The sequence below is a fragment of the Zingiber officinale genome, chromosome 4B, assembly GCF_018446385.1.
Source record: "Zingiber officinale cultivar Zhangliang chromosome 4B, Zo_v1.1, whole genome shotgun sequence".
Lineage (NCBI taxonomy): Eukaryota > Viridiplantae > Streptophyta > Magnoliopsida > Zingiberales > Zingiberaceae > Zingiber > Zingiber officinale.
In genome coordinates, this window is record NC_055993.1 from 134,894,647 (window position 1) to 134,966,735 (window position 72,089).

The following is a 72,089-nucleotide window of genomic DNA, read 5'->3' on the forward strand; positions in this document are numbered from 1 at the left end:
TCTTAAATCTCTCAGACTATCTTTTGTAGTTGGAGATAGCACCGAGTCATCGCGCGACTCAACGTAGCATTTTTCTATAACTTCCCAAACATCATGAGCTCCAAGAAGCACCTTCATCTTGATACTCCAGTTATCATAATTACTCGCCTTGAGTACTGGAATTTGGAAGAGAACCATACCACTATTAAACCTAGTTCTGATACCACTTTGTTGGAAAAAGAATTATGGGAGAAGAATTCACTCTACATGGAAGATGAGAATAAAACAAACGAACTCAACTTGCTTCATTCATTGAAATATATATATATATATATATATAAAAGTTTATTGGATAAACACTAATATCAGATTCATTGAATTTAGATTTTATTTTTTCTTTATTCTATCTTCACGAACTCTTATCCTTATCAAAATTATCACTTTATCAAATTCTATCTCCATGAACTCTTATACTTATCAAGATTACCACATTATCAAATTCTATCTCATCCACTAACTCCATATTAATTTCTTATTATTTTTTATCTAAAATCAAATTTAATTTCAATATGACAGTCGCAATTATGTCGTCGTCCACCGGATCTAGTGCGCTGCTTGTTGGCCTAGAATCGAATAGGACAGCACACTCAAAGCACACAGCACACAAGAAGAAACAAGAAGAATAGGACAAATAGGAACTTCACTTATGAAAGGAAACCTTACAATGAGATGTCTTCTACATGCCTCTAGGACTCTTTATATAGCATCACAAATGATAAGAGCACGAACACAAGATCCATAAAAATAGGATCTAGATGAGATCAATAAAAATAGGATCTAGACCAAGTAATAACTAATTATCAAGATAATAAAACATAAAAAAAATGACGTGGAGAGGATTATTTCTCACATTACTCCCCCTAATCCTGACATGATTGTAGATCACGGACGCCGAGTAGTTGTCGCATGGCAGCTAACTTCACTCCTGGCAATGCTTTAGTTAACGCATCGGCTCGCTGTTCTCCGGTATTAACGAACTCCACCACAATCTGTCCCTTCTCGATGCATTCTCTGATAAAATGAAACCTTGTATCTATATGCTTGCTTCGACCATGAAATACCGGATTCTTCATGAGAGCTATGGCGGATTTGTTGTCAACAAACAAAGTTACCGGTTTTGGCTTTACACCTGTTAATTCACTGGCAAGGCTCCTCAACCACAAAGCATGGCAGGCCGCAGTTGTGGCTGCCATGAACTCTGCCTCACAAGATGAAAGCGCCACTGTCTTCTGCTTCTGTGAGTTCCAGGACACCAAACTTTCATTAAAATAGAAAGTCATTCCACTTGTGCTTTTCCTTCCATCGAGATCGCCGGCTAAATCACTGTCCGAGTAGCCGAATATACCAATTTCCTGGGGTCCCTTTATGTAAACAAGCCCAAAATAAATTGTACCTTTTAAATACCTGAGAATCTGTTTGATCACCCTGTGATGCATGATTGTAGGCCTCTCCATATATCTGCTCGCCATTCCAACAGAATATGACAGGTCCGACCGTGTGTGAAGCAAATATCTCAGACAACCAACAATGCGCCTGTACTCCGTGGCGTCAACTGGAGTCCCTTCCAAGTCCTTATGCAACTGTGTCTTAGATTCCATTGGATGCTTTGTGGCATTGCAGTCTGCCATCTTGAATTGAGATAGAATTTTCTTGGCATAAGCTGATTGTCTAAGTGAAATTCGGCTCTTCTGTTGCTCCACTTCAATCCCTAAGTAGTAGGAGAGAAGACCCAAATCACTCATCTCAAATTCTGTCATCATTTGTTGTTTGAACTTGTTGATTTTCTCTGTGCTACCTCCTGTCACGATGAGATCGTCGACATACACTCCAACAAGTATACTTGCTTCTCCTTCACCTCTTGTATATACTGCATGTTCTTGAATACATTTTTTGAAGCCGAGCTCTACCAGACTCCTGTTCAGCCGCATGTTCCAAGCTCGTGGAGCCTACCGCAGCCCATAGAGGGCCTTGAATAACCTGTACACCTTATGTTTCTGATTTTGTACCTCAAACCCTTCCGGTTGAGAGACGTATATTTCTTCTTCTAACTCTCCGTTAAGGAATGCTGACTTCACATCTAGATGGTGTACCTCCCAGCTTTGATTCCCTGCAAATGCAAGAATGACTCGAATAGTATCAAGTCTAGCGACCGGTGCAAATACCTCTTCAAAGTCGATGCCTTGTCTCTGTACATAACCTTTAGCAACTAATCTTGCTTTATACTTAACAACTTTCCCCGCTGAATCTTTCTTCAGTTTGTACACCCACTTTAGGCCAATAGGTTTGTGGCCTAATGGGAGCTCAGTTAGGGTCCAGGTCTTGTTCATCTTAATAGTTTCCAGTTCTTCCTCCATTGCTTCGTACCAGCAAGCCTCAGTTGCAGCCTCTTGGTAACAGGTCGGCTCTTCAGACATCATCAGCATTACCTCATTTTCTTCTTCATCAATACCAACCACTTCCTCAGTGTTGGCATATATATCGGCAATGGACCTAAACCGAACTGGCCCTTCATGAGAGTCAGGTGAGGTAGTTGTATGGGTGCTCGATGATGATGTAGATGGACTTGATGCTCTTGTCATGGGTACCACGGCTGTTGCCGGTGGTGCGACATCTTCTGTTCCTGCCTCAATGTCTGCTACAACAATCACCTCGTCGGTGTCGAGTGCATCCTCCACCATAAACTCCGGTAAGTTTTCTTCATGGTTAGCACCTGCAGTCCATGTCCATTCACTATTTTCTTGAAATACTACATCTCTACTTACTTGTAGCTTGTCATGCCTTGGATCAAATAGACGATGAGCTTTGCAACCTTCCTCGACACCCAAGTATACCATGGGTGAACTTCTGTCGTCAAGTTTCTTCATGTGAGGGGTTGTATTTTTCACGTATGCAACACAACCGAACACTCTCAAGTGGGCAAGATGTGACTTTCTCCCCATCCAAGCTTCAAATGGGGTACGGTCTCCTAGCGCCTTAGTTGGGAGACGATTTAGCAAATAGACAGCATGCCTAACTGCCTCTCCCCAGAACCTTGCCGGCATATGTGTACCCTTGAGGAGAGATCTTGCCATGGCCATCACAGTACGATTACGGCGCTCTACAACGCCATTCTGTTGGGGTGTGTAGGGAGCCGTAAAGTGCCGCTCGATCCCTTCATTTTCACATAATCGAGTGAACTCTGTGGATAGAAACTCATCGCCACGGTCTGTCCGAAGTGTTTTGATCTTGTACTCAGTCGTGTTCTCCGTCACGGACTTGAATTTCTTGAATGCTTGGAATACATCTTTCTTTGCTGCCAATACAAATACCCACATCCATCTTGTATAATCATCAACAATCAAACAGAAATATTTGTTACCAGCCAGTGTACTTAGTGAAATTGGCCCGCAAATATCAGCATGGAGAAGTTCCAACGGCTTTGTCGCTCTGAAGTTTGCTTGGTGCGGGAATGGTGACCTTGCATGTTTAGCGACCACACATACCTCACAAAGCTTGTTCGGCTGGGGCAATGGAGGTACATCAACTGCCAATTTCTTCTCCCCTAACAGCTTCAAATCGTGAAAATTGACATGTCCGAGCCTTGTGTGCCATAACCAGGTTGGGTCTTCTAGGCTTGCTAGGAGACAGACTTGCTTGCATGTCTTCAAGGTTACCTTGTACAAGCGATTTTGTGTTCGCTTTACCCGCATCAAGAGCTTCCCGCTCCTATCAATCACCTTCATGATATCTTTCTCCATGTGCACTTCGTTCCCAGTTTCTATCAATTGACCGAGACTTATGATATTACTACAAAGTTTCGGAATGTAGTATACCTCGTGGAGAGCCTTCCGATCGCCATTCTTGCATTCGAACACAACCGTCCCCTTGCCCATGATCTCAATGGTTGATCCATCGCCAAATCTCATCCTCCCGGTGATGGTTTCATCTAGTTCTTGAAACTTCTCACGATGGCCAGTCATGTGGTTGCTGGCACCGTTGTCAAGGTACCAGACGTCTTTATCTTCTTTCTTAACACCGCGGTACATCTCCGGTAGCAACCTATCTTCACTGAGCAGAATGGTATCCTGCCGCTCATGCCTAGTGTCAGACTCCTCGTGGGACACGGTCATCATCAGTGTCGACTCTTCATCGGTGGCACAAGTGAGGTGAGCCTCATCATCACGCCGCTTGTTGTAGCATTCGGATGCATAATGTCCCATTTTCTCGCAATTGAAACATTTTATATGTCTCTTGTCTCGAGTGCCACTGTTGTTGCCGCTAGTCCCTCCTGCACTGTCTTGGCGTTGCGTACCACGACCACGACCGCGCCCTCGCCCACGTCCACGCCATTTGCCACGACTAGGGCTGCTGGACCCACGCCCCTTTCCTCCTGACGAAGTGTCCACGTTGCTCCCCTTCTGTCGCATTTGCCATTCGGCATGGGTTAATAGGAGCTCACCTTCAGTGCCGTTGGTGTTGCTGCGTAGTCGTAGCGTTCGTTCTTCGTACGCCTTCAGTTGCCCTATAACCTCCTCAAATGGTATAGACTCAAGGTCGTAGAATTGCTCAATACCAGCAACAATAGGAAAGAATTTATCAGGGACAGAATCGAGCAATTTTTTTACCAACGAGGAATCTTCAAGCGTGGCACCAAGGGTGGAGAACTTGCTGCTTAGGGCGCTGAGTTTACCAACAAACTCATCAATCGTTTCGGTCTCTTTCATTCGGAGAGCGTCGAACTCGCTCTTCAATGTTTGTACACGTGCCTTCTTCACCCGATCACTACCAAGGTACCTCATCTTGAGGCTGTCCCAGACTTCCTTCGCCGTCTTCTTTGTTGCGATCTGGAGAAGGATGTCTTCGGGGACACACTGCAGGATGTATGCACTTGCCTTTTTGTCCTTTTTTGCATCCACCTGGGCTCCTTCCGCTGGCTCCACCGCCTCCCAGACTCCCTGGGCATCAAGGATCGCCTCTGTCTTTATTGCCCACACAGTATAATTGTGAGGACTTAGCATCGGATAGGGAAATGGCACTCCGCCGTTCTCCTTTACTGAGATGCTCGACATTTTATGGAATTGTAGATTCTTGGATGTCTTATACTACCAATGCTCTGATACCAGATGTTGGCCTAGAATCGAATAGGACAGCACACTCAAAGCACACAGCACACAAGAAGAAACAAGAAGAATAGGACAAATAGGAACTTCACTTATGAAAGGAAACCTTACAATGAGATGTCTTCTACATGCCTCTAGGACTCTTTATATAGCATCACAAATGATAAGAGCACGAACACAAGATCCATAAAAATAGGATCTAGATGAGATCCATAAAAATAGGATCTAGACCAAGTAATAACTAATTATCAAGATAATAAAATATAAAAAAAATGACGTGGAGAGGATTATTTCTCACACTGCTGTGTCGCTGATAACTAAAAGCAAAGGGATAAGGAGAGGGCGAAACGTAAGTAGATTGGAATTGAATAAGGATTGCTGTGTCGATTGACAGGTGACATACCGAATGACTCACTCATTGGTTCATGCCTTCTATTCATTTGCCGGATGACACTTTATGCCGAGGACTGTCGAGATGGTGCTCTGGTGTGTGTGGCTGCAAGGGAAGGGGAGGGCAAGACAAGCGCCAACAGGAAGACAGTCAAAGCAGCATTAATGTGTGCTCTCGTAACGGTGAAGGACTAGCTAGAGATGCATGCATGGTGCCATGGCGACTCTCCAATTCCTGGAAATTTGCAGCACTATTTATTCTGGACTAGTAAAAAAAAGCAACAAAGAGCATGTATTATTTGCAACAACACTTCAAAGGAAATATAACTATTGTTGCAGAGGTGATCAGGTGGAACCAATAAACATTGAAGATTGAGCAGTTAATTAGCTTTTGAAGGTTAATTACTCTCAGCCTTGCTTTGCTAAACCACTTCCACCGAGAAACTTTCATGGGAAGGAAGAAGGGTGGCGTTACAGGAGCCGAGGATGAGGAACATCTTCGTCATGATCATCCCTCCATGTTTGAATTCCTAGATCCGCCACTGCATGGGAATTAAAAAAAATTATGGTCTTTATGTTCCAAACAACGACTACATGTTTTCTATCCGATCAATCAACAGATCACTTATCTAGTTGATTGATTGCTGCAACTTTTAGCCTGCTAATGAATTTGTTAATCGACTGCATCTGCTTCCAATTGACTGTCTAATTCCCAATGGATTTCAACTTGACAAATCCAATTTTCTAGTTCTATACTTCATATATCACCTAAAAACTCATATTAGTCCTTGTCAGATGATCTTCTAGCTTTCAGTTGTCATCAATCGTACATTTGTTCACCAGTTAATTGTTTTTTTTTTCTAGTCTATTATTTAATCCGGATTTACTCTTATATTGTATAAAGGATCGATCATCTTTAGAATTAGTACGTTTAAAGAGCTGAATTATAAAAAAAAAACATAAATATATAGAAATATTATATTGATTGATTTAACTAACAGTTTACTCAATCTAACCTTCGGTTAACTAGATCATCGATTTTGACCAACTCCACCATCAAACCCTCACCTAAGTTCACTTGAAATCTTGTACTGGTAGGTTCTTATCTCACTTAGAGTTCCTTGCCAAAAGGTCATATATGCCTCTAGGCATCTTCATCTTACTAAGAGGCATTGCCTTGAGGACTTCTCTTGTCAAGAGGCCATTTCTCTGGATCTTCCTTTACCAAGAGATTTTATCTTTGAGATTCCATTATTTAGTTATTTTATATTGCTCAATCTTGACCTATCAAGATTTTCACTTGCAAGTATCTATTCAACCTAAACTTATTATGAATGTTCACTTCTCAAACATTTTGTCAATCTCGATTAGACTAAACTTGCCAATACCTATAAAAAAATTTTCATTTTCAAAGCCTATTAGTCTTCATTCAGTACTGCCAACCCCTATCGAATTTTTCTAATGACAATACTTGCCGGACTTCATTCATTGTCAACACTTGTTGAACTTCTTCCATTACCAACAAGTGTTGGCCTTCTTCTATTGCCAATGCATGTTGAACTTCTATTTTTTTTTTTTTGTCGAATATTCAGTCAATTTTTATCAATTTTGACACGACATATTAGCCTAACATAAACACTTAAAAGTCAATTATATACCTTCGATCAAATATCAAAATACCTTAGTCTAATAGGATGAAGCTAAAGCATGATTGCACTAACAAAACCTATTGACATTTAGATAAACACTATCTTAATTAGGATTTTAGAAATGTATGAAAAAGAAACAAAGATCGTGACAAACGAAGAGTTTATTACTAACTCCTCTTTCAAATATATTAGTTTATTACTATCTCCTTGTAACAAAAACAATAGCTTTGAGAATAAATTAGGTGAAAAAAAATACCTTCCACGAGGTATTGTATGTTCTCCGTTTCAAATTTAAAGAAAAAGGAATTGAAGCATGTTTTAAGGAAGACTATGGAAGCCATTGAATGGAACAATGATAAGGAAGAAAAAGATGTGGATGAACAAGAAGTGTAAGAAAGGCTTTCATTCCCTTATATATGTTACATAGTTCACAAAAGTATTATTTTTTTATTTTTTTGATAATTCAGATATCCACTAGAGGAAACTGTCATGTAGTATATTAGTATATAGTTGAAATTCAAATTATGGATAAGAGTCAGGCTAGATTTTGAAGGATCCGATGAAAAATAAAAAAAGTCCCTTTATTTATATAGATGTTTACTATTTTATAGATGTCAAGATGTTTACTTTATATTTAAAGATTTTAAGATTTACTAAGATAGAAATAGGAAAAGATCTCAGGAGAAAGATCCTTCGTGAGTATTTTTGTTGGACACTTATTAAAAAACATTGTTTTAGATTTGTTTATTTATTTTTTTTCTAAACACGAATTAATATTTACTTTAAAAAATATATATAAATTCCATAAAAAAAAAAAGTGGGCCCCACCTTTTAAATTTATTTTTAGTGTCCTAATATATTTTCATCGTAAAAATACTTTATTCCAGTGCTATTGTAATAATATGACCATAGTTATACAACTTATTAAGGAAAACTAACTCAACTTAATCATAATTACTATACATAGAGTGCTGATTTTTTTATTTTTTTTATCAACATTGTAAAAAAAAATTAACTTGATCAAAATAGTTTTAATTTGATCAAAATCACCTTAAATTATTATAGCAATATTTTGATAAATTGATAGAGAACATTTTATAAAAGAGTGCTCTATATATTATAATTTTAAATAAATTGGAGAAATAGGTTATGGTATTATTTTTACATTTTTTTACAGGAGCATTTTTATTTTTTAACAAGAACTGTACTGACAAGCTAAGTGTTCTTCTAAATTTTTTTTAATAAAACCTGAAAGGATGATGTTTCTTTTTATTGGAATTGTAAAAACTATCGTTTTCATTTATGATTGGAGTAATATCTCAATCCGTCTCACCTCATTTTCAATTTCAAAAATATTTTTATTTTCGACACTGTTAAAACACTTATGAGTCTACTGCAACATATAAAAAAAATAACTTCAATATAATTATATGATCCATAATTACTAGTACAATTGGATTTTTTTTTTTGAAAATATGTTTTTTTATTTTTGGAGGATGTAAATGCAAATTGAAATTATCATTTCCACCCCTAGGGCTATGATGTAATTACTGATGATCGACGAAAAAATTTTATAGGACAAGATCAATCATCCCATGACTAACTGAGTTTATATAATTGGAATAGTTAAGATCGTAGCTACTCTAAGATATAAGGTTAACAAAGATAAATTATCTAGGTAGTAATTATAATTTATAATTATTACAATATAATATCAATATTGATCTATAATAAAATAGAATCAGTACAATAAAATATTATTAATATTTTGATCAAAATTAAAATGTCCCCATTGCAGCAATTATGAATTACAGTCAGGACAACTAAAAATAAAGAATATTTTGGAGAATAAAAATAAAAGGTGATGGGATGGATTATTATTTCAATTATAAATATAAAAACAACACCCTTTCAATAATTTAAATAGAAAGACACGTTTTTTTAAAATATATTTTTACTCATATATATATACGGAAATGTTAGCCTGCGGTGCTTATGCTGCGGCATCGGTGCAGTTTAGTCCACGTATATTCCTGATCAGTCTCTGGACCGATCAGGAAACCTCCTGATCAGTCTACAGACCGATCAGGGAAACTCCTGATCGGTCAGGGAACCTCCTGACCGATCAGGGAAATTTCTGATCGGTCTGTAGACCGATCAGAAAATGATCTGATCAGTCTACAGACCGATCAAGAGGTTCCCTGATCGGTCACCAGATCGATCAGGGAGGTAACCGCATCAAAATCGCAAGAAATATATCGCAGGAGATCATTTCTCCATATATATATATATATATATATATATATATATATATTAATTAAGGAGAACAATCCACACCCCATGGCAAAGATGCAATGATAACCATGATTGGTAGCATCCGATGGTTGGCTGGTGGCACCTGCCCTATGCATCTAGATACAATCCAACCTACTAGCTAAGCTACCCCTCAACTGTTGGCCAGCAGAATCCAAGCACAGTCAGTAGAACCTCCTCGTGCACATATTTTGCATGCCTGCCTTCTTTCTTCCAACGTGGTCCATTCCCCCCTACCTAATTCAAAACTTTGCTCCTACGCTACATTAAACCCACCGCTGCATAATGCCTACGCTGCAGCGGCACTGATCATTAGCAAAGCGTGCGCCTAAAGCTTCGCATCAACAGTTCAACCGTCCCATCCAAAAATGACAGAAAGAAGGAAAGAAACGAACGAACAAAGAAATTACTGATTTGGTACAACAATTCAATTGTTACTGTTTGGTTAGCCGAACCAGAATGAATGAAGCGAGCAGCTACCAAAACCCAACCGCCGCACTGCGACGCTGTCATTTGTTGGGGCCGTTGAGGGTGAGGCATCCTCCTCGCCACTTACCGCCGAATCGATCCATCGATCGCTCGGTCGGTCGGTCACATTGCTCGCCTGCTTCGCGTTTTCCATGTTTCGTCGGCTCAGCTGATTGGCTGCCATCTTCTTCCGAAAGGGACAAACCGTACCTAATCTGTCACCACCGATCAATCATTCGCCGAGCGCGAGCGGCTCTGGAGGTGTCGTGGGCCACGCCCGCTGAGCGAGGGTGCGCGCGGTGACCTCATGTCTCACGCGCCATGGCCGTGGCCTTAAATTAATGTTCGCGGGTGCACTTCTGCGCTCGGCCGCCAACGAGCAAGTGGCCGATGGCCACCCCAAATGCCATTGCTGCCTCGTGGCGGTTTTCGACTTTTGTGGGTATAAAATAAATCTTTCGCCTTCTCCACTCCGCCATTGACATTTTTCTTGTCCTCGGGGGTCCTCTGTTTCGGGGGTAGGATGAGGATCGGGAGGTGGAGTCGGGGGCCGCTCATCGGCCGCGGATCCTCCTCCGATGTCTCCGTCGCCACCGACCTTTCCTCCGGAAATGTCTTCGCCGTCAAGTCGGCGGAGCTCTCGCGCTCGGCCTCCCTGCAGCACGAGCAGAGGATCCTCGCGTCCCTGGATTCGCCTTACGTGGTCACTTGCTTCGGGTTCGATGTCAGCTCCGATTGGGCCTCGGGAAGCCGCAGCTACAACCTTTTGTTGGAGTACGCGGCGAGGGGATCGCTGGCGGACGACGTGGCGAAGCGGGGCGGGCGGCTGGAGGAGGCGGCGATTAGGTCCAACGCCGGAAGCGTGCTCCGGGGATTGGCTTACCTCCACTCGAGCGGGGTCGTCCACTGCGACGTCAAGGGGCGGAACGTCCTGATTGGCTCCGACGGCACCGCCAAGCTCGCCGACTTGGGATGCGCCCGCCGGATTGGGGAAGAGCGCGGCGGAATACGGGGCACGCCCATGTTCATGGCGCCCGAAGTGGTCCGCGGGGAAGAGCAGGGGCCGCCGGGCGACGTGTGGGCCCTCGGCTGCACCGTGATCGAGATGGCCACCGGGCGGGGGCCGTGGCCCGACGTCTCCGACCTCGCGGCCGCGCTTCACCGGATCGCTTTCTCGCCGGATGTTCCGGAGCCCCCTGGCTGGCTATCCCGCGAGGGGAAGGACTTCTTGAGCAAGTGCTTGGTGAGGGATCCCCGGGAGCGGTGGACGGCGGAGCAGCTCCTCCAGCACGAGTTCGTGAGCTCCTCCTCCTCCTCACCGTCGGGAATGTCAAAATCGGACGTCGAGCGGCGGTGGGTGTCCCCGAAGAGCATTCTCGACCAGGCAATGTGGGAGACGCTACCGGAAGGGGAGGACGAAGCCGACGAACGACCCTCGGCGGGTGATCCGTCGACGAGGATGGAGCAATTAATCGGCGGCCACAATCCTTGCTGGAGATGGGGCGACGATTGGGTGACGATCAGAAGCAACGGCGACCAATTCTTGGAAGAATTCACATGAGCCGAGCCGAGTCCGATCACTAGCAACATTGATCGATGATTCACGTAAAACAGAAGATAGTTTTTCGTGGTAATTCTAATTGTTTCAGTTTCAAGGAAAGAAAGATGAACAGTGGATAAAAATTGAGATTTTGTTGTATTAATTTTATTCTGTTCTTTCTTTTCTTGGCTCATTTAGATTTGGTCGGCTCGTGACTTTTTGGTCATTGGCTGTGTAGAATTGTATATGAGAAAGGTAAAGGGCCATGGCCATGGGTATGGGCATAAAGTAAGGGGAAGGAGGAAGAGTTGGAGGTTGGCAATGGTTGCTTTTCTGTTCGAGATCACTTTCCTTGGAATGGAGATTTCCACTGAGCACGGAGAAGAATCTGAAACTTGGTCGGTGATCATCAATCGTTTCATACAGTGAGAAGATGACAGGACAAAAGCCTATCTGCCTGCCTAATCAGTGAGGAGAGATTGTGCTGCCACTGTACTGCATCTGCATTGCTCTGCTTTGGAGATATTGTAAATCCAAACATCTTGATAAATCCCATACGATCTGGTATGGACAATGACGATGAGTGCAGCCATTATTATATTAGTAGATAACAGGAGGTAATGACAATAAATTGGTTACCAAGCAATGTGTTACAAGAGGTACTGATGTGGATTGTATTAGATTCTTCCCCCATCTCCGTTGATCAGAGTATTCTCTCGGGTCTGCTGATCAGACTTTCCTCTCGGGCATACACTCGATCTATCCATCGGACGTCCGGTTCAATCTAACACTCCTCTCCTTATGTTTTATGTCCTTCGACCCAACTATCTCGATAATACATGGTTTAACATAGCAACAACGCGTAGGTTGTCGAAGCATGAGGGATATGAGTTGTCAAAATACGTAAAGTAGTATAGTCGTTATAGTGTGATCCCATAAGATCTTCTATGGTACAAAACGTGAACAATATGAACTTCTGATATGACGATGTAATATTTTTTCTATTGGAGTATGATATTTCATCAATTAATACCCGTAGAGATAATATGCCTTTTTTACATCATGGATGTTCTTGTCTACAGTCAGCAAAGATGAACAGCTAATGAGATGACAAGTGCATTAGCTGACAAGTGCACTGACAGCAAGAAGACCTTGAACGAGAAGAGTCTTCAACCACGAGGGAGCCCTTCACGTCACATAAAATGGAGGGAGAAGAAAACATTAGTAAATGGACCAAGGAGGAATTCCTGGCACAGTCACTCTGACACTAAAGTTAGTAAGGAGGATCAATAAGAATAAGTGAAGAATAGTGATTAGAAATAATGAAGAGTCACCGGAAAAGCTTGTCTACGTGTGAGGAAGGGACCCCTTATAGTGTCATTTTTCATAGCACATATAACGAGGCATATTGCTATAATAAGACCAGCCATACTAGCATATTATCATCCTGCCCTAATTGTACCGACCCACTTCTGCATAGAGATAACGGAAGTGTCCACTATATTGGTTATGCAGAGGATATTTCAGTAATTCTCTGACAGCCGTTATGCACGACGTTGAAAGAGATATCATGCTAATGGGTCGAATGGGCTGATGGGCTGCTATCTATTACAGGAGAGCCTTTTTAGACCTTGAGGGGCTTTGATGATATTCCTACAGTGACCCTAACCTTTCATGATATCCGATCGGGCCTCACCCACAATCAGGTCCAATTGGATAAGAAGGGTTGGGTACTAATATGATAGTACAGTTTAGACTACTTTTGACGATTCAAGTTATCCGGCGATCGCCATCTATTCAGCCGGAAAGTCCAATCCGACCCTGTCTGATCGGACATGGAGTCCAATCGGATTTGAATGAGTTAGCTCAAGGGCATGCCACTTAAATTGACTCTCTCTGAACTTTGACCACCACGTCAGCCAATACTCTTGACTTTGACACCTACTTCGTGTTGGACCCCATGGGTATTTTGATGTGATCAACCAAATTAGGTTAGGTTCTGCTTGTTATTGGATCCCTGTGTCTAAGTGTGTAGGAGCTTAGAAGCGCAGGAAGTCGAGCGGAAGACGCAGCTAGCGAGAAGAATGACACGAGCATGAAGCCGACGGGCTCGGTGCGTCCGAAGGATGAAAAAACTGCTGAAGAGTACACCGGTGGACGAGAAGAACGTGTGCGACATTCGAGGGACGAGAAGCCGGGACGGAAGTGATCCTGTCCGAACGCTGAATCAACGGACGCTGGGCACGTGGCGCTCTCCGGGTTGCTGATGTAGATCTCCGGCTAGTCTTACGAAGTTCCGGCGAACCTGCACAGAAGTCGGGCCGGGAAGGGGTTCCCGGCGGCGACCCTCCGACGCTCAAGTCAGGTAAGCAAGTGGTGGAAACAGTAGCTCCAAAGCTTGTATCTCCCGTACCTCCGGCGAAGTCTGCGGCTCTTTATATAGAGCGGTGAAAGAGCTTCTACACGCCCACCGAGGCGCGTACATGTCCGCAGCCCATACCTCGGTATGGGTTTGTCAGAAAGCTTACCTGACGCTATACTTCAACAGTCCCATCGTGCCTTCGATGGGACAACAGGACACCCCGTTGTCAGTCTAGGAGTATGAGCTAGCCATATGACTTGACGGCTGTCAGCAGATGTTCCTGTCCCTATTTACCCACCGCCGGCCAGGACGTCCGTCCGACCGGCTAGACGAAGAGCGCCGTCCGGACGGCCATAATTCCCTGCGCCGGCTGGGCGGCGCACCCATTACTTCCTGCCTTCTCTTAGGCCTTCCGCTCGGTCATTATTTACTGTTTCATTGAGCGTCGGAACCCCGATCCCTGTCAGGGTACCTTTTACTATCAGATGTTTACTGACAGACCGATCGGCTTGCCCTTTTCTCATGAGTCCGGTCGGCTCACCCTTCTTCGACGGACCACCTGGCCTTTTGACCTACACGTGGCGCGTTGACCCCTCGTTAGGGGATCCCGGGCTCTTACCACCGGATCAGGAAGCCTGCTCGAGGAGAAGGCCGGAAGTTGGGTTCGGGTGAACCCTATTCCGGATGGCCGAGATCACCCAAGCGAGCGGAGCCGGAGTAGAAGACCCGGATCGAGGCGAGCTGAACCGGAACAGAGGTCCCGGGCGAAAAAGACAACCGGAGTTGACTTTATGGGTATGGGCGCTCGGAACAGTCCGAGGCGCCCGGAACCCTTCCGGACGCCTGAACCCAAATTTAATCAAGATCGCGGTCAAACCGTGATCCGTGCGTAGGGGATAAAGTTTTATCCCCTAGGGCGCCCGGAACCCTTCGAGGCACCCCGACCAAGGTTATAAATATAACCTTAGTCCAGAAGTTTGAATCATCTCTTGAATCAACTCTGTATTCAACTTCTAAGCAACTGTCTGAGCTTCAAGTGTGTAAAAGACTTCTCCGCCTTCAGAGAATGAGACTTTTTTAGTGCGGTCTTTCAACCGCCTTGGATTAACAACCTTTTTAGTTGTAACCAAGTCAACTCGCTGAGTCTTCCTACTTTTCTTTATTTTATTTTATTATTATTATTGTTGATATTATTTTAGAGTTGAAAAGTTTGAGGAGGGTGTCTTTGATTTGTAGGCAATTCACCCCTCCCTCTTGTCGCTGAGCCAACAAGTGGTATCAGAGCCAGACCGCCTCATAAGGACTGACCGCCGACTGAAGCATCAAGATCAAGACGATGGCCAGAACAAGCATTCATCCTCTGAAATTCGACGGAGACTTCGCTACATGGAAGCGAAGAATGGAGGAATTTTTTAAAACGGATTTCGATATTCTTATAACTACGAAATATGATTTTACAACTCCAAAAGACAAAGAAGAATACCAATGGACGAAGAAGGAGCAAGCTGATTTCGTGGCCAATGGAAAGGCAGAGTTCCATCTGCTCAGCGTGCTGCTGTCCCAGGAGGTAAGTCGGATCGGAAGCTACGATTCTGCCAAAGACCTCTGGGAAAAATTCCTGGAGCTCCACGAAGGCACCTCAGAAGCGAAATTAGCAAGGCGCGATATCCTTTGGACTCAGCTGACAAATCTCCGGATGAACAACGATGAAAAGGTAGCGCAACTCTAAGCAAGAATAAAGGAGCTAATAACTTAACTGGCCAATCTCGGAGAATCGGTAACGAACCAAAATTCTATCCAATATGCGCTCAACGCCTTTCCAAGAACTCCTGAGTGGGCGTCCTTAGTAGATGCTTACTACATCTCTAAGGACTTTGAGGTAAGTACTTTAGAAAATTTATTTTCTACTTTCGAACTTCACGAGTCTCGTATTGCAGAACCGAATCAAGTGAAGTCAAATCTCAATGTTGCCCTACAAGTCGAGATAGACGATCCCGACTCTGAAGCATCAATCGACGAAATTGAAGCGGCATTGTTGGTAAGAAAGTTAAATAAATTTATTAAAACTAATAAATTTATATCGCAGTCGAAAAAGCATCGACACAACAAAAGGACGGTCCGTTGTTACAATTGTAATGAAGAAGGGCACATCAAGGATGACTGCCCGAAGATGAAGAAAAAAACAACGAAAAGGAAAAGTACAAAAGACCGACGCCCTCTAAACGCAAGAGTCTGAAGGCTACATGGGATGAATCATCATCCTCGGAATTAGAAGTCGAAGCCTTCTCAGGATTAGCACTGATGGCCAACCATCTTTTGGAAGAATCCAGCTTAGAGATGAGCATAGATAAAGGGGGAGGATCATCAAAAGAAGAAAGCTGCGATGAAGGGGGAGCATCAGAAATAGAGGTAAGTGAGGTACGTAATCTAACTCCCAAGCAGTCTTTTCAATTTATTAAAGTACTCATTAAAGATTTAGTTAAATTAGAAAAGGAAAATAGTGAGTTAAAGTTAAAATTAGCAAAAGCATGTCCTCTAGAAATGTACAATTATTTAAAGTTAGAAAATAAAAAATTTAAATTTAAAATTGAAAAATTGAAAAATGATCATGCATGCTTAAATAAATTTTCAAAATCAAAACTTAGAATCTTTGAAAATTGAATTGGTATATTATAAAACATCAAGGACAACTTAGAAAAGTTCCTAAAAGTTATGTACCCCCTAAGTTTTTGATTAATTCGATAGGAAGGAACTTATACCGGGTTCTAAAATCCTTTCTAGATTAATTTTTCTAAGTTAGCGCTTTCAGCAAGAAAAATTAAACAATTAATTTCTTTATGAGACTTTGTCTAAGAAAGTGGTTGTTGTTCCAATAACCAAGAAGAACTAGTGCCTCGTCATTGTCTGGAAACCGAAATATTGAAAGAAAAAGCATTGAAAGTAAATTATGCCTAAGTTAGAATTTTTTGTTCGTTTACTTAGAAAATTTTCTTGTTTAATTTTTTTTTTCTAATTCTCAAAAATATTTTGTCTAAAAATGGCTTAAGTCAGAAAATTTACTTAGAACATTTTTTTCTTAAAAAAAATTTTTTCTTGATTTTTTTTTCCTTTAACTTAAAAATTATTTTGAAAATGATTTATTTTAAAAACTTGAGTATTTACTTAAGAAAATTGTTTTTAAACTTGAAATTTTTTGCTTGATAATTATTATCCCATTTTTTTTGATGTGATCAAAGGGGGAGAGATAGGTATAATTTAGGGGGAGTTACTATTTTTTTTAACAAAATAGTAAAAAATTACTAGTTGTATGCTTAAAATGTTTTATTTTTACTTAGTGTTGTAAATTTTTTATTGCAATCTTTATGCTTAAAATGTTAGTTTAGTAATTTCTTTCAAGTTACTACTTATCTGCTATTTTTATCCTAACTTGAACTTGGGTTGATGCACATCAAAAAGGGGAAGATTGTTGGACCCCGTGGGTGTTTTGATGTGATCAACCAAGTTAGGTTAGGTCCTGCTTGTTATTTGATCCCTATGTCTAAGTTTGTAAGAGCGCAGGAAGTCGAGCGGAAGATACAGCTAGCGAGAAGGATGACACGAGCAGGGAGCCAACAGACTCAGTGCGTCAGAAGGACGAAAAAGCTGCGGAAGAGTACACCGGTGGACGAGAAGAACGTGCACGACGTTCGAGGGACGAGAAGCCGGGACGGAAGCCTGCTCGAGGAGCAGGTCGGAAGTTGGGTTCGGGTGAGCCCTATTCCGGATGGTCGAGATCACCTAAGCGAGCGGAGTCGAAGCAGAAGACCCGGATTGAGACGAGCTGAACCGAAGCAGTGGTCCCAGACGAAAAAGACAACCGGAGTTGACTTTATGGGTCCGGGCGTCCGGAACCAGTCCGGGCGCCCGGACCCGAATTTAATCCAGATTGTAGTCAAACCGTGATCCGTGCGTAGGGGATAAAGTTTTATCCCCTCAGGACGACCGGAACCCTTCAGTGCGCCCTAACCAAGGCTATAAATATAACCTTGGTCCAGAAGCTTGAATCATCTCTTGAATCAACTCTGTATTCAACTTCTAAGTAACTGTCTGAGCTTCAAGTGTGTAAAAAGCTTCTCCGCTTTCAGAGAAAGAGACTTTCTTAGTGCGCTTTTTCAACCGTCTTGGATTAACAACATTTTTGGTTGTAACCAAGTAAACTCGCTGAGTCTTCCTACTTTTCTTTATTTTATTTTCTTATTATTATTGTTGATATTATTTTAGAGTTGAAAAGTTTGAGGAAAGTATCTTTGATTTGTAGGTAATTCACCCCTCCCCTCTTATCAGCCGCGCTGCGCCAACACTTCGCCGTATAACGGATATATAAGGAAACCTGCTTCCACGGACAAAGATACTCATACACACCCACATACACTCCACCTCCCTCATCGGAGACTAATGTCGGAGTAGTTGAGCCGGGGCATTCTCCTAACCTCCATTTTAACTCTCTTTCTCTTATGTTTTGCAAGTTTCTCTCAAATTTTACAGGCGTTCCTAGTGATCCAGCTCTCACATCCTCTCTCTTGGTGTTCAACGATCTGATCAACGTAGAAAATAGCTCACCGATAGTCTATCAATCGACGATATCAGGTATGAACAAATACAGTACAGCAGTAAGAGGTACCATGATATTCTCATGTATCTAGGATTCAATTATGATGCCGGATAATTTACGTCTATAGTGTCCCAATTGTTGTGATAGCTGAGCTACCCTTTTAGGAGTTGTACTTTTGGATTTATCTGATGGGAACAGAGGAAAGACCGTCCATCTTCAACGCTAATTGGATTGAACTTTTGAACGTCCAGATACCGAATTAAAAAGAAAAAAAAAACTATGAAGCATTCAAAAAATATATTCCAGAAGTTAGGAGAATTGCACGTATTAACAAGGAGGCGTTGGCTCATTGGATTAGCTTGAAAGTTTCTTTGCTGGTGGTCTTGTCAATATATATAGTGGTTGATTTAGGGTGGCCTTCTTTCCGTTGGTTGATCATAAGGCTTTCGGTATATAATTCTTTTATTAATTTACAAATAATACTAATTTCTTATATATAATTGGGCTCTAAAGACAAAAGGAGATAGAGATGCTGAGTTAATCTAGGCTTTCAGTCTTTGAGCAACATCATTGAGTAATGATGTGTTTGTCTCGGTAGGGGTAGGCTATTTAGTGACTTGAGTAAAGTTTTCGACCAAGGGACAATATATCTCACGTCATAGTTTGTGTCTAAGCTCCATCTTATAAGGGTATAAACTAAGTGAAATGAAGATCTTTGAGCAAATTTAATCGAGTGAAGATGAACCTTATTTGAAGGAAGTGTTCAATCAACATGGGAGTCAAATGAATTGTTCAAGAAACTCAAGAGTCATCTGAATGTAAGAGGTTTAAAGAACAAAATATTTATGCTCAAACTATAATGAACCAGAACTGAAGATTTCCAATGACTATTCAAAGAGTCATTAGCTATACAACAATTACTTTTGTTCAATCAGTCAATTAGAGACTAGTCTAATTGACTGGAGGCGAGTAAAACAGAGTCATTGAGTTGAGTCCATAAAAGTTGGAGAGTCTTATGTTGGGAAAGATTGTTTGAATAATGCTCTAAAGTTTCCAAGGCCTTGAACCAGATTGAAGACATCAATTCAAGCTGTACTTGATTATTTCCATTCATCAAATTAAGAATTGAATGATCATCGTAAACATCTTAAGGTTGGTGGGGTGAGAGATATATCCTAATACCCAGGGGCGTAGCTACTGTGGGGGGGGGGCTGCGATCGCACCCCCTCATATTTAGAGAAAAAAAAATTAATATGATTAAAAATAAAATAAAAAATATTTATTTATAAATCTAAAAGTATGTAGATTTTTATGTAAAACTCCAATCAAAAGTCAAAATCTTGCATCGTGTTTTAATTTCTCTCTCTTCTCCAAAAAAAAATTATCTCCCTGTTTCTCTTGTTTTTTCTCTCCCCCGCCGAAGCTTTTATTTTTCCCTTTTCACTATTTTTTTCTCTATCAGCGAAGCTTCTTCCCACACAACCTTATTTTTTTTCCTCTTCCATTTTCTTCTTCCTCCACTATTACCCTTTCCTTTGTCCTCTATCCCATGTTCTTCTTCCTCCCCTAATTCTCATCTTATTTTTCCCTAATCTTAATTTTGCCCTCAAAATCCTCCGTCGCACATTGCCGTTGCCATCCACGTCATTGTCGGCCTGTCATCGCACGCCTCTGCCAACGCCATTATCGTTTGCTGCCAACGCTGCCATCATTGCTTCGCTGCTATCGCTACTATCGTTTGCTGACAACGCTACCGACGCTCCACAATAAATGTCTTTTGATTGAGGTAAAATTTTCTTACTTGATTTTTTTCGATTACGAATTTAAGTATTGAAAAAAATATGTAGTGTTAATTTTGCATATATTCATGTTTTTGTTTGTTATTCAAGTATGTTTTAATGTTTACACATATTGAGGTGATAAGTACATTTGCTGTTTGATTTGTTATATGAATGTGAGGAATGTCATTAATGATCATTCAAAAATTTGATCAATTGAATCATATCATTTATTCCATGAATAGACTTATCATATAATTTACACCAATATTTTATAATAACAATATGCATATAAAACGAATATCTTTATGATAAGAATTAAAATTAGATAGTCATATAACTAGAAAAATATGTTTTTATAATGTAAACATTTGACTTTATATCTCTACCAATATGTGTGAAAAATAAGGGATCATTAACTTTCTATCAATTTCGTTTATTATTTGTTTTTGAATATAAATTGTTGAAAACAAATAGTCATTAATTAGATGATTATGTGTTTGAAATATTATGTTGATGATAAATTATGTGAAATAACAATGTTGAGGTATTTTAAGAAAATACGAGATGAACCTACTTCAAACAAGTCATCTCCCCCTCCACCACCTCCTCCTCCTCCGCCTCCTCCACCAGCTCCTCTTGATGCTGACTCAAATGAGTATCCTAGTGATCCTGGGCTAAGAAAGCGCATTCTTGAGTATAATGTTAATGAAAGGGAGATTGTTCAACGTTAGTATTTGCAAAAAGGTCCTTTTCAACCTAAAAATCATGAATTTCCTTGGCGTTCTTGTCCCAAAGAGAAACGAAGATTTCGAGCTATATGGTTTAGTATTCATCCTAATTGGCTAGAACACAGCATTGCAAAAGATGCGGCTTTTTGTCTTTATTGCTATTTATTCAAAGCGGATCATGGTAGTCAAAGTGGTGGTGATTCTTTTGTTACTAAGGGATTAAAAAATTGGAGAAAGAAAGAAAATTTTAATGAACATGTTGGAAATCAGAGCAGCAACAGGTGCATGATGACGGCTTATGATTTAATGAATCAAAAATAACATATTGAAACTTGTTTGGTCAATCAGTCTAGTCAAGTAGCTATCGATTATCGTGTTCGTTTGACAGCATCAATTGATTGCATAAGATTTCTTGTGCGTCAAGGATTAGCATTTCGTGGTCATGATGAATCAACAAACTCACTCAATCATGGTAATTTTCTTGAATTGTTAAGATTTCTTGCTGACCATAATGAGGATATCAATAGAGTTACACTAGACAATGCTCCCTCAAATCTCAAATTGACATCGCCTGATATTCAGAAAGATATTATCAGATCCATTGCTTATTTAACCGCTAATTCTATTCTTGGAGATCTCGGTGATGAATTATTTACTATATTGGTTGATGAGGCTCGTGATACATCTGTTAAAGAACAAATGATAGTTGCTTTACGGTTTGTAGATGAAAGGGGAAATATTGTTGAGCGCTTTCTAGGCCTTGTACATGTAAGCGACACTACTGCCTTATCACTTAAAACTGCTATTGATTTTTTGTTGTGCCAACATAAATTATCTATATCTAATTTGCGGGGGCAAGGATACGATGGAGCTAGCAATATGAGAGGAGAATTCAATGGCTTAAAAAGCTTAATTATGATGGAAAACCCTTCTGCTTATTATGTTCATTGTTTTGCTCATCAACTGCAGCTTACACTTGTAGCTGTTGCTGAAAATCATATAAGAATTTCTACTTTTTTTGATGTGGTTGCACAATTAAACAATATTGTTGGAGCGTCATGCAAGCAAAGAGATATACTTTGTGAGAAACAATTTGAAAAAGTTATTAAAGGAATTTACAATGGTGATATCTTCACTGGACAAGGTATGAATCAAGAGATGACATTAAAAAGAGCTGGGAGCACACGTTGGGGTTCACATTATAATACATTGTTAAGTTTAATACATTTGTATCCTTCAATTATTAATGTTCTTTTATTTGTTTAAGAGGAGGGAAAAGATCACAAGCAAAGGGCACAAGCAAATAATCTGTTGGAATTGATTGGAAAATATGAATTTATATTTCAGATGCACTTAATGAAGAATATCTTGGGAGTCACGAATGATTTGTCGCAAGCTTTACAAAGAAAAGATCAAGACATTGTAAATGCCATGATTCTTGTAAGATCAAGCAAACATCAGCTGCAAACTATGAGAGATGATGGTTGGGATTTGTTACTGAATGAAGTTTCTTTATTTTGTGTTATGTATGAGGTAGTCACCCCGCACATGGAAGACTTGTTCGTCTTTCATGGGAGATCATGACGAAATATTGAAGGAAGGACAAATCTTCACTATTATCGTGTTGAAACGTTTTATGAAGTGATAGATTTGCAACTTCAGGAGTTGAACAGTCGCTTTAACGAGGTGAACACGGAGTTGTTGTTATGTATGAGTTGTCTTGATCCATCAAATTCATTCTCTGCTTATGATAAGAGAAAATTACTTCAGTTTGCTCAGTTTTATCCATCCGATTTTTCCCCAATGGAGTTAATGCATCTTGAGCCCCAACTTGATAACTTTATTTTTGATATGCGGAGTAGAAATCAATTCTCTGAGGTTGTGGGGATTAGCCAGCTTGCTAAAAGGATGGTTCAATTGAAAAAACATCGTTTGTATCCTTTGGTATATTTACTTTTGAAGTTAGCATTGCTATTACCTGTTGCAACTACAATTGTAGAGAGAGTGTTTTCAGCAATGAAAATAATCAAAACCTCACTTCGAAATCGGTTGGGAGATGATATGGTAAATGATTGTTTGATATCATATATTGAGCAAGATGTGTTTGATACCGTTGATAATGAAGCTATTATTCAGTATTTTCAAAATATGAAATCTCGAAGAGTGATATTGTAAAAAACATATGAAGTTCATATATAACTTTTATTATACATTTTCTGTGTTGTATTATTTTTTTTAATTTGTTGAATTCGCCCCCCCCCCCCTAATTGAAAATCCTAACTACGCCACTGCTAATACCCTCTTATAAAGGGGCGATTTAGTGAAATCATTTAGGTGGGAAGCATCAGATGTATCAAAGGCCATGGAGTAGGAGCAGAGTCTTCCAACTATATAAACTGAATTTGTTAGCATTGTTTTGTTTATGTTATCATTCATTTCTATTGAGTAAATACTCAACACAAATAACAACACACATGAGCACCTTATGAAAACTAACAAGCATAATTTGTTTCTAATAAAAGGAGACTTATAATTTGTTCCTAATAAAAGAAGACTTATAATTTGTTCCCAAGAGAAGTAACCTGAAGAGGACAAAAGTTAATTGAGTTACTCAAGGAGTAGTTTTGGTAGTTGAGGCATCCTTATGAGAGCCATCTTTATTGTCATCAGCATTTCAATGCATTCTTGAAAACTCATAGTTATGTTCCATTTGTCCTGTTCTATATCAATGAATTGAATAATAGATGATTCAATGCAAGTTATTTCTTTGCAAAGGTTTTTCAAGTTCAATCTGATCGCGTTAAAGAAATCCCGAGTCACAACTACTTTTTTGAGCATCCCGTTGCTGATTCCCGAATGTTTTTTTTCCAACAATCCAAAGAAGTAGGAATTCTTGATGATGTAAATTTATATCTGTTGGATCCCGTGGTTATTTTGATGTGATCAATCAAGTTTAGGTTAGGTCCTGTTTGTCTGATCCCTGTGCCTAAGTGTACAGGAGCTTAGGAGTACAGAAAGTCGAGCGGAAGACGCAGTTGGCGAGAAGGACGGCAAGGGAAGAGAGCCGACTGGCTCGGTGCGTCCGAAGGACGAGAGAGCTGTGGAAGAGTACACCGGTGGGCGAGAAGAACGTGCGCGACGTTCGAGGGACGTAAAGCTGGGACGGAAGACTGCTCGAGGAGAAGGTCGGGAACTGAGTTCGGGTGAGCCCTATTCCGGATGGCCGAAATCACCCAAGTGAACAAAACCAGAGCAAGTCAACCGGGACATTGACTTGACAAGTGTTCGGTCGACCAAACCCCTATCATCAGAAAGCCAGCTGTTGGTGACACGTCAGAAGCCACGACAAGCAGCCAGCCGTTGGTGAAGTGATCGGTCGACCGAACCTTCTGATTAGTCGACCGAACCGAAGATAATCAGAGACTTGGTCGAGCAATTTGATCGGGTCAGATCGAGTAGAGACCGTTGGCTGATCGATCGACCGAACACAAGGATCGGTCAACCGAACCTAAGCTCGATCCACAGAGCCTGCATCCAAACGGAAAGCTGGGAAAGTTCATCAGGTTCGGTCGACCGAACCTGGGAATCGGTCGACCGAACCTGGGAATCGGTCGACCGACCCCTCTCGAGTCAAATCCTGATCCCGAAGATCAGGTGATCTAGATAAGTGTTGGAACCCCTATATAAAGGGGTCTCGAACAGCTATTTGAAACAACGAAAAGAAACTCTGTACTTTCATTCTTAGCAACTTCTGTGCTCTCAAAGTGTAAAAGGTTTTTCTGCCTTCAAAGAAGGAGATGTTTCTAGTGCGCTTTCCAACCGCCTTGGATCAACAACCGTCTCGGTTGTAACCAAGTCAAATAACTGAGTCGTCTCTCTTTTTATTTCTGTTATTTAATTAATAATATTCTTGTTGCTTTTATTTTGAGTTAAAGTTCTTTGAGGAGGGTATACTCTTTGAATTGCAGGTAATTCACCCCCCTCTTATCAGCCCCGCTGCACCAACAATATCTAGTAAATTGAGAGGGTAATGACTAAAGCCAACAGAGTATAGACATCATTGAAGTTAGTCGGTGAGTATCCAAACTAGTGATGCCTTACCATGGCAAAGAACAACTTTCAGAACTGACTCATGAAGAACAAGATGCCTCTGTCTTCGCCTAACTCACTTGCCACTTGAAATGGCATTTGTGATCACCTCACTTTATTATAAGAGTCATAGTGATACCAAAGTCTATAACAAAGCATCCACAAAGGGTTGCAAATTCATTAAAGCTTTGAATCACCAGAAGGGGTTCAAATTAGTTCTTGATAATTCTAATTTTCTCTAGATCTATCAAAAGACCCTCTTTGGAGTTGATAAACTCACAAAAAGAGACCCCACTTTTTTAGATTGACAAATATTTACCAATCTAAGGATTTTATAGACAATATGAGTGTGTTACAAGTTTGAATTGTATATCTCATTTTAAATTATGATGCCATTGAAGTAGGCTACTTGAAATTTTCCTATAAATAATTTTTAGAGCATTCTAAAGTCTAAAGGACACAACTAACCATTTATATATACAACTCATTATATCTTAAAGGACCACTTATCATCGATCATAATCCTAATTTAATGATACCCATATATGCAAGTCAATCTTCAAAAATAATCGAGCTACTTCCATTAAAATGTGAGACATATACTTAACAAAATGACTATCAATTCTCTTTAATTATAATGCAAGAACTCAAGCTCATTAATGTAACTAGTCTTTCTACCCTTTCCCCAAAAGGAAGTTTTGTGATATTTTTGTTCCTGATCCTCTACCAAGATAAGATAATTGCAAATAAATAAGAAAATATAATGATGTGATATTTTTGTTCTTGATCCTCTACCAAGATAAGATAATTACAAATAAATAAGAAAAATATAATAATACGACGATAGGAGGAGACCCATCTGGCATAGAGTCAACCGTCAAGATGGACGTCAAAGTCAAGACGGTCAACGCCCAAGTGTTAAAGAGTCGAACAGATGATAAATGCAATGGCTGGTCGAGATAGGTAGGGCTCGATCGGCGGAGGACAAGTCCGAGCGGATGATTCTTCCGACTCAGGAGAATACCATAGGCAGACACTCAAGTTATATTATCGAGACGATGAGGGAGATCAGATCATTTTGTCTGAACGGAGGAATGCATGTTACTACACAGACGTCGCGCGGAATGGTAACTGAAGTTGACAGAGCGGAGGACTTCTGGCTGAGCGGCTACTCGCTCGGCCAAGCAGCGAGACCTGACCGTGGACAGAACACAGTCCTGGCCAAGCGGTTGATCCGCTCGGCCTAGCAGCAGGACAATGGTGCTCGCGACATCCTTTCATAAGACATAGTGGAGGACGTGACCATGAACATGTTGTAGAGTGTGACCACGAACGTGTTGAAGAACGTGACCACGAACATATTGAAAAACGTGCCCACATCTCAAAGAGCTTGTATGTCGGGCTCTATATAAAGGGAGGTCCATCACCAATGGAGATACGCGTGATTTACTTTTTTGCGCCTAATTCTACTATTATGCTTCACATTCTGGTGACTGACTTGAGCGTTGGAGGGCCAACGCTGGCCCCTTCCCTGGTCCGACACTGACGTCTATTTTACGGAGTGGAGCAAGGTCAACGCTCGATCAATGTGAAACCGCCACCTCCCAACTTTTCACTCGTTCACTTTCGGATAGAATCATATAATATTATGAAAGACACACACAATACACACGTATAAATGATACAATAGTGCTCTTAATTTATCAAGTAGGATTGATTAATATAATAGCATTACATGCTTAATTATGATTGATACATGCCCTCTCAATGTAATTTATTTAATTATTTCCATGCTCTCTCTTTCCCAATTTTTGGCAGCTAATCAATGCATGGGAGATGGGAAAGCACGGCTTATACTGAGCAGTGTCGATTAGTTGCAGCCACAACAAGCACAACTGCAGTTGTTCCCACAGTTGCACTTTGTGCAGTCACAGTTTCCACCTTCAAACCCAGACACCATCTCAAACCCCTCAGTGTTCCTGCAACACCCACAATAATCAGCTACACACATCAAAGTTAATTAATCAGGCAACTAACTAAGCGACTGCTTCTCATGTTACATACAAGAAAAATTAAGACAAATGAGAGAGAGAGAGAGAGAGAGAGAGAGAGACCCCTTTTGGCTGCCAGCGCCAAGGTTGACGATCACTGCAGTCTCTCCAGCTAAGTCCGGGCACATCTTGCACCTGCAGCTTGTCAAAGTGAAATCTACACACTGTGATATATAGGAAGACAAAAACACATTTGTGAGATCTTAAGTACCCTCCGCATCCGTTTCTGCAGTTGCAGTTTGAGCCGCAGCTGCAGTTTGAGCCGCAGCTGCAGTTTCCACCGCAGGAAGACATCTCGTTGGTGATTGAGCTAGGAAGAGATTAGTGCTGAGAAGAAGTATTTGAATGCTTTTGAGCCATGGTGGAAGAAGATACATCCTATTTATAGGCGTCGTTGGCATGCACTAACCACTAAAGAAGCTCGCAGTAGTTGTCCACTTAAAGTGAAATGCTACTGCTGAATCAATCATATAATTGATAAAGCGAAAGGTCTCGAGGGTGACCACCGCCACCCAAAACCCTAAGGGCATGTTTGGTTCAAGTCATCATCTATAACCTTGGTTATGTGATTATCAGGTAATCATATAATCAAGGTTATGGGGAATATAATATAACTTATTAGGTGTTTGGTTCAACTGAGATTATGTAATTACTTAGTTTTACATTTACTAATTTATCCTTTACCTCTTTGAATTAATTTAATTGAATGAAAATCTTTTTATCTCTTCTCTGTCGTGATTCCCGGAGCTCAGCCACCCGCCTACAGCGCCGGCAGCCATTGCCTCGGCGCCACCTCCTCGCAGCTCGCCCTCCTCCTCGGTGCGTTCGCATTCATGGCCATAGGCACTGGCGGCGTCCGTCCCTTCCCTCGCCTTCGGCGCTGACCAGTTCGACCGCAGCAAATCCCAACCTGACGCCGACGACGTCCGCGTCCTCCAGACTTTCTTCAACTGGTACTACGTCTCCGTCGGTATCTCCCTCGTCCTCGCGCTCACCGTCATCATCTACATCCAAGACCATGCGGGCTGGCGCATCGGCTTAGGCGTCCCCGTCGCGCTCATGGCCGTCTCCACCCTTTTCTTCCTCCTCGGCTCCGCCATGTACATCAAGGTGAAGCCCAACAAGAGCGTCCTCTCCGGCCTCGCTCAGGTCGCCGTGGTAGCGATCAAGAACCGCAACATCATCCTCCCCCCCAACTCCTCCGACTCGTGGCCACAAGAAGAAGGGCTCCAAGCTCACGGTGCCTTCCAAGAGCTTGAGATTCCAGAACAAAGCTTGCGTCATCCGAAATCCCGAGAAGGACCTCAACCCCAACGACACTGCGGCCGACCCGTGGCGGCTGTGCACGGTGGAGGTGCTAAAGGCTGTGGTCCGGGTGCTTCCCATCTGCTCCACCGACATATATCATGGCGGCTATCGTCATCAGCCAGAGCTTCCCGGTGCTGCAGGCATCGTCCATGGACCGCCACCTAGGCCCCCACTTCCAGATCCCAGCCGCCTCCATGGTCGTCTGCTCCATCGTCGCCCTCTCGCTCTGGGTCGCCGTTTACGACCGCCTCCTCGTGGCTCCTCTCGCGCGGCTCACCGGGCGGCCACGCGGCCTGGGGCTGAAACAGAGGATGGGCTTCGGGCTGGGGTGGGTAATTTTGGAAAAAATAATATGATAACCCCGGAATCGTAGAAAACCTTAGGCTTTCAAGGTTTTCTGATTCCTTGTTGTATTCCCAAATTACTGACGTGGCGAGAATCACTTATTACCAGGAATCACATATTACCTAAACCAAATAAAATTTTTGTTGATAATCTATTAAGGTTATCAACGATAACCTTGAACAAAACGCGCCATAAGGATAAGTGTTTCATTCGGAAAAACAACTCCTTCAATTCTCACCGCTGATTAATGGCAACAGTGCTTTAGCAGCTGTGTGTCATTATTGTCTCTGCCTTTATTAAATATTAATGTCCTTATCACTTCAATGAAAGGATGGCATGGTGTAGGACTTTAAAGAGGTCACGTTGGATAGTTCACTGAGAGAGAGAGAGGAACCTAGTTCATCAGAGCATCATTTCAGCTTTCTACTGCAATTGGACATGAAATTTAAAGAGGTTAAAATGAGATTCCTCCATTGATTGATTATTGGTTCCTTCTAGTGCACAATACTGAATGTGACTTGTGTGGTAAGAAGAGTTTTCCTTTCTTTTGTTTTTATAAAAAAGAGAGAGGAGAGATCACTGAGAATATATGCAAAGATATAGTTCTCCTTTTGTGGTGCTTTATTTTTTTAAAAAAGTATATATTAATATTTTAATTATCATTTATCTAATTGCACCTTATGCTAATAGTTTTAATCTTTTTAGTTTGGGCATTTGCTCAAAATAAACTAGATATGACTAAAAAAATTTCTCATTTTATTTAGAACATTTGATATTTATTTATCTAATTATTCATATTATATTATTTATTTTTTTCCTAATTGTAAACCTAAAAAAGTGAATGACACTTAAAATAAGGCAATTAATTAATCATAAGAGAACTATCAATGAATGTGTCTTATAGGTAAATAAATAATATTGATTTTCACTATATGAAATTTAGATGATGATATATATATCATTCAAATTCTAAAACTATTGCAACTTAAAGGTGAAATCTTTCTAGGATCCTCCAAGGCATCCCCACAATGACCCTTTGCATGGGAGAGAGGCCAAGTATCCAATAAAATATTTTTGCACTCGTCGAAAATTAAATCTAAAACCTGTTAAAGAAAGTTAATACTTTAACTAATGTTATTCCCATTTTGGGTTGGCTTGACACCCTAAATCTCCTCAATTTTGTGTTCTAATACCCACTTGATCTATCTCCTTACCTTGGTTGATCAACCCTCTTAGAGATCCTTCTTCATCACAAAATTTCTTCTCCAATAGAACAACCTTTCTTCTCCTCCCTTCTTATAGATGATTAATCAAGAGGAGTACTTGCATAGCTAGGGAAGGCCTTTGGGTGGCTATGATAGCGAGTTAGGTTTCCTCTTCACAATTAAGTATGTGATGGTAAACTTTATCTTCTCCTTGTTTAGTTTGAGGCAAAGGGTCCCTTAAGGGCTATCTATGGCCCTTTTAGAGAAGACTAGCTAGTACTAAAGGTTGATGTTTCTCTAAATTATGTACCTATGACATTACAAGGAAGTAACCATAATGGAATTTAGAAATCATCCACAAAGAGTGTAAATATATCCTCTCATGCAATGAGTTCTTTTTGTTGTATGGTCCATCCTAAAAGCCAAGTTTTAGTGTTAAAGTTGTAACGTTGAGCCGATCGACCAAGATTTTATAAACCTTTTTGATGTATGAGAATTCGTTGGATTTTTTTATTAATTTTATTTTTTTTTTTGTAATTTTTGGAATTTTTAGGATTTTTGATATTTTAGATATTTTTGATAATTTCTATCTTTCACATTTTTTATTTTAAGTCCGTTTAAAGATTTGATAATTGTGAGTCTATTAAAAAAAATTTCTTTCTTTTCTTTGCATTTTAGGAATTAAGGCCTATATGTTAGGATTTCTTTCCTTTCTTTGTCTCTTAGGGTTTGAAGTTTATATAAGTAATTATTTGGGTTGATATAAGAAAAGTTTTTGGTTTAATAATATTTTTTGGTAGTGCCATTATTTTTCTATTTCTTGGAATTCTTTTTTGAATCAATAAGTTATAGACGATTGCTCCCGATATTCGTGTACGAATCAATAGATTTAATAGCCTGCAGGATAATCGTTATCCCGTCCGGCGTCAGTTGATATCATAACTTTTATTGGAGAAAAAGGTGATAATGTTCACCCTATGCGACCCAGTATTGTTGCCCTGGGTTATATGCATGTAAGTAAATTATGGGTGAAATTTTACCCTAACACAGTGACTTTTTGTATGGAGGAGATCAAACACCCAACGAGACATCTTGCACCCATTGGGAATTGATCTCAAGACATATTAGAACAACCACCCATGCAAGTACTAACTGTGTCAACCCGTAGGGGCATATCAGAGCTCTTTTACAGAAATAAGTAAATGCATTATAAAAGTTTCAAGAGGTTATAACCTCAAACATACAATCTAAAGCACACAATCACAAGCTAGCAAGAGAACACAACAAGCACCACAAGCACATTAGAATCACTACAATTAATGCAAGTCTACAAGACAATACACATGTACTTGGAGTTTACGAAACATCCTATCAACATCAGGAGCTAATCCTTCAAATGACATATATTGCAGCCTTCCCATAAGACCTAGATCACACTTGAAGCAGCGAGGTGTCAAACCTTCATTTTGATCTTACCACCTTTGTAGTGCTGCCCAAAACTTTAGAAAAGCTCACCTATTGTTCAGACCTCATATCTGATGTATATCCATCACTTCACCTTGTCCCATAGAGCATGGGTAATGGGGCACTCAAAAAATAGATGGGTGTTTGACTCCTTATGGCACAGGCAAAGCACACAATCTTTGTTCGTCTCATACGACATCATGTTCGTCATTCGCAGCTTTCCTTGTGCAAGTAGCCACATAATGAAGCAATGATTTGGCATGATATCCAACCTCCAGACCACCGACACCCTAGCTACCATAAGCCTCCTTGGTTGGAAGAATTCATAAGCATTTGTAGTACCTTTCTTCTTCACTGTGAACCACTCGATCATCTTCATATTCGCTGCTTCATGCCCATGTGTACCCAATTGGAATTTGTTCCAAATGTCCACAAGCCTTTTAATAAGAGGTGAATCCGAAGCTTGACTTCCCATTGCCAAAGTTCAGCACCTTTGATGTAATGTTGGTGCACCCATCTCACCCATAGCGAGTCCATTTTGGATTGAATTTCTTATAGTATTTTGCTTAGTAGAGTTTTATTCCACGCATGGAGGTTGTGAAGTCCAAATCCACCATCTTGTTTAGAAAAACAAATGGCGGCCCATGATATCAGAAAATGCTTGGAAGACCACACAAACATTCGGCATATGACTTTGATCTTCTTAATGACACCACCTAGAATAGGGAGTATGGAGAGCCAATAACATTACATTCTTTGAAGGACCGATTTTACCAACTCCAAGTGGCTCGCATATCTAATAGGTATTTTTGATAATTTCTATCTTACACATTTTTGTTTTTTAAGTTCGTTTAAGGATTTTATAATTTTGAGTCTATTAAAAAAAAATTCTTTCTATTAGGATTTCTTTCTTTTCTTTACATCTTAGAAATTGAGGTATATATGTTATGATTTCTTTTCTTTCTTTATATCTTAGGGTTTGAAGTCTATATAAGTAATTATTTGGGTTGATGTAAGAAAAGTTTTTGGTTTAATAATATTTTTCGGTAGTGCCATTATTTTTCTATTTCCTGGTATTCCTCTTTGAATCAACAAGTTATAAAATATTACTTCCGATATTCATGTACGAATCAATAGATTCAATAGCCTACTGGATAATCGTTATTCCGTCCAATGTCAGTTGGTATCATAACTCTTTTATTAGAGCAAAAGGTGATAACATTCACCCTATGCGATCTAGTATTGCTACCCCCTGGCTATATGTAGGAAAGTAAATTATGGGTGAAATTTTGCCCTAACACAGTGACTTCTTGTATGGAGGAGATCAAACATCTAACGAGGTATTTTACACCCGCTGGGAATTGATCTCAAGACATATTAGAGTAACCACCCATGCAAGTATCAACTGTGCCAACCCATGGGGACATATCAGAGCTCTTTTACGGAAATAGGTAAATGCATTATAAAAGTTTCAAGAGGTTACAATCTCAAACATACAATCTAAAGCACATAATCACAAGCTAACATATGCTATCAACCTCTAGACATGAGGTATCCACCACTTGCATCCCTCACCCTAAAGCTCACAATCAAGAGAACACAACAACCACATTACAATCACTACAATCAATGCAAGTCTACAAGACTATACACATGTACCTAGAGCTTACGAAACATGTATCAACATCAAGAGCTAATCCTTTAAATCGAAATCTATTGTGGCCTTCCCATAAGACATAGATCATGCTTGAAATGGCGAGGTGTCAGGCCTTCATTTTGAGTTTACCACCTTTGTAGTGCTGCCCAAAAAGTTGGAAAAGCTCACCTATTATTCGGACCTCATATATGATGTATATCCATCACTTCACCATTTCACATAGAGCACGATTAATGGGGCACTCAAAAAATAGATGGACATTTGACTCATTCTGACGCAGGCAAAACACACAATCTTTGTTTGGCTCATACGACATCATGTCCGTCATTCGCAGCTTTCCTTGTGCTAGTAGCCACATAATGAAGCGATGATTTGGCATAATCTCCAACCTCTAGACCACCAACACCCTAGCTACCATAAGCCCCCTTGGCTTGAAGAATTCATAAGCATTTATAGTACCTTTCTTCTTCGCTGTGAACCACTCGATCATCTTCATGCTCACTGCTCCATGTCCATGTGTACCCAGTTAGATTTTGTTCCAAATGCCCACAAGCCTTTTAATAAAAGGTGAGTCTAAAGCTTGACTTCTCATTGCCAATGTTTAGCACCTTTGATGTAATGTCGGTGCACCCATCTCGCCCATAGCGAGTCCATTTTGGATTGAATCTCCCATAGTATTTTGCTTAGTAGAGATTCATTCCACGCATGGAAGTCACAAAGTCCAACCATCTTGTTTAAAAAGACAAATGGTGGCCCACGATATCAGAGAATGCATAGAAGATCACACAAACATCTAGCATATGCCTTTGATCTTCTCAATGACACCATCGATAATAGGGAGTATGGAGAGACAATAACATTACATTCCTTGAAGGACCGATCTTACCAACTCCAAGTTGCCTGCATATGATAAGCTGTGCTTCAGCCAAACATTTATTTTCCTTGCAATAGCATTGAGTAAGAGACCATCATTGACAATCTACAACTTCTCCGCTACAAGTGGAATCCCCAAGTACTGGAATGGGAATGCTCCTTCTTGGAACCCAATAAGGTGTAACAACCGGCCCTTCATTCTTCTATCAATTCCTATCATATAGATGTGAGATTTCAATGGATTAGCTCTCATCCTCGTTGCATTCTCAAATTTCTCCAAATAGCCTGCTAACACCTTGATAGATGTTTCATCCGCCTGATAAACATCATCAAATCGTCAACATATGCAAGATGAGTGATATCAATCTTTTTGCACATATGATGGAAATGAAAAGAGGGCAGTGAGGAAGCTACTTGCAATCTCTTTACAATACTTCAATGCATAAATCAAAAAACAAGGGTAATAAGGGGTCATCTTATCTTAGGTTGTGTCGTCCACTAAAAACTCATGAAGGCAACTATTTAGGGAGATAGAATAAGAGACTGTGTGTTGGTGCAGTTTTACACTAACGGTCAAACTCAGGTTTTGATGAATGATAAGTGAGTTAAGTTAGGTATTTTGTGATCCAATTACTTTATCGAGTGTGCAAGAATTGACGAGTCCAAAGGACCGAACACCAGGTTAAAATCCAACTAGGCCACGAGACAAGACAGCTAGTGCAAAGTCCAGATAGGTCAACGAACCGATCGGATATATGACAGGAAGTCCGGTTGGGTCCACAGGACTGGACAATCAGCAGAAGTCTAGTTGGGTCTGCGAACCAGACAACTGGCATGAAGACCTGGTAGGTCAGAAGACTAGTCAGCCAACTGTAAGATGGTAAGTAAAGGTAAGTCACTGGAGGAGAGTGACTTTATGAGGACGTGTCTCGATTGTGGGACAGTAGGCGTTGGTCCAGGTTAGGTCTATTTTGGATCGCTAAGCTGAGACCTTGACTAGTTCCTAGTCTTCGGAGGACAAGAGCTAATTACTACTTCTTATTTTCACTATGTTAATCTTATTTTGTAGGTTAGATGTTTTAGTTTTGGACTAACACAACTTGCAGGTCAAAATGAGCGAAAAGCCTTCGGATGAACAACACCAGAAGGTGCCTTCAAGTAGTGGAAGGCGTCTTCACACTGTTCATGGAAGGCACCTTCAATGGCTTGAAGGCACCTTCCAAGGGATAAAATTTGGATCTCGGAGTAGATAAGGCACTGCAAAAATAGGATAAAGTTTCTTTCATTGGAAGTGCCTTCAACACCTATGGAAGGCGTCTTCCATGTCCTATTTAAGGCAGTCTCGACTAAGCTTCAAACAACAACTAATATACGAGCTACTATATGCCCATTCAAAGTTCTGACTGCTCCAGTATCCTACTGTGACTCTGCTACGAAGGTGTTGCGCCTGACTACTACTCCGAGGACTTTCGATCGTGGCCAAGACATCGACACCTACACTCGAGTGCTCTTACTTCAATTCATACGTGTTGGTAACGGAAGTTTTTTTTGTAATTAATTATTGCAAAAGAACAAGTGCAGGGTGTTGCACTTGTTCTAACTTTCTTTGTACTCAATTACCTCTTTCAAAAGTATCGGAAGAGGCATTTTAGTGGATTATCCATCGATAGATCTGCGGGACCTGGGTCTTGGAGTAGGAGTCGCTGAAGGCTCCGAACCAAGTAAAACCGACCGTGTTTTCTAATGTTCTTTTTCTTCTTAATTTTTCGCTACGTACTTAAATTTTAAAAAGAAATAATTTTTCAAAACCACACGATTCATCCCTCCTCTCATGTGTGACCCGATCCAACAAGTGATATCAGAGCAGGTTTTGCTTTGAATTGGTGCAACCACCAATCAGGCCAAGGGGGATTCCTTTATTTTCTTTTCAAATTTTAGTTTTTCGTATTCAATTTGAATTGATAGAACTTACCTTTTCAAATAATGATTTCTCGTTCGGTTTTTAACTCGAAGTTAGTGCAATACCACTCGAGTCATTCGAAATTTCTTATTCTTCTTCTCAAACTTTGCTAATCCAAGACCTAGTCTTGGTACCTTTCTTTAGTTTTCCATCTACAGCTTAAAATGACCCAAAATGAAGGATACAACACCGTTCGTCCCCCACTCTTCAATAGGGATGATTTTTCATACTAGAAGAAGAGGATGGAGGTGCACCTGAAAACTGACTTTGACCAATGGTTTAGCGTCACCAAAGGGTACAAGGCGCCAATTGACAATGCCAGAATTTCAATAAGACCCAGAAAATTAGAATCCAAAAATGAAGAAGAAAGTATAGATTGATTTCAAGGCCCTTAACACAATCCAGTGCGGGTTAACAAAGGAGGAGCTGAGCTGCGTCAGCCCACACGAAAACGCCAATGAGCTATCGGACAAGTTCATAGAACTATACGAGGGAACCAACGACACAAAGGTAATGAAATAGGATCACTATTTAAATAAATTATTTAATATATAAATGCAGGAAGGTGAGACTGCTAGTCAGCTGCACGCGAGGATAAAAGATATCCTTAATAGACTTCACACAATCGGCCACCAGATGGAGAATCGGGATCTTATAAGGTATGCGCTAAACACATTTCCTCAAAATACACTGTGGGCATCCATCATGGATGCCTATAAGATTTCGAGGAATTTATCCAAGTTAAAGTTAGATGAACTTTTTTTATGAATTGGAGCTACACAAATAGACTAACGCTAAATCCAAGAAAGGTGCTGCTTTTATTGCAGGAACATCAAAAGAAAAGACCAGAACCAAATCGGAACCTGAAGTTGAGTCTGACCAAGACTCAGACAATGAAGAATACCTGTTGAACCTGGTAAGGAAGATATTCACCAGGAGAAAGAATAATTTCACAAAAAAAGGACCTACAAAAGATCAACTCAACCTCAAACTCCAGCAACAACAAGGCGCACATCACATGCTTTGGATGCAACAGAAAGGGACACTACAAGAATGATTGCCCAAATCTGAAGAAAAAGAAAGCCCTCAAGGTGACTTGGGATGAATCATCCGCGAAGGAATCAGATGGCAACGAACCGAAGGACACTAATTACCTCGCGCCGATGACCAGAATTGAAAAGCGACTCAGAAGACGGGTCTGAACCCGAATTGAGCCACGAGTCCGTACTCGTTTCCGAAGGTTCCGACGAGGTACAATTTACTTTAAGAAAAAAGTTTTTTAAAATAATAGCATGTTTAAATAAAAAAGTAACTATGTTTGAAAATAAAATAAATGAACTAAATCTACAAAAAAAATTACTTAACGATCAACTGAACTCAAACTCAACAGTTAAGCCAATTCAATCTGAAACCCTGACTAAGTTGCAAAACTTGAGGAGAATAATTCCAGATTGAAAGGCGAAATACTTGAACTAAAAGAACTATTAGAAAAATATACAACTAGATCCAAGTACCTTGACATGATACTTGGATCACAAAGAGCTGTATACAACAAGTTCGGTCTTAAATACAAATCCAACTTGACTAATAAAACCTTTATGTCACTTATAGATCAAAATAAGAAACTAACTAAAGTCTGGGTTCCAAAGGCATGTCTAACCACGCAAGTAAAACTCAATCAATTTTATGTACCTAAAAATGAAATCCACTATCTAAAATAGGGGTGTAAACGAATCGAATCGAGCCGAATATGCTGAAAAATTTAAGGCTCGAATTCGGCTCGAAATAGGTATATTCGAGTTCGAGCTCGATTCGAAGCTCGAAAATTTTAAAATGTTTGGTTCGAGTTCGGTTCGAATTAGGGTTCGGGTTCGAATTCGGCTCGAAATATTCGAACATGTTCGCGAACTATTCGAATTATTACTCGAAAATAGGTTCGAAAGGCTCGAAATTTATTTATGTAATATATATTTAACTTATATTAATAAATATTAAGGCTCGTGAACGGCTCGCGAGCGGCTCGAACAATATAATTTGGGTTCGAGTTCGGCTCGAATTCGATAAATTCGAATACGAATCGAATATTTTTCGAGCCAGCTCGAAAAGCTCGTGAGCCGGCTCGATTCGTTTGCAGCCCTAATCTAAAACCAAATCCAACTAAAACTATAAATTCAAAACTGAACCTAAAAAATAATTCAAAATCAAACCAAAATAAACATTCAAAGCTAAATTCTAAAATAAAATTAAATAAATCAAACCTAAATCTAAAAAATAAAGTCAAACTAAAATAGATAAAATAAATTCAAATCAAATAACTTAAATTACTATCAAGTCTTCTATAATTATAAAAGTAATCACACCAAAACCTAAATTGAAAAGATCAATAATTTAGGTAGAGACTCTAAATTAGCTGGCACCTCCAAAATAATAGTTTACCCAGCTGGATAATTAGGATTAGTCAAAAAGGGATAAAAGTTTAACTTGATCAATGGTACTAGTGAAGTTTTGGTAGTAGGTTAAGGAAACTCTGTCTATGTATTTCTAGAAAGATATGATTTCGACTTGGTGCATTTGGCTTAATGGAACTAACTAAAGCTACCCCTTATGAATTCCAACTGGTTAGACAAGAGTTTTGTTATTAAGTTCAGTGGATAGAACTATTTAAAAAATTTAAAGGCATGGTTACTCAAATGATGTTCAGGTGACTCACCATAGCTTAGAAGTTTATCCAAAGAATACTTATTTGTTGAACCTAAAGCTAAACTTGAATCTAATATAAAGTTAAACTCAACCATAAAATTCAACCTAATTCATCTCACAATATTATATAATCCCTGATCAAATAAAATTAAAATTAAATCAAAATAAAATAAAATTAACTTAAAATAGAATAAAATTAAAATAAATTAAAATAAATTAAATCAAATCAAATTAAAATAAAATTAAATCAAAATAAATAAAATAAAACTAAATTAAAAATAATTTTTTTTTTAAAAAAAAAGGCTCTAATGAAAGGTGCCTCCGAAACCATCGGAGGCGCCCTTGGAAATGCGGGAAAAATCCTGCCCTAACTAACCGAAGGCGCCTTCGGTTAGTTGAAGGCACCTTCTGCAGCACATGGAAGACACCTTCCAACAAGATTGAAGATGCCTTCAACCAGGCCTTTTCAAGCGAACAGAGCATTGCTCTGTTTGTGAATTCATCCACGTTCAAGGCACCTTCCAACAGCTCTCTCTCATGTTTTTTCAAATCTTTCCTCAAAAATACCTCCTATGTATACCTTAACTCAATCTATCTAGTTATTATTTGGTTACGTGTGTATTTTCTTTGTCAATATATACTTATATGCTTTTAGGAAATGATGACATGTTACCCCTAGCCCTAGCAATACCCCATCTACTGATGCTAAATTTCCCTCTAAGCGACTTAGATTAGATTTTCTGAAGCATACATACTGTTGGTGCGGGAAGCATCCGACGATCGAACCTTAGTTTTGATAATGGCAAAGGATTCAAAGTTAAGTTAGTGTGTGATCTAAAATGTTTGAATGAGTGTTTCAGGAAAGTCCTAGCTGCGGTTAGGCAGGTGAAAAACCCTAAGGGGTGGTAACCTTAGGTCCTAGGGGGCGGTAACCCTAGGTGAGGGAAAACCCTAAGGGGCGGTAACCTTAGGTCATAAGGGGCGGTAACCCTAGGTGGAGAAAAACCCTAGGGGACGGTAACCCTAGGTCCTAGGGGGTGGTAACTCTAGGCGAAAAGTCCAGTCGGTCTGGAGGACCGGACTGGCATCATGTAATCTCTCCTGAGGGGAGTAGGTGAGGACGCGTTCCCCGTAGAGGGAACAGTAGGCGTCAGGTCGACCTAGGGTTTCCGGTTGGGAATCCGAAGTCAGACTCGGACAGTCCGAAGACTGTCAGTTATTCCTTACTATGTTTTATCAGATTCTAACACTGTCTTGCAGGGGATTTTGCTCGGACTAACCTGGTTTTGCAGGTGAGGAACCTGCTGGAAAAAGGTGGTCCGGGCGCCCGGGATGGATCCGGGCGCCCGGGACCAAGTTTTATCCCTGCCGCGACTTCGCCACGTGGAGCATCCTGGTTGGTTGGCCACGTCACACTCCAGGCGCCCGGAAGGGATCCAAGCGCTCGGAATGTCATATAAAAAGAGGGTCGAGGGTGCAGCCAAAGAACAACGATTTCTAAGCTTTCTTCTGTGAAGTGCTGCCAACTAGACGACCTTGAAGTGCTACTACTCGACGTCGACAACCCAAAGCTCAGACTCTTCGATCTTTTGTTGTCGGTATTAGCTTTCTTATTGCATTAATTGTAATTCAAATTGTAATCTTTCCGATATTATAGTTGTTGCCCACCGAAAGCGGTCAAGGACCGCGGGCCTTCGAGTAGGAGTCGCCATAGGCTCCGAACAAAGTAAAACATCTGCGTCTGTTGTGTTTTTGCTTTTACTTTCCGCTGCGTTGAAACTCTGCATTTTAAAATCGTTAAAATAGCCACGAGCGCTATTCACCCCCCTCTAGCGCTTCCAAGTGTCAACGTCGTCCTGGGGATAAAACTTGCCTCCGGGCGCCCGGATCCCTTCCGGCCTTCGAGTAGGAGAAGGACTTTCTGGAGAAGAGGGGTCCGGGCGCCCGGAGGGGATCCGGGCGCCCGGAAGGGATTCGGGCGCCCGGAGGCAAGTTTTATCCCCAGGACGACGTTGACACTTGGAGCATGCTGGTTGGGAGTGTTACGTCACATTCCAGGCGCCCGGAAGGGATCCAGGCGCCCGGAGCAGCATATAAAAGAAGCCCCAGGCAGGAGCTTCAACATATCTGTGTTCTGAGAACTCTGAGTTCAATCACTCTGCTACTCTGCGCTCCAACGACGTCCTGGGGATAAAACTTGCCTCCGGGCGCCCGGATCCCTTCCGGGCGCCCGGACCCCTCTTCTCCAGAAAGTCCTTCTCCTGCAAGAAAAGGTTAGTCCGAGGTAAAATGTACCCTGCAGCAAAGATTGTTAGCACAGTTTTATAGATAAGCAAAGTCTTTCCGAGACCGGAATCTAGTCACGATCTCGACATAGATATCCGAAATGGATCTAAGCCGGATCGACGCCTAATGTTCCCTTCCCGGGAACGCGTCCTCGCAGTCACTCCCCTCCAGTGACTTACCTTACTTACCTGCCAGACGTCCGGTCAGCCCTTCGACCCGTCTGGACTTCTTGCCAGCTATCCGGTCAGCCCGTCGACCTAGCTGGACTTCTCGCCAAGCGTCCGGTCAGCCCGTCGACCCGCTTGGACTTCTCGCCAGCTATCCGGTCAGCCCGTCGACCTAGCTGGACTTCTCGCCAAGCGTCCGGTCAGCCCGTCGACCTAGCTGGACTTTTAGAGCAAGGTTCCGCTCTGATTTGGTGCAACCACCAAACAGATAGGGGGTGAATTTTTTTTTAAAAAACTGATATTATTATCTTTTTGGAAGATTTTTTTTCATTTAAAATCTAAATTGGTGCAACACCAACTTAGAGTTTCTGTTTCTCCTGCACTGCTAATCCAAGACGAAGTCTTGGGATATTTTTCCAGTTAATTTCGTGTGTGTAGGTTATAATGTCTCAACAAGAAGGCTTCAGCACAGTACGTCCTCCTCTGTTCAACGGGGATGACTTTTCGTACTGGAAGAGGAGAATGGAGGTCTATATGAAGACAGACTACGACCAATGGATGAGCGTCACAAGGGCTTACAAAATTCCAGTAGACAACTCCGGGAACATACTAGACCCTGAAGACTGGACAAATGATGTGAAGAAAAAGGCATCAATTGAAAACAAAGCCATCAATACTCTACACTGTGGACTAACACGAGAAGAACTGAACCGGGTCGGACCGCATCAAAACGCTAAGGAGCTTTGGGATAAACTGATCGAGCTGCACGAAGGAACAAGCGACGCGAAGGTAACAAAGAGAGATTTGCTGTTAAATAGAATTTTTAATATAAAAATGCAGGAAGGAGAAACGACAAGTCAGCTCCACGCGAGGGTCAAAGATATCCTCAACGGTCTCCACGCGATAGGCCACCAAATGGAGAACCGAGACTTAATCAGGTACGCGTTAAATGCTTTTCCGCGAAACAATTTGTGGGCATCAATCGTAGATGCCTACAAAATTTCGAAAAATTTATCTAAATTAAAATTAGACGAACTCTTTTGTGAATTAGAACTTCATGAGCAAACTAATGCCGGGGTCGAGAAAGGTGTAGCTTTATTTGCAGGTTCCTCTAAAGAAAAGAAGAACAAGCCCGAATCCGAAGAAGATTCCGATCAAGACTCTGAAGACGAAGAACACCTGGTGAACCTGGTAAGGAAAATGTTCACCAGGAAAAAGAGAAGCTTCAACAAACAGGATCTTCAGAAGATCAGTTTGCCAGCCGACTCAAGAAATGTCACATGTTTCGGATGTAACAAAAAGGGGCACTACAAGAACGAATGCCCAAGATTGAAACTTGACAAACCAAAGTCAACAAAGAAGAAAGCCCTCAAAGCAACATGGGACGATTCCTCCTCAGACGAATCGGAAGGAGAAAAGCACCAAAGTCACCTCGCACTGATGGCTCGCGAAGCTGAAACGGAAGACGAATCAGAGGAATCGGAAGACGGGTCCGAACCCGAATCGAGCCACGAGTCCGTACTCGTTTCCGAAGGTTCCAAAGAGGTATACCTAAACTTAAATCGTAAATTCTTTAGAATTATCTCGTGTTTGAATAAAAAATTAGTTAAATTGGAAAATAAAAATAAATCGCTTCTTGAGGAAAATCAAAACCTCAAGGAACAATTAAAAAATTCGAATCCAACTCAAGATCGAACACTTGAGGAGGAGAATTTATCATTAAAAAATGAACTTAATAAGTTAAAGGAAATGTTGGAAAAATTCACAACAAGATCTAAAAATTTAGATTTAATTCTAAATAACCAAAAGGCATGCTATAATAAAACCGGACTTGGATATAAGTCAAACTCAAACAAAACCTTTAAATCATTATTAACCCAACACAAAGCAACTAAACAAGCTTGGGTCCCGAAAGCGTGCTTAACCACGCAAGTAGGACTTAATCAATTCTATATACCTAAAGATAAAATACATTATATAAACTTGAATAAATCAGATCAAAAACTAAAATATAAATCTAAATTAAAATCAAAATTCAAAACTCAACAAAATTTAGATTATCACCAAGTTGATTATAACTATAAAAGAATCGATACAAGCCTAAAATAAAACTTAAATTAATGGCCAATAAGCTCCGGAATAGCTGGCACCTCCAAAACTAACTTACCCGACAGGGTAACCCAAAACTAACAAACCCGGCAGGGCAATTAGAATTAGAGACCAAGTTTAACTTGAATCATGGTATTGGTGAAATTTTTGGATGATAGTACGTTAGGGAAACTTGGGCATCGCATGTCTAGAAAGATATGGTTTCGATCTGGTGCATTTGGCCAAGTGGAACTGACCGAAGCTACCCTTAAACGAATCCTAACCAGTTAGACCAAGATTTAGTACTAAGTTCCGTGGATAGGACTATTCGGAAAACCTCGAAAGGTTGGTTACTTCTAATGATGTCCTTGTGACTCACCAAGCTTAGAAGTTTATCCGAAGAATGCCTATTTGTGGAAACCAAAGCTAAGTCTGAATCTAACACAAGTTAAACCAAAAGTCTGTAATCAAACCAATTTCATCTCACAAAATCATAGGATTCCCTGATTGATAATATAGTTAGGGTGAGATGAATAAGGCTTTAAAAATTAATTTCAAAATTTTAATTTTAACTTAAAAATTAATTTTAATTTTAACTTAAAAATTAATTTCAAAATTTTAACTTAAAAATTAATTTCAAAATTTTAATTTTAACTTAAAAATTAATTTCAAAATTTTAATTGTAACTTAAAAATTAATTTCAAAATTTTAATTTTAACTTAAAAATTAATTTCAAAATTTTAATTTTAACTTAAAAATTAATTTTAATTGTAACTTAAAAATTAATTTCAAAATTTTAACTTAAAAAATTAATTTCAAAATTTTAATTTTAACTTAAAAATTAATTTCAAAATTTTAATTGTAACTTAAAAATTAATTTCAAAATTTTAATTTTAACTTTAAAATTAATTTCAAAATTTTAATTTTAACTTAAAAATTAACTTCAAAATTTTAAACTTAAATTAATGTCAAAATTTTAAAATTAAGATTTTTTTAAAATAATGATTGATTAAAAATTGATAAACTAAGACTAACATAAAAATCCTACTTGTTGTAGGAAACCAAGTGGATTTTGGACAGTGGTTGCTCCAAACATATGACTGGAGATCACACCAAGTTCACTCAATTAACCTACAAAAGCCTAGGAACAGTTGCCTTTGGAAACAACGGTAAACTCAAGGTAATTGGTATAGGTAATTTTGAATTAAAAATAGATTTCATAATTACAAATGTTCTACTTGTTGAAAATTTTAAATACAATCTTCTGAGCATAAGTCAATTATGTGACACTAGGTATAAGGTAAAATTTCTATCCACAGAATGTTTGATTAAACATCTAGATAATCCAACTATAAGCCTAAAAGGCTTTAGAAAAGACAATATCTATGCCATTAACTTAACCACTTCTTCAGTCAAGTGTTATTTAACACAAAAAGAAGAAACCTGGTTATGGCATAGAAGAATGTCACACACACATTTCAGAAACATAAGTAAATTAAATGGTCTAGTTAGAGGCTTACCAAAATTACCTAACTTAGATTTAACGATATGTAATGCTTGTCAACAAGGCAAACAAACAAAATCTACCCACAAACCAATTAATGAATCCCAAACCAACTCAGTCCTAGAACTTTTACACTTAGACCTATTTGACTCCCATGGAGTTAAATCAATAAATGGAAGTCTATACTGTTTAGTTATAATAGATGACTATTCTAGGTTCACTTGGGTCAAATTCTTAAAAAATAAAGATGAAACCTTTGAAATTTTTACAAATTTCTGCAAACAAATTGAAAATGAAAAAGGCATAAAAATTAAAAGAATCAGAAGTGATAATGGAGGAGAATTTAAAAATCATAATTTTGATAAATTTTGCCTTGAAAATGGCTACCATCATGAATTCTCTTACCCTAAAACTCCCCAACAAAATGGAATTGTAGAAAGGAAAAATAGAACTTTACTTGAAGCATCTAGAACTATGCTAAACGAATACAACTTACCTAAATACTTTTGGGCAGAAGCTGTTAGTACAGCCTGAACAACACTAAACAAAAACACAATAAAACATTTTTGAAATATTTTACAACAAACAACCTAATATAAAACACTTTAAGGTATTTGGTTGCCCACCTTTATCCTAAATACTAGAGAACACTTAGGCAAATTCACTTCCAAAATAGAAAATGGAATTTTTTTAGGGTACTCTCTGAATAGCAGAGGCTACAGAATTTATAATAAAGTTACCTTAAGAATTGAGGAAACCACCAATGTAAAATTCAAAGAATCCAATCAAAACCTAGAACAAGCCCAACCTCAACCAGTTGACCCTGTTCATGAACATATCAATTCTGAAGGAACAAACCAAACCCAAAATCATGAAGAAGAAGAACAACTACAAGAAAGTCAACCTTCTAGAACCATAAGAGTCAACCCAAACCATCCTACTGATCAAATAATTGGTGACCCAGACCTTAGGGTCCAAACTAGGTCATCTTTCAGAAACCTAAGTCAAATCTCGTTAATCTCAAATATTGAACCCAAAACTGTAGCTGAATCCCTACTTGACCCAGACTGGGTCATAGCTATGCAAGAAGAATTAGCTCAATTTGAGCGCAATGAAGTTTGGGACCTAGTACCTCCACCTAACAATAAGAAAATAATAGAAACCAAATGGGTATTTAGAAACAAGTTAAGTGAAACTGGAGAAATTACTAGAAACAAGGCCAGGTTAGTTGCCAAAGGGTTCAGTCAAGTTGAAGGACTTGACTATGATGAAACTTATGCCCCGGTAGCTAGACTAGAGTCTATTAGAATGTTACTAAGCTATGCAGCCCATAAATGATTCAAACTATACCAAATGGATGTCAAATCTGCCTTTCTTAATGGATTAATAAAAGAAGAAGTTTATGTAGGTCAGCCACCTGGTTTTGAAAGCCTAGAACACCCTGATTATGTCTACAAATTAAAAAAGGCATTATATGGACTTAAACAGGCACCTAGGGCATGGTATGAAAGACTAACCTCTTACTTAATCTCTAAAGGGTTCAACCAAGGTCAAGTTGACCCAACACTATTTGTGAAATCAATAAAAGAAGATATTTTTATAGCTCAAATCTATGTAGATGATATCATCTGTGGTTCGACAAACTCAGAATTTTTAAACGAATTTACAAACCTAATGGAACACGAATTCGAAATGAGTCTGGTAGGAAAATTAACTTATTTTCTAGGGTTACAAGTCAAACAAACAAATGAAGGAAATTATATTTATCAACAAAAATATACTAAGGAGTTACTTAGAAAATTTGGAATGGAAAATACTAAAGAAATAAAAACACCTATGGCCGTAAACACAATCCTAGATGATGATCCTAATGGAAAATCTGTAGACTTAAAACATTATCGGAGCGCAATAGGTAGTCTACTTTACTTAACTGCAAGCCGACCTGACATTTTATTTGCAGTTAGTATGTGTGCTCGATACCAAACCTGTGCTAAAGAATCTCATTTGACTCAAGTCAAAAGAATCTTTAGATACCTCAAGGGAACCACAAATGTAGGAATTTGGTATCCTAGGACCAACAACTTTGAATTAATAGGATATTCTGACTCAGATTATGCCGGATGCAAATTAGACCGCAAAAGCACAAGTGGTGGATGCCAACTACTTGGTCCATCCCTTGTCAGCTGGTTTAGTAGAAAGCAACACTGTGTTGCACTATCTACAACTGAGTCAGAATACATAGCTATAGGCGAATGTGTTGCACAGTTATTATGGATGATGCATACTCTAAAAGATTTCAACTTAAATATCACAAATGTAAAAGTATTAATTGACAATATAAGTTCAATTAACTTAACCAAGAATCCTGTGCATCATTCAAGAACCAAACATATTGAAATTAGGCACCACTTCATCAGGGATCATGTTACTAAAGGTGATATTGAACTCAAGTACATTGAGTCTAAATCAAATTTAGCTGACATTTTTACAAAACCACTCCCTGAAAGTGAATTTAGCAACTTACGACGACAATTAGGGATGTGCTCAATAGACTAGGAAATTTCAAAAATACTCTCAAAAATGGTTTCATCAAATTATAGGTTAAACTTGTCTGTTTTCAAAACTTTCCATTTTTAGATTTTCAAAAACAGTTTTGGCCTTAGATTAGTTTTTGAATCCTTAGAAAGCATGTACCCATAGGATTAGTTTTGAGCATCTCACCAACACCTTAGGTTTACCTTGCTTGTGTTTGAAAAACATAGAAAGGGGTGAGATGCATAGGTCAACTGTCTGGACTTAAGATGCTTATATCAGTGCATCGGCATAAGTCTGGACGTTAAATACAACTCAGATATTAATCAGATTAAGCTCATCAGTCAAGTCAAACACTGACTGCTTATAATCAACTTAATCTGACTAACCAAGTGAAAACTGCTATTTTCTGATAGTTAGTTAGTAACTGATTGGTTAGACAGCTATGTAAATTTGAGTATCAAATTCAGGAGGATTAACTAAAGCGTTTTTTTTTAATTTCTTTTGAAAATTCTACTCCAATTACTTTGAAAATCTTATATTAAAAATTCTTAGCAAATATTTTCAAAAGCTTTATCTTAGATATCAGGTTCAGGGGGAGAAATAAAACTAATTCAGTTTTTCAAATCGAATTTTAAACTTAATTTTGAAAATCAAAGTTTAAAAACAACTTGTTTAAAATTGTGAAATTTTTTACAAAAATTTGAAAGTTTGAAAGGTTTTGAATCTAATACTTTTAAACTTTGAGAATTTGATTTTGAAAAACAAATTTTACAAAAACATTCTAAAAATATGATCTTACTTTTACCAAACTCCTTTGAAAACTAAAAGTAAAGATTTAAATTTAATTTAACTTTACTTTGAAAATTGTCCTGAATCTAGTTCTTAAAATTTGATTTTACTTAATTTTGACATTTTGATTTGAAGGTTAAATTTTACAAAAAAAATTAGTTTACAAACTAAGCTTCTCAAACTCATTTTCCTTGATTTTGAAAATTGAATCTTTTACAAACTTAGTGTTGAAAAATAAATTTCAATTAGTTTTGAAAAATAGATTTTTTCAAACTTAGTTTTGGAATTTTGGTTTTGAAAACTTATGTTTGAAAAGCGTTTCAAAGTTGAAACTTGTTTTGAATATTTACTCTTGAAATTTAGACCTTATACACTTATGTTTGAAAATTAAAACTTAGCAATTTTTCTAAAAGCTAAAAGCTACTGCTTTATACAAGTTGTCAAAACTTTATACTCCCCCAAGTCAACTTGACCTTTTCTTGGATTTAAAATTTATATTTTTTTTCCTTGAATTCTGAACCAAACTCAGTTATCTTTTAAGATTAAGTGTTATTGTTTTCAGTAACTCTACACTATGCTTGTTTACTCTTGCTTATTTTTTTTTATGAATGCCAAAGGGGGAGAGTTAGGTGGTTAAGTTAGCTAAACCAGAATTGAAAATACAAACTAACTTAAAAACCCTTTAAATGCTTGTTTTTTTTCTTGCATATGTTTTCACTAACTTAACCAGGTTGTCATTCCATCAAAAAGGGGGAGATTGTTGGTGCGGTTAGCACTAACGATTTAACCCAGGTTTTGATGAATGACAAATCAGGTTAAGTTAGTCTGTTGTTGTCTGACACTTTGATAAAGTGTGCAGGAGAAGTCCAGACAGTCGACGGGCCGACCGGATGTCCGGCACGAAGTCCAGCTAGGTCGACGGTCTGGATAGGTGGCGAGAAGTCCAAGCGGGCTGACCGGACGCTTGGCGAGAAGTCCAGCTAGGTCGACGGGCTGACCGGATAGCTGGCGAGAAGTCCAAGCGGGTCGACGGGCTGACCGGACGCTTGGCGAGAAGTCCAGCTAGGTCGACGGGCTGACCGGATAGCTGGCGAGAAGTCCAGACGGGTCGAAGGGCTGACCGGACGTCTGGCAGGTAAGTAAGGTAAGTCACTGGAGGGGAGTGACTGCGAGGACGCGTTCCCGGGAAGGGAACATTAGGCGTCGATCCGACTTAGATCCATTTCGGATATCTAAGTCGAGATCGTGACTAGATTCCGGTCTCGGAAAGACGGAATCTAAGTCATACTTTGCTTATCTATAAAACTGTGCTAACAATCTTTGCTGCAGGGTACATTTTGCCTCGGACTAACCTTTTCTTGCAAGAGAAGGACTTTCTGGAGAAGAGGGGTCCGGGCGCCCGGAGGCAAGTTTTATCCCCAGGACGACGTTGACACTTGGAGCATGCTGGTTGGGAGTGTTACGTCACATTCCAGGCGCCCGGAAGGGATCCAGGCGCCCGGAGCAGCATATAAAAGAAGCCCCAGGCAGGAGCTTCAACATATCTGTGTTCTGAGAACTCTGAGTTCAATCACTCTGCTACTCTGCGCTCCAACGACGTTCACAAAGCTCCGACGACTCACTCCGGTTTTCTTTTAATTCATTAGTTGTCGGTATAGCTTTGTTTTTCTTTCATTAGCAATATTTGTACGTAAATTGTAATTATCCGAATTGCTAGTGAATTGCCCAACGAAAGTACTCAAGGAGTACGGGCCTTCGAGTAGGAGTCGTCACAGGCTCCGAACGAAGTAAAAATCAACCGTGTTCATCTCTTTACTTCCTTACTTTTCCGCTGCGTTTTAACTCGAGATTTTCGAATCGATATTCACCCCCCCCCTCTATCGAATCTAACGGTCTTACAAGTGGTATCAGAGCCCGGACTGCCAGAAGGTTTAACCACCGACTGTGCACAAGAGCTATGGTTTGATTGAGCCATGTGTGTACAATATTGACCTCGAATAAAGAAAATGGGGGCTCCTATGTTCGGATCAAGAGGGCCAGACACCAGGCAGGAAGTCCTAGTTGCGACTAGGCAAGGAAGTCCTAGTAGGTCGGGTGGACCGAGGGGCAAGAAGACCTGGTGGGTCGAGGATCGGACGCGGAAAGCCTATGGTCCTTTGTTTGAGGGGGGGATTGTTGGGGTTGCAAGGTTGCAAACATAGTCCCATATTGGAAACACATGGGAAAGATCATGGGTTTATAAGAGAAAAGATATCTCCATTGGCATGAGGCCTTTTGGGGAGAGCCCAAGAGCAAAACCATGAGGGCTTAGGTCCAAAGTGGACAATATCATGCAATTGTGGAGATATCTAAGTTCTTTTCGATCCTACAGAAGCTTCTCCTTCTTCTTGATCCGGTGTCAACGAAAGTCGCTCCCCCTCAATCCTTGAGGTAGAGCCTCTTCATCTTCATCCTCTACATGGAACAAAGAGTATGCTCCCTCTTTGTCCTTCTCGTTGCACTCCGTTGAGGATGAATCTTCTTCTTCTTCCGATGTTGAGCATCTCTCAACCTCGGTGTCCTCCTCCTTTTGGTCTTGCTCCAATGAGTTGCCCTTTTTGGATTTATCTTGGTTTGGTGTAGTGGAGGGTTCTTCATGAACCTTGTCCAATTTGTTCCAAAGCTTCTTGGCATCCTTAAATTCTCCAATTTACTCCAAGATGTTGCTAGGCAATAGATTGACCATTAGCTTGGTCACTTTATCATTGGCCTCACATCTTTGAATTTGCTCTTAGCTCCACTTGCTCCTCTTGAGAATTTTTCCCTTTGCATTTGTTGGAGCTTTAAAGCTTTCCATTAGAGCAAACCATTGCTCTATCTCCATCATAAAAAAATTTTAAATTCTTGATTTCCAAGAATCGAAGCTTGTTGATATGAATGGTGGAGGCACCCTTGTGTCGAATCTGAGTCCATCTCGAAATTTCATCATGAAGTTGAGCTCTTGATGAATTCTTTGACTTGATAAATTTTGCTCCAACTTCTTTACCCTCTAGCCTTTTTGCCCCTTCCAGCGATGATTCTGGTAAAGAGCGACCTCGCTCTGATACGACTTGTTAGGGTCGTTTGGTGCTACAGGGGGGGTGAATAGTTCGTCGCGCGCTCATTGTCTTGCTTCGGGATAATGGTATGCAGCGGAATGAACTCGAAGCAAACTTATAATGCTAACATAAAGGATTTACTTGGTATCCACCTCAAGAAGAGGCAACTAATCCAAGGATCCACACGCGACACACACTCCACTAAAGAAAACACTCCTTTACGGTAACTACCAAAGGCGGAGAAGCCTTACACAAACTCTCAATACAACAAGAAAAGAAAAACAAGCTTGTACAATACAAATCTTATAAGATTTACAAAAAACCCTAGCTTGCTTCTTCTCCTTGTGGAACACCTCTTGACCTTGGAAGTGCAGCAACACTTTGCTCCAAGAAAGCTTCAAGAACTGGCGTGGATAGCTGAGAGTGATCGTGAGAAGTGGAGAGGAAGATCTGCGGAGAAAAACGCTAGCCAACGGCTTTATCCTATGCAATGATCGCCTCCCAATCGATCGGCTGATCGATTGGGGAGGCTGAATCGATCGGCTAATCGATTCAGCCTTCTTCTGTGCTCTCTGAAAAATGTCTGAATCGATCGACTAATCGATTCAGGCTTTCTCACGATCGCACGAGAAAAACCAACCCCCAATCGATCGGTCGATCAATTGGAGGTGCCCAATCGATCGGTTGATCGATTGGGAAGCATTCTGTGCCTATGACAAAGGCTCCCAATCGATCGATCGATCAATTGGGGCATTGCTTGTCGCAACACAGTGCCAATCGATCAGCTGATCGATTGAACCATTGTTCAATCGATCGGTTGATCGATTGGTCTCCCCTTGACTTGCTTAAACCAAGTCCAGGGTCCCTAAATCTAACATTCGATCAACCGTGACTTGTTGGAACCTTATGCCTAGCATTCGGTCAACCTTGACCTGCTAGGACTCCTTTGCCAAGTGTTCGGTCAATCCCTTTGACCCACTTGGACTTTTCTTCTCGTGCCAAGTGTCCGGTCAACCTTGACCCACTCGGACTTACCGTCTCATGCCAAGTATCCGGTCCTCCATGACCGACTTGGACTTCCACCGGATATCCGGTCACCCTTGACCCATCTGGATTTTCTCGTGTCAAGTATCCGGTCAATCGTTTGACCTACTTGGACTTCCCAATACCAGGTGTCCGGTCAACCTTGACCCACCTGGATTTCCACATGTCTGGCTTCACTCACCAAGACTTTCACCTAGTTTCAATCACTAGGATTTTCACTCGGCTTTACTCATCAGAATTTTCTTCTGCCTGGCTTCACTCACCAGGACTCTCACATTGCCCTGCTTCACTCACCGAAAATTTCCTGGTTTCACTCACCAGGACTTCCAACTGTCTAACCTACAGTTAGAACTTTCCCAGTCAAGTATCCAGTCAATATGGACCTACTTGACTCTTATTCACACCAATCTGGTCAAACCCTGACTAGAGGATAATTGCACCAACAATCTCCTCAATCAAACGATTACACCTGCAATCTCCACGTATTATCAAACATCGAAACCCAAATATCAAGACTTAGGCTTGAGTCAACTCAAGCCTAGTTAACCTAGTCAACCTTGACCCAGAGGATATTGCACCAACACAAATGACATATATTGCAGCCTGCCCATAAGACATAGATCACACTTGAAACAACGAGGTGTCGGACCTTCATTTTGAGGTTACCACCTTTGTAGTGTTGCCCAAAAATTTAGAAAAGCTCACCTATTGTTCAGACCTCATATCTGATGTATATCCATTGCTTCACCTTGTCCCATAGAGCATGGGTAATGGGGAACTCGAAAAATAGATGGGTGTTTGAGTCCTTATGGCACAGGCAGAGCACACAATCTTTGTTCTTCTCATACGACATCATGTTCATCATTCGCAGCTTTCCTTGTGCAAGCAGCCACATAATGAAGCAATGATTTGGCATGATATCCAACCTCCATACCACCAACACCATAGCTACCATAAGCCCCCTTGGTTGGAAGAATTCATAAGCATTTACAGTACCTTTCTTCTTCGCTGTGAACCACTCGATCATCTTCATGTTCACTGCTCCATGTCCATGTGTACCCAATTGGAATTTGTTCCAAATGTCCACAAGCCTTTTAATAAAGGTGAGTCCGAAGCTTGACTTCCCATTGCCAAAGTTCAGCATCTTTGATGTAATGTGGTGCACCCATTTCACCCATAGCGAGTCCATTTTGGATTGGATTTCCCATAGTTTTTTGCTTAGTAGAGCTTCATTCCACACATGGAGGTTGTGAAGTCCAAATCCACCATCTTGTTTAGAAAGACAAATGGTGGCCCACGATATCAGAGGATGCTTGGAAGACCACACAAACATTCGGCATATGACTTTGATCTTCTTAATGACACCACCAGGAATAGGGAGTATGGAGAGCCAATAACATTACATTCCTTGAAGGACCGATTTTACCAACTCCAAGTGGCTCGCATATCTAATAGATATTTTTGATAATTTCTATCTTATACATTTTTATATTTTAAGTTCATTTAAGGATTTTATAATTATGAGTCTATTAACAAATTTTTATTTCTATTAGGATTTCTTTCTTTTTTTTACATCTTAGAAATTGAGGAATATATGTTATGATTTCTTTTCTTTCTTTGCGTGTTAGGGTTTGAAGTCTATATAAGTAATTATTTGGGTTGATGTAAGAAAAGTTTTTGGTTTAATAATATTTCTCGGTAGTGCCATTATTTTTCTATTTCCTGGTATTCCTCTTTGAATCAACAAGTTATAGAATATTACTTTCGATATTCGTGTACGAATTAATAGATTCAATAGACTGCAGGATAATCATTATTCCGTCCGGCGTCAGTTGGTATCATAACTCTTTTATTAGAGCAAAAGGTGGTAACGTTCACCCTATCCGATCTAGTATTGCTGCCCTCGGGCTATATGTAGGAAAGTATATTATGGGTGAAATTTTGCCTTAACACAGTTGTAGGACCGTTGCGGCCGGCTAGGAGGGGGTTGTTGGATAGCCCTGTAAACACAAAAACAAAAATACCCTTCCTCGAACTCTTTAAGCCAACACTTGCATAAATAAAGCAAAACAGTAAATTAAAAACATAAAGAACGAGGCACAAGATATTTACTTGGTTACAACCGATGTGGTTGTTAATCCAAGGAAGTTGAAAGCACTAGAATACTCCTTCAGGCGGAGAAGCCTCTTATAATGTTGACGCGCAGAAACAGAAGCTCAACTACAACTCTAAAGCGCACAAGTGTTGAAAATGATTACTTGGAGTTCGTTGAAAAACTTCTGGACCAAGGCTATATTTATAGCCTTGGTCGGGACGCCCTAAAGGGTTCTGGGCATCCTGGGGGAGATAAAACTTTATTCCCAACGTTTAGATTACGTTTGACGCGATCTGGTCAAGATTCAAGGTCCGAGCGCCCGGAGCCATTCCGGGCGCCTTGGGCTGTTCCGAGCGCCCGGAATGGTTCCGGGCGCTCAGAGCACTATAGTCAACAGGAGTTGACTTTTCTCCATTAGGACCTTCGCTCCGGTTCAGTTCGCCTTGGTCCGGGTCTTCAACTCCGGATCCACTTGCTTGGGAGATCTCTGCCATCCGGAAAAGGGCTCACCCGAACCCAAGTTCCGGTCTTCTCGAGCAGGCTTCCGCTCCGGCTCCTCATCCCTCGGAATCGTCGTGTGATTCCTTCTCATCCGCCAACGTACTCATCCGCAATCTTCGTCCCTCAGTCGCACTGAGCCTGTCAGCTCTCTCCCGTGCCGACCTTCTCACTAGCTGCGTCTCTTGCTCCCCAAGCAATCTTCTGCTCCGGCTTCTCGTCCCTCGGAACCAGCGCACGTTTCCTTCTCGTCCACCAGGGTACTCTTCTGCGGCACCTCGTCCCTCGAACGCACCGAGCCCGTCGGCTCTCTCCCGTGATGTTCTTCTCGCTAGCTGCGTCTTCCGCTCGAGAACCTGTGCTCCTAAGCTCCTGCACACTTAGACACAAGGTTAAAAATACACAGGACCTAACTTAACTTGTTGATCACACCAAAACAACCTTGGAGTTCCAACAATCTCCCCCTTTTTGATGTGATCAACCCAAGTTAAGCTAGGGTCAAAATAGACATAAAATAAAACTAACTTAATTTGCAATTTAAGTGCAAAAAAGATAGAAAGAATTAAATTTTGCTATTCAGTGCAAAAATTTATCTACCTCCCCCTAGACTTATACTTTTTCTCCCCCTTTGATCACATAAAAAAAACATGGGGTGCAACAAGAATCTAAGGGATAATAACTTAGAAAATTTCTTTCAATAAACTTTAGAATATTTTTAAGTTTTTATCATAGAACATTTCTAAGTTTTTATAAAAATTATTTTTGAGGAAAAAAATATTTAAACAGAAATTTCTAACTTCAAAAGATCTTTTGACTTAGGAAATAATTTTTTTTAAATAAAAAAAAATCGTTCTCAAGTTATCGCCATTTCTTTAACATCATCATGATATATAAACTTCCATTTTAGTCTATCATAATTTCTTAAATCATAATTTTTCAGATTATGGTAAATAATATTAAACATGCAAAGAATTCTTTCGACAAAGTATCTGGTAAAAGATCTTTCAAAAATGTTTCAAGTTTGTAAGATTCGTTTGACAAAGTATTTTGTAACTTGCAAGAATCTTTTGACAATACTTCTAATTGGCAACATTCTTTCAATAAAATAATTGGTAAAAAATCTTTCGGCAATTTTACTGATTTGCAAGATTCGTTTGACAAAGTATTTTGTAACTTGCAAGAATCTTTTGACAATACTTCTAATTGGCAACATTCTTTCAATAAAATAATTGGTAAAAAATCTTTCGGCAATTTTCCTAATTTGCAAGATTCGTTTGACAAAAGATTTTTTAATCCAAATATTTTTTTCGATGATTTAATTTCTAATTCGCAAAAATTTCTAGGCAACTTTTCAATAGATTTATCCAATTGCTCAGAAGGTTGAGACCATACCTGACTTACCTTGTCAGCTGTTGATCCTCCCCCTGTTGTGTTGCTTTCTTCCGAAGTCTCTCCCCCTTCATTGATGCTTATCTGGGATGAGCGTTCTGTGTCTTCGGGATGAAATTCTACTATTGGGGCTGTTGCGGCGCTTAGCTTGATTTCTAACTCTTCAGATGGCGGATCGGTGTTGGATTCATCCTCGACTTCAGTTGGTTCTTCGTAGATCTTCAAGAACTTTTTTCAAAGTTCTTTTGCGCTTTCGTACTCTCCGACTCTGTCGACATCTTCATTTGGTATTACACTTAGAAGATGGAATTCAGCCGGTGCGTTTGCCATAGTCTCGTCACGTTGCTTGTGAGTCCAGAGGCGTATATCGATTTCTTCTCCGTTCGTGTTCTTTGGTTTTTCATAACCACATTTCATTATTAAAGAAATACCAAAATTTAAATTTAAATATACCTCCATTTTTTGTTTCCAAACAGCAAACTCCCCCTCGAATGCAGGTGGGTAGACGTTAGCTCCAGCCATCACTTTGTTGCATTAGTCGACGATTAGTCATTCTGAAGCATCTCGGCTCTGATACCACTTGTAGGACCGTTGTGGCCGGCAAGGAGGGGGTTGTTGGATAGCCCTGTAAACACAAAAACAAAAATACTCTTCCTCTAACTCTTTAAGCTAACACTTGCATAATAAAGCAAAACAGTAAATTAAAAACATAAAGAACGAGGCACAAGATATTTACTTGGTTATAACCGATGTGGTTGTTAATCCAAGGAAGTTGAAAGCACTAGAATACTCCTTCAGGAGGAGAAGCCTCTTACAACGTTGACGCGCAGAAACAGAAACTCAACTACAACTCTAAAGCACACAAGTGTTGAAAATGATTACTTGGAATTCGTTGAACAACTTCTGGACCAAGGCTATATTTATAGCCTTGGTTGGGGCGCCTTGAAGGGTTCTGGGCGCCCTGGGGGGATAAAACTTTATCCCTATGGTTCAGATTGCGTTTGACGCGATCTGGTCAAGATTCAAGGTCTAGGCGCCCGGAGCCATTCCGGGCGCCCCAGGCTGTTCCGGGTGCCCGGAGCACTATAGTCAACAGGAGTTGACTTTTCTCCGTCAGGACCTTCACTCCGGTTCAGTTTGCCTTGGTCCGGGTCTTCAACTCCGGATCCACTCGCTTGGGTGATCTCTGCCATCCGGAAAAGGGCTCACCCGAATCCAAGTTCTGATCTTCTCGAGCAGGCTTTCGCTCCGGCTCCTCGTCCCTCAGAATCCTCGCATGATTCCTTCTTGTCAGCCAGCGTACTCATCCGCAGTCTTCGTCCCTCAGTCGCACCGAGCCCGTCGGCTCTCTCCCGTGCCGACCTTCTTGCTAGCTGCGTCTCTTGCTCCCCGAGCAATCTTCCTCTCTAGCTTCTTATCCCTCGGAACCAGCGCACGCTTCCTTCTCGTCCACCGGGGTACTCTTCCGCGGCACCTCGTCCTTCGGACTCACCGAGCCCGTCGACTCTCTCCCCGTGATGTCCTTCTCGCTAGCCGCGTCTTCCGCTCGAGTACCTATGCTCCTAAGCTTCTGCACACTTAGACACAAGGTTAAAAATACACAGGACCTAACTTAACTTGTTGATCATATCAAAACAACCTTGAGATTCTAACAATAGTAACTTCTTGTATGGAGGAGATCAAACATCTAACGAAGTATTTTACACCCGCTGGGAATTGATCTCAAGACATATTAGAGCAACCACCCATGCAAGTATCAACTGTGCCAACCCATGGGGCATATCAGAGCTCTTTTACGAAAATAGATAAATGCATTATAAAAGTTTCAAGAGGTTACAATCTCAAACATACAATCTAAAGCACAAAATCACAAGCTAACATAAGCTATCAACCTCTACACATGAGGTATCCACCACTTGCATCTCTCGCCCTAAAGCTCACAATCAAGACAACACAACAACCACATTACAATCACTACAATCAATGCAAGTCTACAAGACTATACGCATGTACCCGGAGCTTATGAAACATCTATCAATATCAAGAGCTAATCCTTTAAATCGACATCTATTGTGGCCTTCCTATAAGACATAGATCATGCTTGAAATGGCGAGGTGTCGGGCCTTCATTTTAAGTTTACCACCTTTGTAGTGCTGACCAAAAATTTGGAAAAGCTCACCTATTATTCAGACCTCATATCCGATGTATATCCATCACTTCACCTTTTCCCATAGAGCACGGCTAATGGGGCACTCAAAAAATAGATGGACATTTGACTCCTTCTGACGCAGGCAAATCACACAATCTTTGTTCGGCTCATACGACATCATGTTCGTCATTCGCAGCTTTCCTTGTGTATGCGATGATTTAGCATAATCTCCAACCTCCAGACCATCGACACCCTAGCTACCATAAGCCCCCTTGACTTGAAGAATTCATAAGCATTTGCAGTACCTTTCTTCTTCGCTGTGAACCACTCGATCATCTTTATGTTCACTGCTCCATGTCCATGTGTACCTAGTTAGATTTTGTTCCAAATGCCCACAAGCCTTTTAATAAGAGGTGAGTCTAAAGCTTGACTTCTCATTGCCAAAGTTCAGCACCTTTGATGTAATGTTGGTGCACCCATCTCACTCATAGCAAGTCCATTTTGGATTGAATCTCCAATAGTATTTTGCTTAGTAGAGATTCAATCCATGCATGGAGGTCGCGAAATCCAAATCCACCATCTTATTTAAAAAGATATCAGAGGATACTTAGAAGATCACACAAACATCCAGTATATGACTTTTTGTATGGAGGAGATCAAACACCCAACGAGATATTTTACACCCGTTGAGAATTGATCTCAAGACATATTAGAGCAACCACCCATGCAAGTACTAACTGTGTCAACCTGTAGGGGCATATCAGAGGTCTTTTACGGAAATAGGTAAATGCATTATAAAAGTTTCAAGAGGTTACAACCTCAAACATACAACCTAAAGCACACAATCACAAGCTAACATAAGCTATCAACCTCTACACATGAGGTATCCACCACTTGCATCCCTCACCCTAAAGCTCACAATCAATAGAACACAACTACCACATTACAATCACTACAATCAATCCAAGTCTACAAGACTATACACATGTACCCAGAGCTTACGAAACATGTATCAACATCAAGAGTTAATCCTTTAAATCGACATCTATTGTGGCCTTCCCATAAGACATAGATCATGCTTGAAATGGCGAGGTGTCAGACCTTCATTTGAGTTTACCACCTTTGTAGTGTCGTCCAAAAATTTGGAAAAGCTCACCTATTATTCAGACCTCATATCTGATGTATATCCATCACTTCACCTTTTCCCATAGAGCACGGTTAATGGGGCACTCAAAAAATAGATGGACATTTGACTCCTTCTGACGCAGGCAAAGCACACAATCTTTGTTCGACTCATACGACATCATGTCCGTCATTCGTAGCTTTCCTTGTGCAACCACATAATGAAGTGATGATTTGGCATAATCTCCAACCTCTAAACCACCGACACCCTAGCTACCATAAGCCCCCTTGGCTTGAAGAATTCATAAGCATTTACGATACCTTTCTTCTTCACTATGAACCACTCGATCATCTTCATGTTCATTGCTCCATGTTCATGTGTACCTAGTTAGATTTTGTTTCAAATGTCCATAAGCCTTTTAATAAGAGGTGAGTCTGAAGTTTGACTTCTCATTGCCAAAGTTTAGCACCTTTGATGTAATGTTGGTCACCCATCTCGCCCATACTGAGTCCATTTTGGATTGAATCTCCCATATTATTTTGCTTAGTAGAGCTTCATTCCACGCATGGAAGTCACAAAGTCCAAATCCACCATCTTGTTTAGAAAGACAAATGGCGGCCCACGATATCAGAGAATGCTTAGAAGATCACATAAACATCCAACATATGACTTTGATTTTCTAAATGACACCACCGATAATAGGGAGTAAGGAGAGACAATAACATTACATTCCTTGAAGGGCCGATCTTACCAACTTCAAGTTGCCTGCATATGATAAGCTGTGCTTCGGCCAAGCATTTATTTTCCTTGCAATAGCATCAAGTAAGAGACCATCGTTGACAATCTACAACTTCTCCGCTGCAAGTGGAATCCCCAAGTACTGGAATGGGAATGCTCCTTCTTGGAACCCAATAAGGTATAACAACCGACCCTTCATTCTTCTATCAATTCCTGTCATATAGATGTGGGATTTCAATGGATTAGCTCTTAGCCTCGTTGCATTCTCAAATTGCTCCAAACAACCCGCTAACACCTTGATAGATGTTTCATCCGCCCAATAAAAATCATCAAATCGTCAACATATGCAAGATGAGTGATATCAATCTTTTTGCACATATAATGGAAATGAAAAGAGGGCGGTGAGGAAGCTACTTGCAATCTCTTTACAATACTTCAATGCATAAATCAAAAAACAAGGGTAATAAGGGGTCATCTTATCTTAGGTTGTGTCGTCCGCTAAAAAATTCATGAAGGCCACTATTTAGGGAGATAGAATAAGAGACTATGTGTTGATACAGTTTTACACTAATAGTCTAACTCAGTGAGCGTGATAATGACATTTTGTTTGTTGTTCCTCTTCACCACATCATGAAAGAATTTGATATACTTATTATAACTCTTTAAATAAACATTCTTTGTCCTTTATTGATAGAATTATTTTTTCACCTTTACAATGAGAGTGACTTGCTTCTATATGCATCCATAGTCCGGGGGAATAGCCCCTCCCATTAGAATACATTGTTGTATCTCTTTTAAATATGTATTTTCCCTCTTTGCCTTCTCTGAAATGTGCCAAAATTACTTCTTGTTCAACTCCCTCAATCATCCCTTCAACTGGTTTAGTTTCGTCTTGAGTATAAATTGAGCATTTCCTATAATCGGGGTTGCCCATGAGTTCGCCCTATCCTTTTGAAGTCCTCATGCATCGAACACATATTGAAAAACTTAAAAGGTCATTTTAGAGCTTGGTTTTTTTTCTAGGATGTGCACTATGTCGCAATAATGGTCTAATAGGCATCCGGGGATCGTGAACTTTGCATAAACATCAAAATCTACCATTGACCAATATGAATTCACAAAAGCTCTATCCGATTAGCAAGAAAATGTACTATTGGTCCAAATGAGCCAGCATCCGATTGAGCGAAGATCCACTAGGTTGCATACTTGAGCAAATATTTAAAGATCCCTCATTTCATGATTTGTGACTGGAGAACCTCCTTTCTTGTCATGAATTGATAATATCGAATTGAAATCTCCCATGATCATCCATGACTCAGAGATAGTCCCCCCAAGGTCCATAAGCGCCTCCCATAATGACCTTCGAGTGATAATGGAGTAAAGTTCATAAACAAACATCATCAAAAAGTCCCTCCCGGATACACGACATCAAACATGGCAATGGATGAACTAATTGATTATCATAATGATATCTATATCAACCCTCTATAAGTCTCAAAGGAGTAATATACGATCACAGTTAGACATATCAAAGTTATGTGCATGTCTCATATATAAAAATCGCCTTTGTGTAATTAGATCTAGAGAATCCTCTATGAACTTTGTCTCTAATAATGACATCACTTGGATATCCTTCTGCTTGAGGAGATGTTACACCCCTATGTTTTAGGGACTTGTGGACGCTCATAATGTTCTAAGTGGCAACCTTCATTGACCACCCGTGTGGTCTGTTCACGTCTGTAATTGTCTTCCACTTTCCAAGGTCATTGCACATCTTGTCGTAGTTCCATTCACTGTCCCATTGCCTGAGATCATTGTGTTGGATCGAGAAACGCTAGAGGGGGGTGAATAGTGCTCGTGGCTTTTATACGTTTCGGATTTGAAAAACTCAACAAGTAAAGCAACAGAATAAGAAATAAAGACAACACACAAAGACACCAATATTTACTTAGTTCGGAGCCTTGGGCGTATCCTACTCCAAGGCCCATGCTCCTTGAGCGTTTACTTTGGGTAACAACTAATATAGCACAAAAGGTACAATTGAATATTACAATAAGTGCAATAAAAGCTATATCGACAACAAAATAGAAATTTAGAAGTTTCGGGTCGTCGGGGACTTGTCGTAGCTTGGCCGGGTCATTTCTTGAGCAGCACATGAAAGATGAATCACTTTGGAATTGATGATTTGAGCTGCTGGTCGAATACCCCATATAAAGGTTGTTGGAGGCGTCTCAATGCCCCTTGAGGGCGCCTCCAACGAGCCGAGTCAGCCGCGCGGATAAACGCTGAAGAAGTCCTAGCTGATCCTTTTGAAGGCACCTCCATAAGCTTTGAAGGCACCTCCCACCTGCTGTCCCAGGCGCCTCAAGCCACCATGAGGGCACCTCCAGCTCCACTACGCGCAACCTCTGCTCCTTTGCACCTGAGGCGCCTCAAGCTTCATGAGGGCGCCTCGGGTGGTACTGTTCATTCGAGGCTAATCTTGCTCCTTTGTCCCTGCAAAACATGTTAGTCTACAAACCAACCACATACCCTGCAAAACAAAGTTAGCATAAACATAATAATATGAAAGTTTAATAATTACAGACTATCCGGTTCTGACTTTGGATTTCCGACCGGAAACCCTAGGTCGAACCGACGCCTATTGTTCCACCTTCCGGGGAACGTGTTCTCACCTACTCCACTCAGGAGAGCATATCTGATGTCAGTACGGTCCTCCAGACCGGCTAGACTTTCCGCGTAGGGTTACCACCCCCTAGGACCTAGGGTTACCACCCCCTAGGATTTTTCACCACCTAGGGTTACCTCCCCCTAGACCTAAGGTTACCCCCCCTTAGGATTTCCTCCACCTAGGGTTACCATCCTCTAGGACCTAAGGTTGCCGCCCTTAGGGTTTTTCACCACCTAGAGTTATCACCTCCTAGGACCTAAGGTTGCCGCCCCTTAGGATTTTCCTCCACCTAGAGTTATCACCCCCTAGGACCTAAGGTTACCGCCTCTTAGGGTTTTCCACCACCTAGGGTTGCCACCCCCTAGGACCTAAGGTTACCGCCCCTTAGGATTTTTCACCTGCCTAACCGCAGTTAGGACTTTCCTACAAACTCATTCAAGTACATTAGATAACAACACAACTTAACTTGAACCCTTTGACATAATCAAATCATAGGTTCAATCGTCGGATGCTTCCTGCACCAACACATTGTGCCTCTTGTCATGGTGTCATTCATTGCTCCACTGCTTGAGATGGTAGCTGAGGAAGATGACAACGTATCAGATGTATAAGATGATGCCATTGTTGTTGCCCCAATCCCCTAATCAGCCGAGGAGGAACTACTCAAGGGCATAGTTGAAGCTGTAGTCGAGGACGATGAAGACGAGGCCACCATCATTCCATGGACTCCTTAGGAAACTGATGTTATAGGTATGCTTCTGAAAGTAAACGATACACTGCCTTGCTTCATCCCCAGCCCTGCATCCGTATTTCCCCCCTTGCCAATAATATTGTGCACATTCGAACTATGTTCGTCCACTTCATGCATAGTTTCTTCATTGTCACCACACTCATCTAACTATGGATGTAGCTCCACCACAACTGGGATGGGGTTAGCTATGATGATTGCCAATCGATTAACCTATGTTGTTCCACCTTGGTCAGTCCATTGGTTGTGTGTTGTCCATGGAGTTCGAGGTGCAGCTATATTTGAACATTTTGACATCCCTGCCTTGTTCACCTCTGATATCTCGAGAGTCAACAACCTCTCACTGATTGAGAGAGCTATCATCCGCCTTGATTGAGAATTTTATCTGCCAGTACATCCCTTCTAGAATTGTTGCGGTTCTGACATGTTGGATTTTGTCCAGCCGGATATCGATCAGCTTGGTTTTGTTCAACCGACTTATCACCCATTAACGTGCCTCCTTTTGATGCCCTATCCTCCGACAATATTCACATAAATTCGGCACCATTTCATATTCAATTACTAGCTCTAGATTAACTACGGTGGGCAAGTGAACTGGTACCTTTGTGATTTGATCCCTTATTATTGAAATTTCCACCATAAGGTGTGTGTACTGCAATCTTTCTCCTATCTTCATCATCTGATCTATGTACAATGGTCAACTAACCTCAGAACCTATAACACTTGCATCTTCAGCAACCAACAATCTAGTAGAAGACAATTCATTTATATTTATGCCAGTATGAAGCGTACATCTTCATTGAATAGGAAACAACTTGGCATTATCTTAAAGAAGATTGGACTTCAGAATGTAAAATATGGTCCTCTCAACAACACATCTTCCTGATTTTTCCACATATCAAATTGATATATGATTTATCCGCTCTTATGCATAAAAAACTTATAGGAAATCTTCCATCGGAATGCTATTGTGACAACTCCGTTCCTCCCTAGATGTCGACCCATGAAGCAACCGACCAAGTCAAATCCCATCGCATCATCCATAGTTTTGATATCTTCGTATTCGAACCTCAACCGCTCTTCGATGGTCGTGTTCTGTTGCACTGCATAACCATCTTTTCTTTTCAATTGTCCTTGAAAAGGTTAGCCCATTGTAACAACCCGATCCTTTGGCCTCTTGGGCGGCCCTTGCGGCGGTTCACTGACGGCCCCTTATGTCGTTGGCCCATTTGGCGACCTCTAATGCCGTCAACCGACGACCCTTGGCCGTGTCGTTACTCACTAGGACTTTCCACCTCTAGTAGTGGATTTTTACCTTCCCCAAGATTCGAATTCTAGACCCCCAAGCTAAGTAATAGAGTTTATGAATCCTGATATAAAAAAGCGCCTTTTATTGTAACGACCTGACCCTTTGGCCTCTTGGGCAGCCCACTGGCGGCCCCTTATGCCGTCGACCCATTTGGCGACCTCTAATATCATCGACCGACGACCCTTGACCGTGTCGTTACTCACTAGGACTTTCCACCCCTGACAGTGAATTTTTGTCTTCCCCAGGATTCGAATTCTATACCCCCAGGCTAACTAGTAGAGTTTATGAATCCTGGTAGCCAAGTGATTCAAATCCTGGAGAAGGCAAAAATCCACTGCCAGGGGTGGAAAGTCCTAGTGAGTAACGACACGGTCAAGGGTCCTCGGTCGACGACATTAGAGGTCTCCAAATGGACCGACGGCATAAGGGGCCGCCAGTGGGCCGCCGCAAGGGCCGCCAGTGGGCCGCCGCAAGGGCCGCCCAAGAGGCCAAAGGTCGAGTCGTTACACCCATAACCTTCCTTGTCTCAGATCCCATATTGCTCTTTAAACACTGGCCACCTTCTCTTGTCTAGCCTTCTCTTCCGATCGTCCATCTCCTACCACCAGTTCTTCATCTTCCAACACCACTTCTTCCCTCGGTCGAATTCATTTTTCGACACCACCTCCTCCGGTGAGACCCCATCTAAGTACCCAACCTCTATAGCCTCCTAAGTCACATCATTTTCCTATTGTTCGGTTGACACCTCCACTTGTTGAGGTGGTAATTGAATTGTTTCACTTGATTGGCACAATTTTCTGCCATATCACCAGTTGCATGCTAACTTGGTTGGCTCCCTCCTTGAATGTTTTTAAACAGGTTAGGTTGACTCCTTTCTCTTTTTCTTTTCCATGCTTGCTTGAATATGAGGTCAGCTGTCCCTAGGGAATGAACCAGTCATCTAAGTCACCCAATTAGAGTTCTTGGCATTGATTGGCTTGAACCAACCCCTTAGTGAGTGGATTGCCACCCAACCTCCCTTAATCATGTGGTAACTGAGTTGTAGAGAGGAGGTGGGCGTCCTTCATTGGAGAATATGGCTTGAGCAACCCCAAAAGTCACCGAAAACCACCCAAATAGTCCTGCATTGCTACACGCTTCACCAGAACACACCAACCCTTCTAAAACACACCACAATAAGCTCTTACCTTACTACTCAAGTGTCTCGATCCTTTCGGAGCAGCCTCCACCACCTATGAAAGTCACTCCAATGCGGCCAATAGCCCGCCATTACTAGTGGGGTGGAAGGATTCCACCTCCAGCCATGGAAGGAGAACACGCAACAGTTCACAAGCTCCGGAGCTCTAAGGATCCTATAGAGAGATTGGAGCCTCTCTCACTAAACCTCCCAACCCTCACTCCTCTGAGAGCTTTTTCACATATATCAGAGCTCTTTTACATAAATAGATAAATGTATTATAAATATTTCAAGAGATTATAACATCAAAAATACAATCCAAAGAATTCAATTACAAGCTAAAACATAAGGTATTTACCACTAAACAACCCACATCCTCAAGCTCACAATCAAAACATAAACACGCGAAACAAACATATTATAATCACTGCAATCAACACAAGTCCATAAAACAATACATATGTATTTGGATCTTGTGAAATATCCTTTCAACATTAGGAGTCATCCTCTCATAGCGACATCTAATGCGAGCTTCCCACAAGACATAGATCATACTTAAAACACCAAGATATCGGTCTTTCATTTTGTGATTAACACTTTTGTAGTGTTGCCCAAGAATATGAAATTACTCATCTATTGATCAGACCTCATAACTGATCTCTATCCATCGCTTCACCTTGTCCCATAGAGCATGAGTGATGGGGCACTCAAAAAACAAGTGGTTGTTTGACTCGTCATGGCGCCGGCAAAGCACATAAGCCTTGTTCAGCTCATATGATATTCTATTTGTTGTTTGTAATTTCTCATATGTAAGTAGTCATATAATAAAACAGTACTTTGATATGATCTCTAACATCCAAACCACCGATACCCAAGCCACCATTGGACCTCTTGGTTTGAAGAACTCATAAGTATTTACAGCTCCTTTCTTCTCCATCGTGAACAACTCGATCATCATCATGTTCACTGCACCATTTCTATTTGAAACCCTTTGGATCTTGTTTTGAATGCCCACAAACCACTTAATAAGAGGTGAGTCTAAAGTCTTGACTTCTCATTTCTAAAAATTAGTACCCTTGATGTAGTGTTGACCACATTTCACCCATAGGGAGTCCATTTTGGATTGAATCTCCCATAGTATTTTACTTAGTAGAGCTTCATTTCATGGATGAAGATCCCAAAGTTAATATCATCCATCTTGTTTAGAAATATAAATAATGACTTACGATATTAGAGGATACTTGGAATACCACATAAACATCCAGCATGTGACATTGATCTTCTCAATGATACCACTAGGGATAAGGAGCATAGAAAGTGAATAATATTCCATTCCTTGAAAGACAATTCTTACCAACTCCAAGCATCCTACATACGATAAGGTATGTTTTATCCAAACATTTATCTTCTTTGTAATAGTATAAAGTAAGGGTCTATAGTTGATAATATGTAATTTCTCTGCCGCAAGTGGAATCCCTAAGTACCGAAACGAAAATGTTCCTTTTTGAAATCCAATGAGGTGAAGCAATCGACCCTTCGTTCTATCATCAATTCCTGCCATATATATGCGGGACTTCAGTGGATTAACTCTCAGCCACTCTTCATTTCCAAATTACCCCCAAACAACCTACTCACACCTTAATAGAGGTTTCATCCACCTAGGCAAACATCATCAAATCATTGACATATTCAAGGTGAGTGATATAAATCTCTTTGCACATAGGATGGAAGTAAAAAAAGAGTGCAACGAGAAAGCAACTTGCAATCTTCTTATAATACTTCAATGTATAAATTGAAAAACAAAGGAGACAGGGATCATTTTGCCTTAAGTCATGTCGTCTATTAAAAAATCCATAGAGGCTACCATTTAGAGAGATAGAGTAAGAGATTGTGATAACATATTTCTTAATTCATCCATAATATTATTGGGAAAAACCAAAACCAACAAGGACCTCCATGAGGAAATCCTAATCTACCCTGTCAAATGTTTCTTCAAATCCACCTTAATCATATACCTTAGTGAAATTTTTTTGTGTGCATACTTCTATAGTAGCTCTTGGTTTAAGTTGATGTTGTCACCTATAGACCGCCCTTGCACGAAAACTTCTTGTGCTGGATCCAAAAAATAGCCCAATACCATCGATAACTGACCGACTAACACCTTGGCAATTACCTTATAGCAGATGTTACAACAAGAGATAGGCTGATAATCCAAAACTCTCAAGGCATGGTCCACCTTTGGTACCAAAGAGATCAATGAGTGGTTCCATTATTTTAGCAACTTCCCACCCTAAAAGAACTCTTGGACTACTGCGATAAATGTTGGACCAACGATATCCCATGATAAGATAAAGAACTTTGCTCCATAATCATCCAGACCCAGCGCCTTACCGCTTCCAATGTCGTATAGGGATGCCTTAATCTCTTTCATCCCCACCGGCATGATCAAGTCCTCAGATTGAGTATTAGTTAGCTTCCTTTCAGGGAGTCAACTGTTGTCCATAGGGATGCACAACACCGTTTTCCCAAGTAGAGCATAAAAGAATACCACAAACTCATCCGCCACTTCAACCAAGCTTATTGTTTAATCCCCATTTCTTTTAATGAGTGCAATAATGACATTTCTCTTGTTGTTTCTCTTCACCATATCATGAAAGAATTTGGTACACTTATTTTATCTCCTTAGATAAACATTCTTTGTCATTTGTTGATATAATTATTTCTCTGCCTCTGTAAATAGAGTGACTTGCTTCCATATACGGCCATAGTCCGTGTGAACAATCCACCTCTGTAAAGAGAGTGACTTGCTTCCATATATAACCATAGTCCGTGTGGATAGCCCCCACTAGAATACATTTTTGCATTTCTTTCAAATATGCATTTTTCCTTCTTGCTTTTTTTGAAATCTATCCAAACTATTTTTGTTCAACTCCCTCAACCGACCCTTCAACCGGTACAATTTTGTCTTGAGTACAAACTGAACATTCTCCATGGTCTGGGTTGCCCATGAGTCTGTCACCACCTTTTTGAAGTCGTCATGCAATGACCACATATTAAAAATCTTAAACAGTCAGTTTGGAGCTTGATTTTTCACTAGGGTGTGCAATATCTCACAAGAATGGTCTGATAGGCATCCAGGAGTCGTGAACTCTGCATAAGCATCAAAATCTATCATCAATTAATATGAATTTACCAAAGCTCTATTTAATTTGTAAGAAATCATATTTTTGGACCAAGTGAGTTGACATCTGATGGAACAAAGATCCACTAGACTGCATGCATGAGGAAACATTTAAAAATCCCTTATTTCATGGTTTGTGATCGGAGAGCCTCCTTGCTTATTATAAATTGATAATATCGAATTGAAATCCCCCATAATCATCCACACCTTAGAGATAGTGCCCCCAAGCTCAGTAAGTGTCTCCCATAGTGGCCTTCGAGTACCAATGGAGTGAAGCCCATAAACAAACAAATGTTACCAAGAATCCCCTCTTGAATACACAACATCGAATATGAACTGGTCGGTTGTCATAATAACCTCCATACCAACCCTCTGTAAGTCCCAAAGGAGCAATATATGATCATGATTAGATATACCAAAGTTATGAGTATGTTTCATACCTAAAAACGACCTTTGCATAATTGGGTCTAGAGAATCCTCTAGAAGCTTTGTCTCTAATAATGCCAACATTTGAATATCAGAGCTTTTTTAGATCCCATTGATGGTCATCATGGTCATGGTCGTGATAGGTAAGTTTCAGCTAAGGAATCCTCACACTATGATTATAGCATCCAAGATGAGATACTTGAAGATCTACAAAGATAAGTAACGGAGTTATCCCAACATTTAGCGGCGCAAGATCTTAAAAATCTTAAGGTATATGGTTGAGGTCATGACAGATAGATTTCGATTGAGAAAGCCTCACACTATGATCGTAGTGTCCGAGATATTAATGATCGTAAGTTCTTTTATTTTAATTTGGATAAAAATTTCCCTGAAAAAGATATGGATAACAAGATCAAAATAATCAATGATCCAATTTACGATAAAGATGAGACTGAGTCAATTAGTGAGCCAGTTTATGATGAAGATGATGAAGAATGGGTGGCAAAGACTGTGTGGAAGGAATCTTCAATATGCACTAAAACTTGGAACAATTTTGACCTACAGTTTATGAAGTTTCAGATTTGTTAGAATCAAATGCAGGATTTTTTTGTTTGTGACACTGTTATATTTGTTAGATTATATATATTTATTTATTTATTTATAGTTTTTAGGATAATTTGGTCCTTTTCTCTTTTATATTTAGAATTTAGAGTTTCTTAACTAAACTATATAAAGATTTTATACTCTGTATTTCCAATGATCATTTTTGGATCCAATAATATGACTAGTTTTTTTTTCTTAATTTCTACATGGTATTAAAGCAAGATTCTCTTTCTCTGACCTAATTTTTTCTGTCGCCCCCTGTTATTGCTTATTGTTGTCGTTGTCGTCTCCTCCTGCTGCTGTAGATTTCAGCGCTGACACTCTTTTCTGTCGATTTCTGTAGGACCGTTGGGCCGGCTAGAAAAGGGGTTGAATAGCCCTGAATAAAATACAACCCTTTCTCGAACAATTAAGCTAACACTTGATTAATAGATTAAGCAGAAAATAAAACATAAAAACGAGGCACCGGATTTGACTTGGTTACAACCGGGGAGGTTGTTAATCCAAGGAAGATAGTTGCACTAAGAACTCCTTCAGACGGAGAAGCCTCGTTTACAGCAGTGTAGGCACAAAAAGAAAGAAGCTAATCAAAGCAGTGGAAGCACACAAGTGTTGTTACAATTTCTGAACTGATGAAAAGCTTCTGGACAAAGGCTATATTTATAGCCTTGGTCAGGGCGCCTGGAAGGGGTTCCGGGCGCCCTGGGGGGATAAAACTTTATCCGGTCAAAATCAGGGTCCGGGCGCCCAGAATGGTTCCGGGCGCCCCGGGCTGCTCCGGGCGCCCTGGACTGTTCCGGGCGCCCCGGAGCCCAAAGTCAACCAACGTTGACTTTTTCATCTGGGGACCACTGCTCCGGTTTGGTTCGGCTCGGTCCGGGTCTTCTACTCCGGATCCGCTTGCTTGGGTGATCTCTGCCATCCGGAAAAGGGCTCACCCGAACCCAACTTCCGGTCTTCTCGAGCGAGCTTCCCTCCGGCTTCTCGTCCCTCGGAATCGCTACGTATTTCCTTCTCGTCCGTCGGCGTACTCATCCGTAGTCTTCGTCCCTCGGACGCACCACGTGCCGTCCTTCTCGCTAGCTGCGTCTCTTGCTCCCGGAGCAATCTTCCGCTCCAGCTTTCGTCCCTCGGAACCACCGCACGCTTCCTTCTCATCCGCCGGTGTACTCTTCCGTAACACCTCGTCCCTCGGACTGCCGTCCTTCTCGCTAGCTACGTCTTCCGCTCGACTACCTGTGTTCCTAAGCTCCTGCACACTTATCAACCCAAGTTAAGCTAGGGTTAAAATAGACATAAAATAGAATTAAGTAAATTAACTTAATTTTTAATTTAAGTGCAAAAAGATAGAAAAAATTAAATCTATCTACCTCCCCCTAGACTTATACTTTCCCTTCTCCCCCTTTGATCACAAAAAAAATGGGGTTCCAAGAAAAATAATCTAAGGGTTAAAGACTTGAAAAGAAATATTTCTAGAAAAGTTTTAAGTTTTTAAGAAATTTAAAAAAATTTCTAAGTTTCAGAAAAAATTCTAACTTAAATTTTTGAGAATTTTTAAGCACAGTTTTTTTAAAGCAAATGACTTAGGCAATTAAAAAAAATAAGTAAATTTCAAAATTGAAATAAAATGTTTTGAATAACCTTTTTAAAGAACTAATTAATGCTTTATTAGTAAGTTAATTAAATATTTATTTCAATATTTTGGCTTTCAGGTCGTGGCGAGGCACTAGGCCTTCTTGGTTATTGGAGCAACAACCACTTCCTTGACAAAGCCTCATAAAGAAATTCTTTGTTTAATTTTCTCACTTAAAGCGCTAATTTTAATTTTAAAATTTAGTTTAAGCATGATTTAGGAACCCAATATAGGTTTCAACCTACTG

The 72,089-nt window shown here is 40.4% G+C and overlaps 4 protein-coding genes across 4 annotated transcripts; 2 read left to right on the plus strand and 2 right to left on the minus strand.

The window, feature by feature from the left end:
* Positions 1-899: 899 nt before the first annotated feature.
* Positions 900-1,967, minus strand: LOC121978728 (uncharacterized mitochondrial protein AtMg00810-like). Its single transcript, XM_042531028.1, has one exon. It carries the CDS (start codon positions 1,965-1,967, stop codon positions 900-902), a length of 1,068 nt encoding a protein of 355 aa, XP_042386962.1.
* An 8,349-nt stretch (positions 1,968-10,316) lies between these two features.
* Positions 10,317-11,832, plus strand: LOC121976891 (mitogen-activated protein kinase kinase kinase 17-like). The gene is made up of 2 exons (XM_042529290.1): positions 10,317-11,588; positions 11,697-11,832. The coding sequence occupies exon 1, from the start codon at positions 10,482-10,484 to the stop codon at positions 11,517-11,519; it is 1,038 nt and encodes a 345-aa protein (XP_042385224.1). The 5' UTR covers positions 10,317-10,481; the 3' UTR covers positions 11,520-11,588; positions 11,697-11,832.
* Positions 11,833-20,768: 8,936 nt separating this feature from the next.
* LOC121978729 (zinc finger MYM-type protein 1-like) lies at positions 20,769-22,544 on the plus strand. Its single transcript, XM_042531029.1, has 5 exons — positions 20,769-20,958; positions 21,086-21,141; positions 21,309-21,445; positions 21,509-22,104; positions 22,228-22,544. Exons 1-5 carry the CDS (start codon positions 20,769-20,771, stop codon positions 22,542-22,544), a joined length of 1,296 nt encoding a protein of 431 aa, XP_042386963.1.
* A 4,184-nt stretch (positions 22,545-26,728) lies between these two features.
* Positions 26,729-27,471, minus strand: LOC121976892 (metallothionein-like protein 2C). Its single transcript, XM_042529291.1, has 3 exons — positions 27,312-27,471; positions 27,164-27,235; positions 26,729-27,028 (listed from the first exon to the last, which is right to left on the minus strand). The coding sequence occupies exons 1-3, from the start codon at positions 27,392-27,394 to the stop codon at positions 26,920-26,922; spliced, it is 264 nt and encodes an 87-aa protein (XP_042385225.1). The 5' UTR covers positions 27,395-27,471; the 3' UTR covers positions 26,729-26,919.
* Between the last annotated feature and the right edge of the window lie 44,618 nt (positions 27,472-72,089).

Coding starts and splice junctions, on each gene's coding strand:
- LOC121978728 (XM_042531028.1), bottom strand. CDS start 1,967: ATGCGGCTGAACAGGAGTCTGGTAGAGCTCGGCTTCAAAAAATGTATT.
- LOC121976891 (XM_042529290.1), top strand. CDS start 10,482: ATGAGGATCGGGAGGTGGAGTCGGGGGCCGCTCATCGGCCGCGGATCC.
- LOC121978729 (XM_042531029.1), top strand. CDS start 20,769: ATGTTGAGGTATTTTAAGAAAATACGAGATGAACCTACTTCAAACAAG. Junction 20,959..21,085: donor TGAAAGGGAGATTGTTCAAC/GTTAGTATTTGC, acceptor GCTAGAACACAG/CATTGCAAAAGATGCGGCTT. Junction 21,142..21,308: donor TTTATTCAAAGCGGATCATG/GTAGTCAAAGTG, acceptor TTGGTCAATCAG/TCTAGTCAAGTAGCTATCGA.
- LOC121976892 (XM_042529291.1), bottom strand. CDS start 27,394: ATGTCTTCCTGCGGTGGAAACTGCAGCTGCGGCTCAAACTGCAGCTGC. Junction 27,236..27,311: donor TGCAGAAACGGATGCGGAGG/GTACTTAAGATC, acceptor GACAAGCTGCAG/GTGCAAGATGTGCCCGGACT. Junction 27,029..27,163: donor GGCGCTGGCAGCCAAAAGGG/GTCTCTCTCTCT, acceptor TGGGTGTTGCAG/GAACACTGAGGGGTTTGAGA.